General features: G+C 38.0%; 1 protein-coding gene across 1 annotated transcript; it reads left to right on the forward strand.

Moving 5' to 3' along the window:
- Nucleotides 1-22,097: 22,097 nt before the first annotated feature.
- LOC127103669 (uncharacterized) lies at nucleotides 22,098-54,856 on the forward strand. Its single transcript, XM_051040912.1, has 3 exons — nucleotides 22,098-22,910; nucleotides 22,995-23,934; nucleotides 54,564-54,856. Exons 1-3 carry the CDS (start codon nucleotides 22,836-22,838, stop codon nucleotides 54,854-54,856), a joined length of 1,308 nt encoding a protein of 435 aa, XP_050896869.1. The 5' UTR covers nucleotides 22,098-22,835.
- The last annotated feature ends 17,233 nt before the right edge of the window (nucleotides 54,857-72,089 follow it).

Genomic DNA, 72,089 nt, shown 5'->3' on the forward strand with positions numbered 1-72,089 from the left:
GGGTTACATGGTTGAGCCATTTCACCAAAAGATTGAGGCTCAACTTGATCAGTGCATAGCCAGATTCATCTATCAGTCAGAAAAGTCAACTGTGGTCAACTGTGCCTGAATTGATGGATTTGGAGGTGGGAGAGGGTTAGATACACTTCTTTCATGTCCAAACAAGTTTCATTTGACATTTCACACATCAAGAATGAAGAAAATAAAGTCAGATGGAAACTTTCCAAAAATAGCAGGTGACCTGTAATTGGAAACTGCCAAAAATGGAAAGTTTTTCACCTCAAGATTACATGTCCAAAAATGCTTCAAATGAAATTTTGTTCAACATGAAAGTTGTAGATCTTGCTCTCACCTTTCCAAAAAGTCCAAGAACAATCATTTCTCATGTGTGGTTGGCAAGTTATGATCAAATCATTTTCAGGAAATGTTGAAATTCAAAAGGCCATAACTTTTGAATGGAAAGGCCAAATTGGGTGATATTTCTTTGAGCAAACCACATTTGATGTGTACTATCATGATGCATCATCATATTTCATCAAAAATCATCATAGCAAAAGGTCATTTTTCAAGTGTTCATTTTAAAAATTGGTGGGAAAAATAGTGAATTTTCAAAATACAAGGCATTTGCATACAAAACCTTTTCCAACACATCATAAACATCAAATATGACTTGCTTGAACTGGTTTTGTACTGTTGCATTGGCTACATTGTGAAAAGGGCATTTTGGCCAATTATGCATAAACCTCATTTTGCTAATTCACTTCCAATTTGCCTAATTGTGATTAACACTTGGATTAAGACATGGTATAAGATGATAATCATAACAGAAATTGCATAATCACAATTCACTTTTCAGATCTAAACTCAGAAATTTCTCAAATTCTCTCAATTCTCTTAAATTCTCCTCACACTTTTTTTCACTTTTTGGATCGAAATTCTTGATGCTTTCTGTTTTCTTTGATGCTAACCTTCATCTGTAGGATTGATTGAAGAACTGTTGAAAGCAATTGGTGAAGAACATTGGCAAATTCGCAGCTGTTGAAAACCTTGCTCATCCATGGCAGTTTGAAAGTTCATCATCATCGTGCACCGTTGAGCTAAAAGATTCATTCCATTCACTTTCCTAATCATCATTGAACTTCTGTTTTCCACTTCCAAGCCTCAAAAACGCCAGAATCAAGCACTGCACATTCATAAGGTCAGAATTCAAATCTTTCAATTCTTGGAATTGACATGTGGTTTAGGTAGATCCTTCAACATAGAGTAGAATGAAACTTGAATCGTGCGTTTTCGTTGAGTATTGATTGAGAAATCTGGAATTGAAGTTTGATGTTCAAATGTTGTTTTGATCGATTCATGCTGTGTAGTTAGAATTAGGTCAAATTAAGTTCATATTCGTGTTGTGCTTTGTAAGATATTTCCAACGGTGTATGGATTGTTGAATTTGGTTGAAGTTTGTTCATGTTGGATGTTGATGATGAACACGTGATGAAGCTGTCCAGAAATTGCCAGAATGCGTGCTAGATCCATGTAGTCGTCACTGTTCATGCTTAATTGTGTTTAAGCGCGCTAGGCTTTCAAAATGCACCACTGTTCAATCCTGCTGTAGCGCGGCCTCCTTGGCCTAGCGGTTAGTGAGGAAGCCTGTGACCGCTACGTACACGCTTCGAGTCTGTGCTGTAACATTTTGTATTTTTCCTTGCCAATTTATTTTCCTTAGGCTTCATGTGCATGCCTTAATTCCACACATTTTTTTTATTTTTTTCCTCAACATCAAAAATCCATATCTAACTCATTTTTGATCCAAATTCTATGCAATTTTTTGCATCATTCTCCTTGTCATGTGCTGGATTTTATGAATATTTTTAATCAAATTGTGCACGTGTGGAAAAATTATTTGGCTAGGGATTGTTTGAATGTGTCTTTTGTGCACCATGCTCACTCTTTCATTCATAAAATGATGATGCTTCATTAGAAATTCATGAAATTTTTTGTGCATGTTCTAGCCATCTTAAGGAGCATTTTGATATGTGGTTTGTAATTTTTGGATTCCTGGATTGAGAGTTATGACATGATCTTTGTATGTGTTACATTTTGTGCCATGCCATGCTTTGTGCAACTTCTTGATTTTATTTTCCTTGCCATGTGAATCTGAATTGAGCTGGATTTTTGTATGAGATTGCATATGGATGTTGAGAATACATGTGAATGTTTCTGGAATTTTTGGATGTGTTTCCTATTTGATTGGGATTTTATTTGCTGTTTAGTCATTTGTTGACTTTTTGTGAGACATGTTTCCATTTGATTTGTGAAATTCTGGTTATTAATTGGATGGATGTGAAATTTTGTGGAGTGATTGTAGACATCTTGAGGTATATCTTGGTTTTAGTCCCATTCATTTATCATATTTTATTTCTGTTTTGTGATGGATGGAAGTTGATGCATGTTTTGATGCATTGTATGAGCTTGTATGAACTTGTCTGGACTTTATGAATTTCATTGACTTGCTTCCCTTTGTCCAAATGAGCTGAAATTTGGTATGATTGACATGTTATGGATGCTGTTTGATCATGAATCTTTTGAGGATTTATTGAAGTGTTTTGGTATTGATTTGATTGTGATCATTCTGTTTGGTCCTTTGAAGTTCTAAATTGCATGTTTGATGCTTTTTCCTTCATGAAATGATAATGATGAACGATGTGAATGTGGAACCACTTGGGTTTGATTCTTAATTGTTTGATCTTGATGTTGGATAATTTTCACTTGCTGTTTTGAATTTTTCACCTCCTTTGGACCCTAGGCTTGTCCTAGTGGTCTTGTTTCTCATGTTTGAATGTGATTTTCAGGTTGAGAAGCAAATGCTTTAAGGAGATTAATGCAAGTTGATTGAGTTTGGTTGATTGTTATGAACTAACTTGTTCTATTTTGTAGGATGCTTAGCTCACTTGCTTTGGACTTGTGCTTTGCACATGTGATTGATTATACATTGTCTGTTGATTCTTATCTTGTCTGTTTTGACTTTGTGATTGGTATACTGACTGTATTTGATTGATTTCAGGTACATTAGTTGCTAATAGTTCTTTGAGAACTTGCTGTGCTGCTGCTTGGTTGTATAAACCAATTGAGGTAGCCTCTCTTGTCTCCATGTAGTCTGGAAGACCTGGCTTGTTATTTAGCCAGGCAACTGTCTGAAGTCCTCCTTAAGAGGCGATGTTTGTGATTGTTTAACTTTGTCCCCAAGCAGGAAAAAACCTTGATTAAGGCAATTGGCAGAACCCAAGGGATATGCAATCCATCCCCTGCTATTCTTGTTGAGTCGTCCCTCTGCTCACACCACTGTGTTGATGCATTGGGACATTAACCCAAGATCCATGTACAGTTGTACAGTTGAGTCAGAGTCATGAGTGTAGAAGGGTTCCCACTTTCTGAACCCACACTCCTTTGTTTGAAGCTCTCCCTGGCCAAGGATAAGAGCTGTGAGGCACACCCCTCACTTCCATTTCATCTGGCTTCACCCTGACTCTTAATGTCAGGGTTAAGAGCTAATATCACCTGACACTGTTGTGTTGCTTTTGCAACTTAACCCTTGATTGAGCCCACCTTGTCTGGATATAGTGTGTGCTAATTGCGAATGTTTGCTTTGTTTTGATTATGCTTGCATGCTTTGTTTTTCCTGTTTAGGATTAGCTTGCTGCCTGTGCAAGTTAGGATAGAAACCATAACATAGGGCAATGATGCATGATAACATCTAGGCTCGAGTCCAGCTCCCTAGTAGTGTGTCTCCCTTTGTATCTGGTTAGAATTTCTTTCCCGTTCAGGGGAACTACGTCGCCCTGATCCTCATACCAGATGAGGTACGTAGGCAGGAGACCGTGCGTGGTCTCTCCGGGCACCCTTTTTTCTTTTTGTGTGTGTTTGCTTGACAGTTGCTAGGCTCGAGTTCCCGACTCCTTAGTAACTTGTTGTTTGTTTCTTCTTGTGTGTGTAGGAGATGGATGTAAGCCCAGCCATTGGCATTCCGTATCCTCTTGTTGTGTGCTTGGAGTCCGGTATAAGTCCATCAAGTGGCATCTGGTTTCCAGTGTGGGTCTGTTTGGTTCGGAAGCTGATGTAAGTCCAGCGATTGGCGTTCGGGTTCCATGTTTGTCTGTGTTTGTGTGTGTCTTGTTTCGGCGTGCGTGAGCCAAACTACGGCAGCTCTGATTCTTGTTCCAGACGAGATACGTAGGCATAGGATGCGATATCCTAGCGAGCCCTCTCCCCTCTTATCCCACCTGTGTTGTCTTCAGTGTGTGTGTGTGATGTTTGTTTTAGCAACCTTTTCCTTCTTTTAGAGCATGGATCCCGTCGAGTACGACGGATGCGTAGGGGTGCTAATACCTTCCCTTCGCATAACCGACTCCCGATCCCATCCTTTGGTCGCGAGACCATGCTTTTCCCAGGTTTACTTCGAGCGTTTCCTTTCCCTCCTTTGGGATAAATAACGCACGGTGGCGGCTCTGTGTTGTTTTGTTTTAGCTCGCCGGTTGTTTTTCGCGGATGCGACACTCACGTTCATGTATTGGTTGATAATACGGCTCAATCCTCAGTTTTCTCTTTCATGGACGGTTTCTCTGGCTATAATCAGATTAAGATGGCGCCAGAGGACATGGAAAAGACGACATTCATTACACCTTGGGGCATGTTCTGCTATAAGGTGATGCCATTTGGGCTGAAGAATGCCGGTGCTACCTATCAGAGGGCTATGACGACTCTCTTTCATGACATGATGCACAAAGAGATTGAAGTGTACGTGGATGATATGATTGCGAAGTCTTAGACAGAAGAGGAGCACCTGGTGAATTTGCAGAAGTTGTTTGAAAGGCTGAGAAAATTCAAACTGAGGCTGAATCCAAACAAGTGTACGTTTGGTGTGAGATCCGGTAAGCTGTTGGGTTTCATTGTCAGTGAGAAGGGGATTGAGGTTGATCCAACAAAAGTAAAAGCTATACAAGAGATGCCTGAACCAAAAACAGAAAAGTAGGTTCGTGGGTTTTTAGGGAGATTAAACTACATTGCACGGTTTGTATCTCACCTAACTGCCACGTGTGAACCGATATTCAAATTGCTAAGAAAAAAATCAAGCAATCAGGTGGAATGATGACTGTCAAAAGGCTTTTGATAAGATAAAAGAGTATTTGCATAAACCTCCAATCCTTATACCTCCAGTTCCTGGGAGGCCTCTGATAATGTACCTGTCAGTGACTGAGAACTCGATGGGGTGTGTATTGGGACAACATGACAAGTCTGGTCGAAAAGAGCATGCCATATACTACCTTAGCAAAAAGTTTACCGACTGTGAAATAAGATATTCGCAGCTCGAGAAAACTTGTTGTGCTTTGGCCTGGGGTGCTCGCCGACTGAGGCAGTATATGTTGAACCATACTACCTTATTGATTTCTAAGATGGATCCAGTGAAGTACATCTTTGAGAAGCCGGCTCTCATCGGACGTGTTGCTCGTTGGCAGATGATCTTAATAGAGTATGATATCCAGTACACGTCACAGAAGGCCATCAAAGGTAGTATTCTGTCAGACTACCTTGCCGAGCAACCGATTGATGATTATCAGCCGATGATGTTTGAATTCCCTGATGAAGACATCATGTATCTGAAGATGAAAGATTGTGAAGAGCCTCTTGTCGAGGAAGGACCAGATCCTGATGACAAGTGGACACTGATGTTTGATGGGGCTGTGAATATGAATGGCAACGGTGTTGGGCAGTGCTTATTAATCCTAAAGGTGCTCATATACCTTTTTCTGCCAGATTGACTTTTGATGTAACCAACAACGAGGCTGAGTATGAGGCTTGTATCATGGGGATAGAAGAAGCCATCGATCTAAGGATCAAAACTCTGGACATTTATGGAGATTCCGCTCTAGTGATTAACCAGGTCAATGGAGATTGGAACACTCACCAGCCGCATTTGATTCCTTACAGAGATTACACCCGAAGGATCCTGACTTTCTTCAAGAAGGTGAAGTTATATCATGTCCCCCGAGATGAAAATCAGATGGCTGATGCCTTGGCCACTTTGTCTTCTATGATCAAAGTTCATTGGTGGAATCATGTGCCACACGTTGCGGTGAATCGGCTCGAGAGGTCTGTGTATGTGTTTGCAGCCGAGTCTGTTGTTGATGAGAAGCCGTGGTACTTTGACATTAAGAACTTTCTCAAGAGCCAGGAATATCCTGAAGGTGCGTCGAAGAATGATAAGAAAACCCTGAGAAGGCTAGCTGGAAGCTTTTATTTGAATCAGGATGACGTGTTGTACAAGAGGAACTTCGACATGGTTCTGCTCAGATGCGTGGATAGACACGAAGCAGACATGTTGATGCAGGAAGTGCACGAAGGATCTTTTGGTACCCATGCTGGTGGTCATGCAATGTCCAAGAAATTGTTTAGAGCCGGTTATTACTGGATGACTATGGAATCCGATTGTTTCATGTACGCTCGGAAGTGCCATAAATGCCAGATTTATGCTGATAAGGTGCATGTACCACCAAGCCCTCTAAATGTCATGAATTCGCCTTGGCCATTCGCGATGTGGGGCATTGATATGATTGGAAAGATTGAGCCTACTGCTTCCAATGGACATCGCTTCATCCTGGTTGCGATTGATTACTTCACCAAGTGGGTGGAAGCAGCTTCTTATGCTAACGTTACCAAGCAAGTGGTTGCCCGGTTCATCAAGAAGGAAATTATCTGTCGTTATGGGGTTCCTGAGAGAATCGTTACTGACAATGGTTCGAATCTCAATAACAAGATGATGAAAGAGCTTTGTAAAGATTTCAAGATTGAACATCGCAATTCTTCTCCTTACAGACCGAAGATGAATGGTGCTGTAGAGGCGGCAAACAAGAATATCAAGAAGATTGTGCAGAAGATGGTCGTGACGTACAAGGATTGGCATGAAATGCTGCCTTTCGCTTTGCATGGGTACCGTACCTCAGTACGTACGTCGACCGGGGCAACCCCTTACTCCCTTGTGTATGGTATGGAAGCTGTCCTACCTGTTGAAGTGGAGATTCCTTCGCTAAGAGTCCTGTTGGATGTCAAGCTTGACGAAGCTGAGTGGATTCGAACAAGGTTTAACGAGTTGAGCTTTATCTAAGAGAGGCGGCTAGCAGCTGTGTGCCATGGGCAGTTGTATCAGAGAAGGATGAAGAAAGCCTTTGATCAAAAAGTGCGTCCTCGAAGCTATCAGACTGGTGATTTAGTTTTGAAGAGGATCCTTCCTCCCGGTACAGACAACAGGGGCAAGTGGACTCCGAATTATGAAGGTCCATATGTTGTTAAAAAGGTTTTCTCTGGTGGAGCCTTGATGCTTACAACTATGGATGGTGAAGATTTTCCGTCACCTGTTAACTCAGATGTAGTCAAAAAATACTTCGCATAAATTGACCCGCTGGACAAAAAGAATAAAAGAGTCCAGGCAAAAAAGGGCATCCCGGCGAACCGAAAAAAAAGAGAAAAAAGGTTCGGGCAAAAGTTAGGGATAAAAAATGAAAAAAATATGTACACCCGGTAAGTTGAAAACCTGCAAGGGCGGCTTAGGCAAAAATGGGTATCCCGGTGGATTGAAAACCTGAAAAGGCGATCCAGGCAAAAGAGGGATTAAAGCGAAGACTACAGTCTGAGTTATCTGTACTTCATCGCGCTTCAACGTCTACCATCTTGAAGGATATGATCGGTCCAATCATTCTTCTCAGAAAGCAAGGAATTTGGGGAGAAATTGATGATCTATGAGTCATAACAGAATTGGGAAATAGTGGATGTCGTGTTCACATTGCCAATAGGATAGTTTATTTCCTTTTGCGCACAATTACCTCTTCCTAGGAATTGCTTCCTGATGTATTTGCCTTTATAGGCTCATTTTCAATCAATAAAAGTCGTTATTCAGATAAATTGCTCTCTCGTTTTTATTTTACTGTTTTGTTTGCAAAAAACGTCCGAATTTTTGATAAAACATTGCATATAAAAACATGAAGGCTAGACAATAACGTGCAGAAAGATAAACATTTGAAAATCATTTTGAATGTTGATTACACTTGGGTGTATTTTGTCTGTACAATCCCCTGGGGCATGTATGTCTTGATGTTTTGCAGATCCTTATCTTTTGATTGCTGGCTAAAGCAGGTGATCCATAGTTTGTTCGAAAGGAATTTCAGCACTGTCCAGTAGTGTGCGAGGTTAGGTTGTCCCAAGCAGGTTCAGGGTTTGTATCCCCAGCGAAGCAAAGATCAGGGTTGCCTCTACAGGCAGGCCTGAAGTTGATTGCAAATCCCCAGGAGGGTCGTGAAGAGTATTTCCCCAGCAGACCTGAGGACTGGTAGTTCCCCAGCGAGCCGGAAGATTATTGTTCCCCAACGGAGGTATCCATGGATAGTTCCTCAGCAGCCAGGTTTGAAGTGCTGTAATCCCCATCAGGGTTGAGTTGACAGTTTCCCCAGCGGAAGTCTGCAGTGTTATTTCCCCAGCGGAGCGGAATCCCCAAGCGGATCAGGTTCAGTAGAGGTCATCCCCAGCGAGGATCATCTATTCCCCAGCAGCAGTGTTGTTCCCCACTGAGAGGCGGTGTTTTCCAATGGATGACTCCCCAGTTGGTTTAGTTTCTCTGTCGTTCCCAGAGTGTCAGATCAGCAAAGCACTCCCAGCAGTGCGTCTCCCCACAAAGTTGGAAGATCAAATCAGAGTTGTTCGCTCGGAAGCGGTCGTGTGCTTTCCCAGCAGGAGTTCTTCTCCATTTGCATTTTGCATGTAGTAATCATCATTTGCATCTTCAAATTGCATAGCATTTCCATTCAATATGGAGCATTACGCAATAAAAAACTCAAACATATGCATACATATGTTACACCAGTTGGATCATATCCCCAGCAGAGGCGGATCGTATTTCAACATCTGTATGGCACATTTGCAGCAGTTGCTCCTGACAGCATTCAGGATTGATATCCCCCAGAGAGGTTTATTTCCTCACTCGTCCGTGAAGGGAAAGTTTTGATTGACTCCCCCAGCGTAGTCCCTGGCAGGTGTCTGCCCTATCTTGACAAATGAAGATGTCATCATTGTGATACCGGTAAGTGTCGCATCAACACCCGTGTGTGTTCTTTCTTCGGTGTCGGTAAATATCATCTTTCGATGTCGTTAAACATCGAGTCTCATCCCAGTCATCGGTAAATGTCTGGTCTTGTTTCATTTCTGAGCATCATCTTTCGATGTCGGTAAACATCGAGTCTCATCCCAGTCATCGGTAAATGTCTGGTCTTGTTTCATTTCTGAACATCATCTTTCGATGTCGGTAAGCATCGAGTCTCTTCCCAGTCATCGTTAAATGTCTGGTTGTATATATTTTTTCCAGTCATCGGTAAATGTCTGGTCATCCTTTTTTTGGTGTCGGTAAACATCATCTTTCGATGTCGGTAAACATCGAGTTTTTCCCAGTCATCGGTAAATGCCTGGTTGTGAAGTATTTCTCTATCAAATCCCCAGTAGAGTCGTTGGTAAGTGTTTTGTCTGTTTCCAGTTGAAAATATCTTTTTCCTCCCCATTTGGAGTTTGCCATCGGTAAATGGTACCGTTTTCCTTGATATCAGTTGTATATCAAGTCGACTATTCCCAAGCCGCCAACGGCAAATGGCCTCGCTTTCTTTGATATCGGTAAATATCGAATCCCCAGCTTGTCCGCCATCGGTAAATGGCCTCACTTTCTTCGATATCGGTAAATATCGAATGCCCAGTTCAGCCGCCATCGGTAAATGGCCTCGCTTTATGTGACATCTGTTTTCCAGCAGCCATCGGTAAATGGTCTTGCTGACTTCGATATCGGTAAATATCAAAAGTTTATTTTGAAGTCACCATCGGTAAATGGTCCCGCTTCCTTTGGATGTTGTTTCCCAGCCGCCATCGGTAAATGGCCTGGCTTTCCTGAGGTTTTATTGAGCAGCCGCCATCGGTAAATGGCCTTGCTTTTCCTTGATTCATCCCTGCAGAGTGAGAATTTCTACGGTGCTTTGGTATTCAATCCCTGTGTACCTTGAAGGTCTGACAGTCGTTGCTCTCATCTGTTCAGGCTCCCAGTTGATTGAATAGGGGCAGCTGTAGCACCTCAAATTTGCACCTCCCATTTGTATATACATTTCATTTTTTAGGTCATTAATATTGCATTCACATTGCATAGTCCATTACATCTCATCAGTCAAGACTGGTCAGGAGATTCAACTGTGCAAGAGAGCAAGAGCATTTTCCATGAGATGAAAACCCTATGGTGGTTCCAATGAGCTTACATGACCCAAGGATCATTTTGAAGCAACTTGGCCAAGTGTTGAAGGTTTAAAGTCCACAGTGCATGATCAAGTCATCCGAGGCCCATAAAAGTCAACTGCAAGTCAACTGAGGGCTAGGAGATGGAGAATTGGTTTGAGACACTTCATTTATGTCCAGAAGAGGTTTATTCTTCATGTTAAACATTTATCTTGAAAGATTCGAAGCCAGATCAAAAGTTTCCAAAAATGGAAAATGACCTGTAATTTTCAAGTTTCCAAAAATAGCAAGTTTTTGGACCAACTTCAACTCAACTTTCCAACATCAAATAAGCTTCAAATGAAATTTTGTCCAACATGAAAGTTGAATATCGTTCTCTCCCGTTTCCAAAAAGTCCAAGATCATGAATTTCTAATGAATGGTCAAGGAGTTATGATCAAATCATGACAAAGTGTGCTTGAAAATTCAAATGAGCATAACTTGTGAACCAAGACTCCAAATTTGGTGGTTCTTTTTGCACTTTGCTTCTCATAACATGTAGTTTCCAAAACATCCATTACATGGCATGAATTTCATTTGCATGATCATTTACTTATTCATGAAGTTTCTTAAAGGAAAATTACTAAAATCAATTTGGGTTATCATATGCATGAAATACCAATTCCAAAGTGTGCATGGGCTTTTTTTAAGTGGATTTGGGCCAGCATGGAGAACTGTTCACGCATGCATCTCATGCATGAGGTGAAAATGCCAATTGATGCATACACCTTGTAACTTGCTAATCTCATTTAGTTTTGGCTTAAGCTTACTTTCAGAATCATTAGCAAGACATATATAATCATAATCACAACTGCATTGATCATTAACAACATTTTTCAGATCTAGATCTTGAAATCAATCAAACTTTTCTCTCACCAAGAACTTCCAATTTATTCACACAAGGACCATTTCTCTTGATGAATTCATGATTATGAAGTGTTTTTTAGGCAAATTGAACGTGGATTTGGAGGAATTCGTGCCAGTTTTGACCACACTTGAAGCTTGAAGGTTCAATGGAGTTTGCAAGTTAAGCTAGATTCATACGTGCTGGAGCTTCCAATTCTTCATCAACCATCATAACAAGGATTATAGAGGAGATTTGGACCATTGCTGAGCCTTGTAGCACGCGTTTCCAGCTTGCTGTTCTTCAAGAGGTCAAGTTTCGATCTCACTTGTTCTCAAATTCATTGTTATATTTGTGTAGATCTTGTGTTGGTGATCATTCTGGTAGAAAAATCAATTGAAATGGTGCATTATCCATGAAGTTATGCATGATTAAAGTTTGAGATGCAAAAATGTTTTTCTTCGATTTGATCTTGTTATGATGAATTAGGAGTAAATGTTTGTTGATCTTTGATCTACATGGAAAATGCTTTGCAATGATGTTCTTGTTTTTGATTTTTGAGATTTTCTGGATTTTCTGGAAATTTGAAGATGAATCTTCATCTTCTTCGTGATGAAGATGATGAATCTTCATGTTTAGCTACGAAGCCTGGGAAATTAGCTACGAATGTTCATGTTTAGCTACGAATCCTTGCATTTAGCTACGAATTTCTGGGTAGCGCTAGGGCTTTAGTTGAAACGGCACCGTTTTGGTGCTTAGCGCGCGTTTTCAAATTTGGACCAGGTTCGAGTCCCAGCGAGCGAAATATTCAAATTGTTCCTCATTTTTTCATGTTTCCCTCCATTATTCCATGCCTTGATCATGTTTTGACTTCAAATTTTTTCCAACTTCATAAAATCATATAAAATTGAAAAATCATCCAATTCAATCCCAATTTTTTGCAAAATGCTCCTTGTTTTGTCTAGTTTTTTATGATCATGAATTGGAAAGTTGTGCATGGCTGTAAAATTAATTTTCTCTAGGATGATTGAACACATGTACATTTATGACCTTGCTTTGTTCAAACTATCATGAAATGCTTGTTTTTAATCCAATGGACTTGAAATTTTACATGCTGATTCTAGACACATTGATGGACATTTTGGCTTTGGTTTAACATTTTTCCCATGCTCCATTTCTGTTTTATGCTTGTGTTTGCATGGTGTGACAATTTGTGTCACACCTTTTGATGTTCAACTTGTGCAATTTGATTTCTATGCCAAATGACCTCTAATGCTTCTGATTTTTTGTATGATGGATGTTGTGGATGTGTTGAATGATCATGATTTTTTCCAGGATTATTTGAACCATTTCTGATTTGATTTGGAATTTTGAATCTCATTGTCCATTTGTATGCCTTGAATTGGTCATTAACTTCTCTTGTCTACCATTTGAACTTGCTTATTGATTTTAATGTGGCACTTTTTAAGACATGTTAATATGTGTTTGAAGTTGCATTGTGTTGAATTTCAAGTTCTGTTTTGGAGTTTTGATCCTCTTTTGACCCTAGGCTTTGACCTAGTGGTTTGTTGCTTACATTTGAGTTATGAATTTCAGGTTCAAGTGTACATCTCCATGGTTGATGTTGCTCCTTCATTTAAGCTTGGTCATTTGTTGTTATTTGCTAACCTTTGTGTGTTTTGTAGGTTGAGGATAACTCATTTGTGCTTACTTTGTGGTTTACTCATTGTTGTCTGATGATGACTTGTTTGTCTGTCTGATTCTGACTGTTGATTGTTTGTCTGGATTTTGTACTGATTGGTTAGCTATTTCCACAGGTACCTAAGTTGCTTTAAGTTCATTTGAACTTTGCCTTGCTTGCCTGTGGCTGGCATACCACTGAGGTATAACTCCTTGATCTTCATGTAGTCTGGAAGACCTGTCATGTTACTTTGGCAGGCACCTGTCTAAAGTCCTCCTTAAGAGGCAATGCTTGTGTTTGTTTAATTTTGTGTCAAGCAGGTAAAGACCTCTTGAGAGGCAATTGGCAGATAAAAGGGATGTGCAATCCATCCCCTGCTATTCAGTTGTGTCATTCACTTTGCTCACACCATGTGTTGATGCATTGTGAATAAGAACCCAAGATCTTGTTGTGTCAATCATGTGGAGAAGAGTTCCTACATTCTGAACTCCCACACTTTATATTTGAGTCATGCTCTCCCAGGCCAGGGATAAGAGTTGTGAGGTCTTACCCTCACTTCCTATTTCATCTGCTTCACCCTAACTCTCAATGTTAGGGTTAAGAGCTAAAAACACCCCATTCCAGTTGGCTTGTTTCTACAGCCTAGCCTTGTATGAGCCAATTGTTTGCATATAGTATGTGTGCTTGCTTTATTGTGCTTGTATTTGTTTGATTGTGCTGTTTAGATAGCTTGCTTCCTGTGCAAGTTAGGATAGAAACCTCAACCTAGGACCATTGTGGATTACATGATAACTATTAGGCTCGAGTCAGTCTCCCTTCTAGTTTTTCATTTCCCAGTCTCTGGTTAGGTTGGAAGTTCTTTCCCTGTTAAGGGGAACTACGTCGCCCTGATCCTCATACCAGATGAGGTACGTAGGCAGGAGATGGGCTGAACTCTCCGGGCGCCCTTTTTCTTTTTCAACCCCTTTGTGTGTGTTTGGAGTCCGACGTAAGTCCAGCCATTGGCAGTTGGTTTCCTGTGTGTGTGTGTTGGTTCGGAGTCTGATGTAAGTCCAGCGATTGGCAGTCGGTTTCCTGTGTGTGTTTGTTGGTTCGGAGTCTGATGTAAGTCCAGCGATTGGCATTCGATTTCCATGTTTGCCTGTTTGTGAGGAGTTTGACGTAAGTCCAGCGATTGGCAGTCGGTTTCCTGTGTGTTTTGTTTGGCGTGCGTTAGCCGAGGTACGAGTGCTCTGATTCTTCTCCGGTCAGAGAAGATACGTATGCATAGGATGCGACATCCTAGCGAGCACGTCTCCCCTGTCCCGAACTACGTCGACTCTGATGTCTGTGCTTGACAGACTACGTAGGCCCAGGATGCGATATCATGCCGAGTCCCTTTTCTTCCGTCTTTCTGTGTTTGTTTCCAGCGTGTGTGCAGTGTTTGAGCAGTCTTTAGCAACCTTCTTTCTATTCCTTTCGAGCGTGGATCCCGTCGAGTACGACGGATGCGTAGGGGTGCTAATACCTTCCCTTCGCATAACCGACTCCCGATCCCATCTTTCTCTGGTCGCGAGACCATGTCTTTTCCAGGTTTACTTCGAGCGTTTCCTTTCCCTCCTTTGGGATAAATAACGCCCGGTGGCGGCTCTGTTGTTTCGTTTTCCCTCCGTTTTTTCACGTAATGCGACAATATGCTTTTACACTTATTCTTTGATCTTCACTGCCATATCAGGATGAGTTCTCCTCAACTTTTGTTTGACTTGCGGGCATTTTGGCTTCAACGAGAATCTATGCTCCACAATATCAGAATCCAGCCCAAGCTTGTCTTGATAGGACCAAGCAAACACACCTGAATCGAGACACTGTCAATTACAGAAGCATTTGGAGAATTCCAATAAGGGAAAACGCAACTAGCTCATACTCTCTGTGTTTCCACTCAGCTGCCAACTAATATGAAGGGAGGCAACGGAAAAGTAGCTTACATTGATATAGAAGGAACTTTTCGACCTGATATAATTGTTGCCATAGCTGAAAAACTTGGCATGGATCCAGGGGTTGTATTGGACAACATCTTCTATGCTCTTGGCTACACTTATGAGCATCAGTATAACCTCCTCCTTGGGTTGGCTGCAAAAATGGTCGAAGAACCATTTAGACTTCTGATTGTTGATTCTGTGATTGCTCTTTTTTTCCGGGTAGATTTCACTGGGAGAGGAGAGCTAGTTGAACGCCAGCAAAAATTGGCACAAATGCTTTCTCGCATGATTAAGATTGCTGAGGAATTCATTGTTGCAGTTTATATGACAAATCAAGTCATAGTTGATCCAGGAGGTGGTATGTTCATAAATGATCCAATGAAACCAACAGGAGGCTAGGTGCTAGCCCCATACATTCACAATAAGGCTAATGTTCAGGAAAGGGAAAGGTGAACAGCGTGTGTGCAAAGTGTTTGATGCACCAAACCTTCCGGAGGCTGAAGAAGTGTTCCAGACAACACCAGGGGGGCATCGCTGATGCAAAGGACTGAAGCAGCTGCTTCTGACTTTTGAGAGCATTCCATAATAGAGACTGATTATTTTTAGGTAAGCACCTGATATTTGACAACTAACCGGATTGGCCAAGTTTACTCTGTCATATCAGTTCACCATCCACAGCAGTACAAATGGTCATTGAGTAAATGTTTTTTCACCGCACCAGTTAATTATAACCTGCGAAAATTAAGTGTGTAAGAAGAAATTATATCATTCATACGCTGGAAGAACAATGGCTATGCAGGGGAATCTAAAACAATAAAACAAGACTTTAACACTTAAACGATTCCATTCACATACAAATGTTGAATTCCAAAGATGATGTCATACCAAAGAAGGGGACCACCCTAGTGGTAAAACAAATTGAAATCCGTCACTACAGACAAAAATATAGAAAATGGATTGGTTTTCAACAAATTAAAGATTTACAATCGGTCTCCACCAGATCTAAGAGAGATTGTATTTTAACAGATTGATTCTACAATATCTGCCAGCTGATGATTTGAAGACTAACCATTTCACTATATATAAAGAAACATTCCAATCGCTGCAAAAGGGGAGGATTCCTGCACCGTTACCCTACACAAAATAAAAAAGGCTTGTAAACGGCAAGCAAGCACACCCCGATCGCAGCAAGTTGAAGGAGACACGATCGTTACCCAACATGAATATCACCCCAAGAACGCACTAAAGCTGAAAAGAAGGAAAAAACTCTGTTATTCTAAACAACCATATCAGTAGAAGAAACGAGATGAGAGGATGAGGGTTGAAAGCAAAAGAAGCAAACAGAAACCAGAGTAGAATCACTTACCCGAGGTATATTCGCGACTACCAGAATTTCGTCAAATTCGTGAAACCTCAACGAAACTTCTTCTCTCTTGATTTAATTATTTCAAACGGCATAGCCTTTACATAGTTTTGGCTTCTTCGTTTGTGATTTATTAATCTTGATTGTTGATTGTTGGTATGAAAGGCGGACTAGAAGCTAGGTTTTTTTTGTTTTGTTGTTCAAACTCCAGATCCATTGTGAAAAGATGATGGCTTAAAGAAAGTCGACTTAAGGTCCAGAAATAGGGTGGTATGGTGTTCGTTTTATTTAGGAAGTTTGAGTGTCGTGGCTTTTCTTAGCGGAATCTAGGGTTGGATGAGGATGAACACTGAAGGATGGTGTTCATCGCCTTTTCACGTTTAGTCTTTTTCTCTTCTGTGAAAGTTAGTGAATATGTTTAAAACGAAGAAGGAGAAAGTTACAAATGAGGAAAGAGATTAAGAAAGGCAGTTTTGTGCATTTCCAAAAAGATGCAATTTAATTTCTATATATAATCTTAGTCATTTTCATTGGTCTTACCTGGGGTGGTTAAATCATGCGTGGCCTTTCTATACTATGCATTAAATGATGTGATTAGTTGCAAGCTTTTGAGAATTCCAAGGGCCTGCAGGATTTCGGTTTTTTTACCAATATACCCCACATTTTCAATTAATTTCCCAAAATAACCCAGGTTTCAAAAAATTTCCCAATCTACCCCAGTTTTAGAGGGAGGCGCCAATTGGATTGGCGCCCCCTCTTAAAAATTACAAGGAGGCGCCAATTGGATTGGCTAGGGCACCTGCCCTAGCCAATCCAATTGGCGCCTGTGTGTATTTTTTAAGAGGGGGCGCCAATCCAATTGGCGACTCCCTTAAAAAAGCCTCAAATGAAAAAACCTTCAACATGAAAGTTGTAGATCTTTTCAAGACAATGAATTTAGATATAAATTTTGCATCATTTGGATTTTTTATGAGAAAGTTATGGGCAGTTGAAGTTGGACTTCTGAGTTTTTCAACTGTAATCTGACCTATAATGTCTTGCATTATTTCATGTGTTTCTTTTAGAGTTATGAAATTTTGTCCAACATAACATTTGAAGTAGACATATTAAATTTTCCAATGCACTTGGTCCCACCTCAAAATAATTAAAAATGAGTGAGGTAGGTCCTTGCGAACTTGACCCAAAATTAGGGTTTCAACTGTAATCTGACCTATAATGTCTTGCATTATTTCATGTGTTTCTTTTAGAGTTATGAAATTTTGTCCAACATAACATTTGAAGTAGACATCTTAAATTTTCTAATGCACTTGGTCCCACCTCAAAATAATTAAAAATGAGTGAGTTAGGTCCCTGCGAAGTTGACCTAAAATTAGGGTTTCTGTCAAAATGATCTATAATGTTTTGAAATGAATGATGAGCTTCCAAGTTTCAAATGGATTTTTGATGAACATGAAAGTTGCTCATATGGCGACTGTTGTTAAAACTTGAATGGAGGCGCCAGTTGGATTGGCTAGGGTAGGTGCCCTAGGCTAGGGCAGGTGCCCTAGGCTAGGGTAGGTTCCCTAGCCAATCCAACTGGCGCCCATGTGTATGTTTTAAAAGGAGGCGCCAACTCAATTGGCGAGTCCCTCATAAAATGCCTTTTTTGTCTTATAAATAGATGCGTTGTGTGACCTATTGTTCCACAACTCATATAATCATTTGCCTATCATGTTTGGTGTTCGTCGCCGATACGGTAAGGTGATTTATGCGAGAGACAAACCTCAATTGCTGATGCTGTTTTGGAACATCACCACGTTAGATCAACTGAAGAGGGAGCTGGTTCGATGGTTAGACGGGAAAATACCAGAAGGGGAAAAAATCAGAAGTATTGAGAGACTTGACAGTATCTTTGGTTGGGTGCGAATGAAGACTGATAAGGATGCTAGGGAAATGATGTTTGGTCGAGACGACATTAATTTGATTGTTGTAATCAGTTAGAATTATTTATGTTTTCAGATGTTTTGTACTGATGTTGGTTATGAAACTCGTTGTAACAAGAACTTAATGATATATATTGATTGATTGTTACAGAAATACAATGTTTTAAAAAGCATAAGAGCAAGATAAAATGTTACAAAAAGCTTAAGGTCTAGATAAAATGTTACAAAAATCTTAAGATCTAGATGATGCTCCTTGATTGGGACAATTATTTTTGTTGTGTCCTGGTTGTCGACAGATACTACATAATCTTATCATTTTATCTGTGGAATCCATCTCTGTTCTGATACGTGTGCTGTTTGGCCTTCCTTTCTTCTTTCTACGCATCTCTTCGTTGTGCCAAACAATATCTCCTTCATATGGAGGCCAGTAATCCTCCATTGGTAGTACTGAAAAGCTTTGACTATATACGTTCATGATGGTGTTTGCCTTGTACACATCAGATAAATGGGTGTAAGCGTCTTGACGAGTATAAGCGCATGCTGCAATGACATGGGAGCAAGGTATGCCGAAGGCCTGAAATTTTCCACAATCGCACCAACTTCTGTGTAGTTTAACCGCGTAGGCTAAGTTTGGTCTCCCGTCGCTGTTGCCCATTGTTTCCTGGACGCTGAAATTTTGTCTTTGACGGTCAAACACTGTTACAGCGTGTGTTGTAGCTCTGATGCTCTCCTCTTTCATGACCTTCATGCAACACTCACTGAATACTTGTCCAGACATTAACACTGCACTCCATCTTTCACCTCTGGTTGCGAACATAGAAGCCAACCTATAATAGGTTGATCTTACCAAGGCGGTTATCGGCAGGTTTCGAATTCCTTTGAAAACCCCGTTCATGCATTCCACAATGTTTGTTGTCATGTGGCCCCATCGACGACCACCGTCAAATGCTCTTGTCCACTGCTCAACTGGGATGTTATTTATCCATCTCCCCGCGTCTTCATTAGACAGACGAATCTCATCACGATAATATTGAAAAGACGGTTGAGTTAAAGCATACCCAGCATTCACCACCTTCTTGCGAAGATTCTTATCTTTTATAGCACGCATGAAGTTTTGTGCAATGTGTCTGATACAGTAGACATGTGTAGAAGGAGGATCATGCCATCCGTTGTCATGGTTGTTGTAGGCACTTTCGATGGCAGCATGTCTATCAGAAATCAAACATAGATTGGCTTGTGGAGCGACATGCGTTCTGAGATGTCGAAGAAAGAAACCCCATCCACCAGCCGTTTCACCTTCAACAAGAGCAAAGGCAATGGGAAATACATTGTTGTTACCGTCTTGTGCAACTGCCATGAGCAACGTACCCTTATATTTTCCGTATAGCCAAGTACCATCAATTTGTAGGAGAGGTTTGCAGAAAGCGAAACCTCTGATGCACGGGTCAAATGCCCAAAAGAGACGGTGAAATATTCTATTACCTGTAGCACAGGTTCCGTCTGGCATCATTGCTGGCACTGTCTCCAGAATTGCCACAGTTCCTGGGACATAAGTTTTTAGTGCCCATAAAAACCGTGGTAATTCCTTGAATGAGTCCTCCCAGTTTCCGAAAACCTGCTCAACAGCCTTTGTCCTCGCAATCCATGCTTTCTTGTAAGATGGAGTATAATTATATGTTGTTCGGATATGGGATATAATTATACTCACCTTCACTGATGGGTCTTTATTTACCAATGGCAGAATGTCTCGACATATCAAAGTTGTGCTCAGTTTACGGTGATCTTGTTCAACCGTTGTTGCGACGCAACTGTGTGGTGGGTCTATTGAAGCGATCTCCCAAGAGTCATTTTTCTTCTTGTAAGATGCAGCCAAACGAAATTTACAAAGCATGTTACGACATTCGATAACATACCTTCTAGAATCAGTGCGTTTCACCGTAAAGTCAGCAAAGTTGTTCATGTGGTATTTTTTGATTGCCAAGACACATTCCTCTTTGGTACGAAACATGTCTCCCACCTTTAATTCACCTACTGGTCTCGGATACGGATTATAGAAGACACTGTCGGACATTTCATCGTCGTTAAGAACCATATTTGTCATATGTTGAGGAGGAATATAGGCATGAGTAGGAGGTATTGGTGGTGGTTGAGCCTCATCTTCATCGTCGTTATTCAGGATGTGATCAACCTGTATCTCAGTCTCCTCTTCTTCTTCATCAATAACGTCGACCTCTACTTCTGCTTCTGGGTTGAGTTCATCTGACCATTGTGCATCATCTGCAACATCTCCACCAGCTGGATCCTGATCTGTTAGTTGAGACTGTTGAGACGGTATACATGGCTGTAGAGTAATGTACAACTCGATACAATCCATGCCTGAATGTTCATGACTAAGAAACATGCTTTCAACATCTTCATCGTCTCGTATCTTTAGGGGGAAAAACTTGCATTGACCATTCTCAAAAAATATAGGATTCTGATATGTCATCTTTGACACATTACCTGATGCTATGAAGGATTGTATTCTTTTTTTGAAATGCAAAAAGGTTGCATTTCTCTTCATCGTCACTCTAATGGTATCAGTGTTTTTAAAACAAAAACCATGAATCTCAGACTCAAAAGTTTCACCGTTGCAGTGAACGTTGATACTGTATAATGATGAAGATGACATTTTGGAGATGAAAACTATTTTGCAAGTGCAGATGAATGTGAGTGAAGATGCTAGGTATTTTGCAGATGATAAGTATTAATGTGAGTGAAGATGAATGTGAGTGAAGATGAAAAGGATTTTGCAAGTGCAGATGAATATGATAGTAAGACACTTAAATAGATGGTATCAGTGTCTCACATTGAAGCAAGTCTGAGATACCGTGTCAAGCATGCAAGTAATTTCATAGATGAGGTGTCTGTCATGCAATACAGTGTGACTTGATGTGTCAAGCATGCTAGGTAGTCAAGAGTTGATGTGTCTGTCATGCAAGACAGAAGTGAGTATTCAGCATGCAGGATAGTAGAGAGCCACGTGTCTGAGTTGATGTGTCAATCCTGCAAGACAGTGTGAGTTGATGTGTCAGCCAGGCAAGGTAGTCAAGAGTTGATGTGTCTGTCATGCAAGACAGAAGTGAGTATTCAGCATGCAGGATAGTAGAGAGCCACGTGTCTGAGATGATGTGTCAATCCTGCAAGACAGTGTGAGTTGATGTGTCAGCCAGGCAAGCTATCAAGAAGGTAGTCATCAGCATAAAGGAGACAAGACAGACACGTGTCGGACACCTAAGATGGTCAGAGATGACATGTCAATCATGCAAGCCAACCATAAGTGTTTTGTTCAGCATGCAGGAGACAACAATGCCAAGTGTCAGACATGCAGAAGGTGGCGCCAATTGGTTTGGCGCCTACCTTTAGGGCTTGTACATGGGCGCCAAATGAGGTGGAGACACCATGTAGTCAGTCCTCGAAACCATGCATTCAGAACTAGCCTTGCATGCATGTACCCTATGGTGTCGCCAATTTGAATGGCGCCTACCTTTAGGGCTTGTACATGGGCGCCAAATGAGGTGGAGACACCATGCAAACACATTTTTTCATGCACTCATCCATTTGCCTATAAATTGATCCACTCCTTCAACAATTCTTCCACACCAACATTCTCACTACCTCATCTACATTTCTCACTACTTCATCTCCATTACTTCTTTTACAATTTCATCTTCAACAAAATCTTCCATTTTCATCTACACCAACTCCCCAACAATATGTCTTTACTCATAATGGGCGAGGCACACAGAGGAACAGTTGCAAACATCGCGACATACGTAAGTATTTTCTTATACTTCTTTTTTATGTTTCATCTCCACCAACCCCATTTTATTTTGAAATACCGACTTAGTCAAGTGTTACATTATTTCTATTATAGGATGTCTCAAGGTTTCGCACTCGAGCCCACGAATTTGTCCACATGGACCCGATGATTCAACCTTATGTTGAACTTGCCGGTTTTGGTCACCTTAGCAAAATTATGTCTTGGTCTATAGATAACAAATTCATTCTCGCCTTATGCGAAAGATGGAGGCCAGAGACACACACATTTTGGTTTCCAACCGGTGAGTGTACCGTGACGTTAGAAGACGTCTACATGCTTTTAGGACTACGAATTGAAGGCAAAGCTGTTAATGGTAAGACCAACTTTCCAAATTCAATTTGCATGGAGCTTTTAAACGTTGATTTGTTAGATGATAATGCTAGGGGACAAGGTATACTACTTTCACGCCTAAAGTCATATTATAATAATTTTTATTTAGATGAGCATTCTACCGAAGAAGCTCGAATCATTAAAACTAGGTGTTACATTATGTTGTTACTAGGATCCTTTTTATTTCCCGAAGGTAGTGGTTCTAGCATGCATATTATGTACTTACCTTTACTTAGACATATAGATAGAATAGGTAGTTATAGTTGGGGATCCGCATGTCTAGCCTATCTCTATAGTTCTTTGTGCAAAAACTGCCACAAAGATACTTCTACATTTTCTGGATGTGCTGTTTTACTACAAGCATGGGGATGGTCAAGACTACCGTCTCTAGCACCGGTCAATAGCAACCCCTTCACTTTTCCATATGCAAAAAAGTAAGTTGTTTAAATTGCTATATCTTTACTTCCTTCCTTACAGTTTATTACCCATAACTAATTTATTTTAACTTTTTGGTGTAGATGGTCGGCACGCGGTATGAATTACAGCAGATGTCCGAGACACTGTATTACTCAATATCGCAACCTGTTGGATCACCTTCGACCGGCAGACGTAAGCAAAATAATTACATTATTTCTTCATATTATATTGACTTTTTCTTCATTCATTTAAATCCTATTCTCTTTAACATTTCAGTTCATTTGGCGTCCATACCTTAATATGGATCATGAGCATCAGATCAACCCTGAAGACGCAGCCGTATGGACAACATGCACACCAATAATACGGTTCACAACAGTGGAGCTGCACAACACCGATCGTGTGAAGCTGCAGTTTGGTATGGTCCAGAATATCCCAGATCCCCCAGCTAGCCTAGGAGAATGGCATATGCGTAAAGTGAACGACCAATGGAACTTCAACCCTTGGCAACAATTCGCAAGATCAGAGTGTCGCAAGTGGAAGCACCGTCATGACCATGTCTTAACTGACGCAGTCATGCCAAATGAGGTAAAACCAAGTCGTACTTATATGGCTTGGTATAGATCAGTTGGATTTCAATTCATCGCCGATGATATGTACCTCTACGACCCACGCCAGACAACTTACACACAAGAAGCCTCAACATCTAACCCCCAACAACATTCTCAGCCCAATTACTCACAACCACCTACCCGACAAACTTTCCGTTCCACAAACACACAAACATACAACCAAAACATGCCATTCACCCAACCCCAAAACCAAGAACATCCCCCATACCACCACCAACAAATGGACCATCAACCTTCGACCGAACATCGCTTCGCACCCACACCATCATCCTACCAAAGTCGCCTTACCCAAAACACTAACCGCCCCATCACCTACCGTAGCCAAGAACCCCAAACATCACAATACCAAAACATCCCACAACCATATCTCTTCCAAACACCCCAACAACCTTTCCAACCTTTCCTAGACCCATCATTGTCACCCATGTCCCCCTTCAACCGTCCTGGTCGCCCATCCATGAGTCAACCACACCCCAACTTCTCTGGCATGGGTCATGAGCTCAGCTACGCCGGTACACCATCATTGAATACTGAAGACTATGCTGAGTTGGCTGAATACCTCAACGGATCTTCTCCTGTAGGCGGTAATGACACTCCTGGACCATCAGATGAACAAACACCGGTTCAGAATCGTCAACGTGGGTTAGGGCCAAGGGTTAGGATAGCTAGGGGATGTGGGACCGGAGGTCGGTTAGGTGATCCCGGTCATCACCATTAGGATTCATTGTGTAAAATCCAAATTTTATTAATATCAATTCGTATTTTGTCAAATTTATCTTTGTGTATTCTCCAAACATTAAGTTTCTTTCATAATTCTAAAATAAACACATATCATAAAACAAAAATTTATAGGTCAAAAACCCTAATTCAAGGACTTGTTATTGTTATGTTGAAGGGCTTGAAGTTGGTCCCTTTTGGCAAAGTTCACATACACTTGTTTTGACAGAAACCCTAATTTTGGGTCAAGTTCGCAGGGACATAACTCACTCATTTTTAATTATTTTGAGGTGGGACCAAGTGCATTGGAAAATTTAATATGTCTACTTCAAATGTTATGTTGGACAAAAATTCATATTCCTAAAAGAAACACATGCAATAATACAAAACATTATGACTCAGATAACAGTTATAATGTCAAAGAGTCCAAGTTCAGGTGCCCATACCTTTCTCATAAAAGCTGCAAATGATGCAAACCTTTAGTCCAAATTCATTATCTTGAAAAGATATACAACTTTTATGTTGAAGGTTTTGTCATTTGAGGCTTTTATCATTCATACTAAAGGGCTTGAAGTTGGTCCCTTTTGGCAAAGTTCACATACACTTGTTTTGACAGAAACCCTAATTTTGGGTCAAGTTCGCAGGGACATAACTCACTCATTTTTAATTATTTTGAGGTGGGACCAAGTGCATTGGAAAATTTAAGATGTCTACTTCAAATGTTATGTTGGACAAAAATTCATATTCCTAAAAGAAACACATGCAATAATACAAAACATTATAGGTCAGATAACAGTTGAAAAACTCAGAAGTCCAACTTCAACTGCCCATAACTTTCTCAAAAAAAATCCAAATGTTGCAAAATTTATATCCAAATTCATTTTTTTGAAAAGATCTACAACTTTCATGTTGGAAGTTTTTTCATTTGAGTCTTTTTTAAGGGAGGCGCCAATTGGATTGGCGCCCCCTCTTAAAAATTACACACAGGCGCCAATTGGATTGGCTAGGGCAGGTGCCCTAGCCAATCCAATTGGCGCCTCCTTGCAATTTTTAAGAGGGGGCGCCAATCCAATTGGCGCCTCCCTCTAAAAGTGGGGTATATTGGGAATTTTTTTGAAACCTGGGTTATTTTGGGAAATTAATTAAAAAACTGGGGTATATTGGTAAAAAATCCTGCCTTGCACCGCCACCTCGTATTGACTTCTCATTACCTTGCCACGCGTGCGTCTTGGAAGATGGGGGGCACAAGCTGCCATCAATTTTTTTCTCTCTTTCGCCAACTTCATTTTTCTGGTGGGCAAGAGGGAGTTTGGGCCTTATGGCCCATTATGGGATTTCTATTAGGGGTCCTCTGTTGGGGCTTTATAGTTTGCTTTCTTTTAAAACTTTACCCTCCTCTATTCCTATGCACCCTACCATGTTTTCCTTAGTTTATTTATTTATTATCTCGAAACGCTTTAGTTAAATATCAATATAACTATGGTCAAATAATGATAGTAGAAATGTTCACTAGCTCGGTTTTGATTATTATTTTCGATTAAGTTTTTATAGAATATAACAATTAATTAAATAGTGTATTAATTGTTAATGTCAACGAATAATTTACCTTGTTTCTAAAATAAATTTGATTTTGGTCCAATACCAAATAATCTTTCTCAAAACATATTAATTCTAATAAATTCAAATTCACCGTATTTAAGTAATATACTCTTAAAAACTATTTAAATCGATTTTTGGATGAAAAGGGGAATAGTAAGCATCCTTTTTATTATCTCTCGATTATTCGAATAATTGGCGTTCGCCATATTGCTCGAATTTTTGTCATTCAAATAAAACCCTAAAAAACATACAAGCTCAAGTCGCTTCTCCAAGTTAATTAAAATGTCTAAAAACTTTAAATTTATAAATTAATTTTTGGATGAAAAGGGGAATAACGAGCATCCGCTTCACTATCTCTCGATTATTCGGATAATTGGCATTCGCCATATTGCTCGAATTTTCGTCATTTAATTAAAACCCTAAAAAACTTACAAATACAAATCATCCTCCTAAATTAGTGCGATACTTAAAAATATATCTCTTTTATAAACATTGGATGAAAAGGGTATAGTGAGCGTTCACTTCACTATTTCTCAAGTACTCGAACGATTGGCGCACGCCACATTACTTGCAATCTTGTCACCCGATTAAAATCTCAATCACCACAATATTCAAATCATTTCTTACAAATCAACTATAAATTCTAAACCCTTTTAATTCTAAATTTTGGATAATAAAAGGATGGGAGGCGTTCGCCTCACTATCTCTCGATTGTTCGAATAATTGGCGTACGCCATATTGATCGAATTCTCGTCGTCAAATTAGAGCCGCAATCGTACAAATTCAAATTACCTCTTCAAACTAATACAACATCTAAGAACATTTTTATAAATCAAATTTCAGATGAAAAGGATGGGAGGCGTTCGCCTCACCATTTCTCGAATAATTGACCGATTTCCGCTCGCCATATTGCTCCATGTCCTTTCGACTTCCGATTAAAATACTTTAAATAAACTTGGATAAAGGAGTGAGGGGCAAACGGGTTATTGTTCCTTGAATAAGCAAGTGGGAGGCGCACGCCTCACTATCATGCATATTAGACTTCCGCAAATAAACTTTCAATAATAATTCAAGCGAAATGGCAATAGGAGGCGTTCGCCTTACTATTCCTCGAAAGAATTGAACGATTGATGTGCACCACATTGCTCAATCTTTTGTCGTTCTTCAAAAATATCTCAAACATACTAAACCTAACTTCTCGTCTGTAAGACCCCAATTTTGACCCTAAGATCCCTCATGCAATTTCATCATAAGCATTAGCATTGGGATCATACATTGGCATCCTCCTTCCCCCTCTTTCATTGGGTTTGTTTTGGGATAGATCACCAAGCACTATGTTATTGTATCATACTTGTATATTATCATTTTACTAATCAAAATACAAAAAATATGTCTCTGCATTTCCCTAACTCTTTTGTAGGTAGGGCATGATCACATTGATCTATCAAGTTTATATCTAGGGTTTGAGACCCTCATGACAAAGAACACAACCATGAATTGATCCAAGAATGGTTATGAGTATCATATATGAGTCTCAATGACCTCTACATGTTATATTGATCAAGTTTTCTTCAAGAATTTGAGGGTGATTTGCCTTGAAAACCCTAGTTTGATTGGGTATCTTGAGTAACTTCTCCAATAAGCTATCTCACCAATTGATCAAATTTATCAAGGGACACTTCAAAATTCATCATCTTATGCATATATTATCTACCATGATCCAATAAATTCAAGATAATTGAAGGATTGCAAGTTGGTTGATGGTGGTTGGCCAGATGAATTCATCTGATCAAAACTGGGTCTCCCTAGACCCTATCTCCTACAATTTTCACCATATGAAAATGATTCCAAGATAAACGTTACTCTAAATGACATTAAAAACAACTTTCATGTTGAGACCTAGAGCTAGTTTCGCTTGGAAAATCATTTTCTATGTTGAAACATTATAGGTCATTTTGTCTAAACCCTAATTTGAAAGCCAACTTCCCAAGGCCATAAGTTGCTCAATTTGTATGATATTAAAGATTTACAAGTTTCATAATCAAATTCAAGATGTCTACTTCAACATTTATGCTCGGAGTGAGGGATGATTCAATTTTTATGAGCATGTGATATGAGGTTACATCATAGGTCTCTTTTGACCTAAACCGTTGAATAAGTGATTTTTCCAAACTTCAAAAATGCATAACTCTATCATCCCAAATCCAAATGATATGAAATTGGTTACCATTTTGAAGGTATTTTAAATATATACAAGTTTTGTGAAGACACTTTTCTCATCTGAAGCTCACATAAAAAGTTAAGCAAGGTGGAATATTGAGATATATGGCTTGACACTTAGAATTTTTTTTTATATGTTGAAATTTCCAAACTTCCACCTCAAAATTCATCATGATACAAGATTCAAATGGAAAAGTGTGGAACATGATAGTTGTTCCTCTTGATTTACCCTTTCCAAAAAGTCCAATTTCATCCATTTTGGACAAGATTTGCTAGGGCTGCACATGGCTTGAACATGATATCATCATTTGGCAAAGATCAAACTTCAAGCTTCCATATACATTTGCCTTGCATTCCAAGTTGATTTCAGACTTACTCACACTCAATTGTGGATCAAATGGAATGATCTCATGGGCATGTACACGCCCTTGCACGCATGCATCACTCATTGCCAATTTTGGAAAGTCAGTTGGAAGGTGCAAATATCACATGATCCAGCTATAAATAGAGCTCCATATGCTCAGAATTCAACATACATCCGCGCCAGCTTTGATCCTAAACCCCTAACCCTTCCATTTGAGAGGATAAACCTGAGAATTTCCTTTGGAAATTGAGTTGAATTCTCACTGTTTTGAGATTCAAAACTTCAGGGATCCAAGACCTTTTGTGCATTCTAATCTACTCCTACAAGCATCCTGAGCAAGATCAAGCACGAGCCGAAGCAAGAACAGTTGAATCCAGACCTGCATTGAAGGTATTTTCCAGAAAATTTCATCTCTTCGATTCTCTCTTAATTCCACTCAATTCTCTTGGATCTTTGGTTGTCTGAAGTCCTACCAATGTCGGCAAGAAGATTGAGTTGCTTAGAGGTCAAATCGAAGCAACTCAGTTGATACACCTCAAAATTCAACCCCTCATATCTTTCTATATATGTGGAGTTAGTTAAAATTGAGGTCAGATTCGTGCTCTACGCCATTTTTTCTTTCAGATCATGTCCTCCTTTTTCATTTTCTTGATGGTGATGAGTGAACCAGTCCGACGAGGGTCATCAGAGAAGATGACCGACCTCTAGACGCCGATGATGTATTGGCATGGTTCAGAGCCATTGATCCTTTTCAATTTGTTTTAATCTCGTGCATTGCTTTTAAATACCAAGCCTATGACGCGTTTATTCAAGTCCACCATGGAACACGTGTTGGTGGCCACTTGATATGCCACCTCAATTAATGAGGGAGATCAAGTGGTCCACGTTTTTTTTTTTGTTTTTTTCTGATTTTCTTTTATTCCTTTTATTTTCATTAATTCATATTAATTTTAATATTGATCCAAAAAATATGAGAGTTTCACCAAAAAATTTCAAATGATTTCCTCTTTCATATTCTGAATTAAAATTATTTTTTGGATCATTATTAATATTTTTCATGATTTAATTGATTTTGAATTTGTTTTTAATTGTTTAAAAATACTTTTAAATCTTTAAAAATTCTGAATTTTTTTCTCCAAGGTCCTTTGACCTTTTTTGACCTATGATAAATCTCATGGCCATTTCTTTGGTGTTTTGATGAGGTTTTAGGAATTTGACAAACCATATTTAATTTAAATGCCTTATTTTAGTATTTTTAATTTGAATAAATGCCAAATAATTTTTTTGACCAATTGTGATGACTGGTTTTAGTTTGACTCTTGTGGTTGGGCCTTGGTCAAGGTTGATTTGACTTTGTCAAGTTAATATCATTGGATTTAGGGGATTGATAGAATGTACATTCCATCTCCCAAAATGAATGAGTGATATTAATTTGGTAAAAGTCCTCCTTTGACCAATTTGAGTTTTGATCCATTCCCCTCCCTCTTCATCTCATTCCCATTCTTTATGCTTTCATCTCATTTGGCCTATGATATCTCAAAGTCCTAAAGCTAGTTGATTGAAAGATTAACCTGAGTATGGATGAGATTAGGCCACCTCTTTTGCATATTCGTTTTGTGTGTGGTATGTTTCATGAGCATAGTCCATAATACTATGTCTCTAACATGCATTACCACCAAAATTCTATTGCCCAACCTCAAATAGTTGTGACTTCTACATAAGTCCAAATACGATTGCTTAACATAGCGCTAAATTTGTGACATAAAAGGCATATCATTCTAGTTAGTGAGATTGTAAATCTCACCTCTTTCATGGTATTGTGTGGAAACTTGGCCTTTTTTCCTTCCTTTGGAAGATGTCTTGGCTCAAGGATCCATGCTTGTGATAAGTGGGTTGAGTGTTCTCCAAAGAATGTCTTAAAATGAAAAGCAAAAGCAAAACAATACTAACTTCTAACCTATTAACAACTAACTTTTAATTTCAAGCCATTTACTTTAATGTCATTTAATTCTAGCTTTTATACATTTGCCATTGTTCATATCATTCTAATTGTTTATGTTAATGCAATTTTCACATTGTCCACTTGGACCATATTGTGTGATATATCTTATTTGTGTATACTTTGCTTGTTTGTGTGGTCTTTGACCATTAATGTACATAATAACGACAAAAACCCTAAAAACCTTTTGTGTGGACTGTTGGCTTGATCTTGGATAAATGGACTTAGAATTTAGGCAACATTCCTATGCTAAAGGACTTGGCCAATGCCAACTTATTGAGAAACCAAGTGCTTGCAATTTGAACTTCATCTGATACATCATTCAATATCCCTCTGAGTTCATCTGCAACATGATCATTGTGTAGCTGTCATTTTGAACTTGTGATTTGTGGAATTCATCTGTTACATGGGCTAACTTGAAGAAAATCATGGAGTGATTAAAGCTTGGATATGGCTATCTTTATTTGATGCCTTTGTGCTTCAAGATAATATAATTGTGCATTTGTGTGTTGCTTGATTCTAAATGTCCAAGGGAATTCTGGGTTTCTATTGACATTCTTGTCTATTGGATTGCTACCCATTTAGTCAGATCTTTTCAACTCTCAACTTTTAATTTTGTGCATAGGAACTAACTCATTCAAACTTTTTCTTGGGCCTTTGTGCCTTTCAAACCTATTTTTTGTTAAAAGCAATGCATCCACTTTGAAATTTGTATCACGAACTACGAGGTTTTGATCCCTCATTTTTATATTGGTATGTAGGCACAAAGACCGAAGGTCTTGCCAAACACAAAAATATAATAACGAATTCTTTTCTCATCCCTCCATTCTATTTATCTGTAAACATCATTTTTGTACCAAATACATATGCACACAAAAAGGGCTCCCTAGGAGTACCTAGGACACTTTGGGTGCTAATACCTTCCCTCTGTGTAACCAACCCCCTTACCTGAAATCTCTGACATTTTATTAGTTTTGATTTGAAAACTTCTTACTTTTGGGTTTTGTTCGTACTTTTCCCCTTTTCCTTTGGAAACAATAAAAGTGCGGTGGCGACTCTTATTATTTGACTCTAGCTTATCCATAGCTTGATGATCGTAAATTTACCGCTACAAAAATTAAGTGGCGACTCTGATGGGGAGTAGTCTCCAGTGGGTTTAGCCTACTTTTTGTGTGTATATATTTGTATATATGTGATATTTGTATATATGTATGTGTGATATAATCTACTTGTTGTGCTTGGTGGTCTCTGAGTGGTGAGATAAGTTCTAACCCGAACTTTAGTGCAATTAAGAATGGAGGATGGTATAGTCATGTTCGACTTGTGTGGAGTAGTCCTTAACAAGTTGGCTTGAGATCCATCTACTCAGTGGATACTCTTTTGGATTTGGAAATGTCACACAAGTATTTATGGTTAGGCATTACTATTTCTAATTTGGGTCTGAGAAGCTGAGGACCATAGAACATTTACCCCCTCTTGGCCTATTTAGGACGTAGTGCGGAGACTGTTCAAGTGTAGACTTAATAAGAGTTGTTACGCGATACTACACTTAGACGAGTTTCTCTTGAGAATATTATGGGTCGATGAGTCAGTCATCTTAACCTGTAATATCTGATAGATGGAATTAAGACTCTGGGAACTTTTTAGAACATGATCTACAGGTTTTTATCCTTAGTTCACTCCTTTGGGATGGTTCTTACCCAGACCTCATGCTCGTGACTTATAACAAACCATTGATTCTTGATTGATCCAATCAAGTCTTGTCAATATCAATGGAACTTGGGTGTTTATAAGGTGAAAACCATAATCCATCAAAATGGATGATTGATCTTGACAATGATTTGATTCATCCCTTGACCTTTGTTTTCCTTGTGTGTGATCCCTTATTTGTGATTGTTTCATTCATGCATTCATGCGCATCATAACATTCATCACACAAAAATTTCAAGGAACTAAGGTATCATTTGCAAATATTTTCAGACCATGGATTGTGGACGAAGGAACACTAAGAAGTACAGTTTTAGATGTCCCGACTTGAAAGAGTCAAGGAAGCGAGCATCTTTCATATTAGATCCCTTGGACTTCAAAAAACGTCATGGGAAGCTTTTGTCTATCTTGTCTACTGATGTGGTCGAAGGACTCTTGAGTGTATTGGTGCAGTTCTATGATCCTCTCTACCTTTGTTTCACTTTCCCAGATTTCCAGCTTGTGCCTACACTAGAGGAGTATTCTCATCTCTTGGGGATACATGTTTCTAGTAGAGTACCTTTTAGTGGATTGGAGGAGATTCCCAGATATCATCTTATTGCTGAAGCTCTTCACTTGAAGAAGTCTGAGATAGAGGCTCATTGGGTGAAGAAAGGAGGATTGTTTGGTTTGCCATCTGATTTCCTCATCAAGGAAGCTACTGCCTTTGCTCAAGCCGGTAGTGTGGATGCTTTTGAAGTTATCTTTGTGTTACTCATCTATGGATTAACTTTGTTCCCTAACATTGAAGGTTTTGTTGATGTTAACGCTATTAGACTTTTCTTGATTGGGAATCCTATGCCTACTTTGTTGGGTGGTATGTATTTCTCTTTGCATCTAAGGAATTCCAAGGGTGGTGGGACGATTGTTTGTTGCATTCCTCTTCTGTACAAGTGGTTTATTTCACACTTGCCTCAGACGCCTGCTTTTGTGGAGAACAAATAATGTCTAAGGTGGTCTCAGAGACTTATGTCTCTCACTAATGATGATATAGTTTGGTATGATCCTTCTTTGGGCAGTTTGGACATTATTGATAGTTGTGGTGAATTCTCTAATGTGCCTCTCATTGGTACATAAGGAGGAATTAACTACAACCCTGCTTTGGCTTGTCGTCAACTTGGGTTCCCTGTGAGAGGCAAACCTAGTAACACTTTGTTAGAAGGTATTTTCTATCAAGAGGGTAAAGATCCCCAACATTTGAAGCCGAAGATTATGCATGCTTGGCATAATGTGCATAGGAAAGGAAGATTCGAGCTTGGTCCGTGCAATTGTGTAGCTTTGGAAGCTTACACTCTTTGGGTGAGGAAGAGAGCTTTGGAGTTTAAGATGCCTTATCCTTGTGAAAGACCTATGTCTATGGTTGTGGTTGAGCCATTAACTCTCCCTAACCAAGATGTAGAGCAGTTAGAAGATGCACTCGTCAAGATGAAGCAAGAGAAAGATATGTGGGAAGAGCGTTTCCATGCTTTGAGCAAGAAGCATGAAGAGTTGCAGTTGGAGTCTAAGGACAAAGATGCACTTATTGAGCTACTTGAAGGCCGAGTAACAAAGAGATAGAGAGATCCAGAAGTTTCATCTTCTAGCATGCCTCAACCTTCCGTTGCTTGGAAGAAGATTGTTGACCAGCTTGTCCTCGAGAAGACTCAGATGAAGGCTTCTTTTGAGACCGAGATCCGTCGCATTCGAAGGAATTACGCTTCTTTATCCAGATCTTCTAACGTTGTTAGGGATCCTTAGGATGACTAGTCCCCTTTTGTCTTGTATTTTTCATTTGGTTTCTGAAATTGTACACAGTGTAATCCTTCCAATTATATAAATGAAAAGATATTTTTTGGTCATATAAAAATTATTGCAATTGTTGATATATATGTTTGCAAATGAAAATAATCAAGCATTGCATTTCATGCATCATTTGCATAAGCAGGTTTCTCTTTCGCCAGATGTCTCATTGGTGTTTCTTTTGTGCTTTAGCCAAGCTGACTCATCGGTACAACACCCGCGCCAATCACTTCAAAATTATGGAGCATCTAGAGCAAGAGAACTAAGAGTTGAAGGACGAGATCACCCATTTGACTGCCATGATGGAGTCACTTCTTGCTACTCAGAATCAATCTTCTCCAACGCCTGCAACTCCTCCTGCGAGGACGGTTATTTCAGAGGTGGCTACCTCTACCATGCTCGTTGCTACCGCCCATTTTGCACCCATTATGCCTTCCGGATTCCCGTGGGGAATGCCGTCCAACTCTGTGCCTGAAGGCTTTGCGCCTACTTTTGCTTCCATGCCGGTATTTAGCCCGATCATGTCTATGCCACCTCCCGTTGTGGATACCTTACCTCGTGTAGAGGACACCATCTATCAATCTGAGCCGTCTGAGGGCCCGGATGTGTATGAGAAGATGGATGAAATGAAAGATCAGTTTCTTGAGGTGCACAAGGAATTGAAGACGCTAAGGGGTAAGGATTTGTTTGGGAAAAGTGCTGCTGAGTTGTGTTTAGTGCCCAACGTCAAGATCCCGGGGAAGTTCAAAGTACTTGACTTTGAAAAATATAAAGGGAACACTTGTCCGCTCAGTCATCTAGTGATGTATGCTCGCAAGATGTCTACTCAGACCGATAATGATCAACTGTTGATTCATTATTTCTAGGACAATCTGACCGGTGCTGCGCTCCATTGGTATATGGGGAGGGATAGTGTAAGCATTCGCACATTCAATGACTTGGGAGACGCTTTTGTCAAGCAGTATAAGTACAACATGGACATGCCGCCTGATAGAGACTAGCTGAGGTCTATGTCTCAGAGAGATAAGGAGACATTTAAGAAGTATGCGCAGAGATGAAGGGAATTGGCTGTCCAGATCACTCCTCCTTTGGAGGAAAAAGAGATGACAAAGATCTTTCTAAAGACCCTGAGTTCATTTTATTATGAACGAATGATTGATAGTGCCCCCAATGACATTACCGAAATGGTAAACATGGGGATGAAGCTTGAGGAAGGAGTCCGAGAGGGATGTTTGTCGATGGATGAGGCATCGACAAGCATGAGATATGGCAGCGGTTTCAGCAAAAAGAAGGACAATGAAGTGAATGCAATAAGTAGTGGGAGGCAGAGGAGGCCTCGGATCAGAAGGAATCCATCATCTCGTCAACATCACCATCAAGTATCTTCCGTTATTTCGGTATTTTCTAATCAACAATCAACACTAGTTCAACAACAACAATTGCAACAATGAACAAACACCTACAACAACAACAATACCAACAACAATCATCATCAACAAAACTTTGAGAGGAAGAAGGTCTCTTTTGACCCAATTCCTATGTCTTATGCAGAATTGTATCCATCCTTGGTTCTAAAGAACCTGATTCAACCAAGAAACCCACTGCAGATTCCAGAACCACTTCCTTGGTGGTACAAACCTGAACTCCATTGTGCTTTTTATCAAGGAGCACCCGAACATGATATAGAGAACTGTTACCCACTCAAGTATGAGGTTCAGAAGCTAATGAAGAGTGGAATGGTGTCTTTCGAAGACCGTGTGCCGAATGTGAAAGCAAATTCGTTGCCCACCCATGGGAAGTCTTCTGTGAATATGGTGGATGGTTGTCATGGCAAGTTTAAAGTTTTTTATATGCGTTTTATCAGGAGGTCATTGGTGCAGATAAGGATGTTTGTTTGGTAAGTGATTGCGAGCATGACCATGATGGTTGTGCTGTTTGTAGTGTTAACCCGAGGGGTTGTGAAGTTGTGAAAAGGTACATTCAGCGACTGATGGATGAAGGCATGATTTAGATTGTTCAATCCCGTCATGTAGATGACGATGTAAATGTCATAGTGCTCGTTTTCAAGCAGCCAAAGAGGTTGGTAATTCAGTATGACAGTAGCAACAGTAACAGTGTCAGCAACATATTAGTATCGCCGTTGGTAATACGGTTAGCGGGCCCAGTCCAATATTCATCTGATAAAGTTGTACCGTATCAGTATAATGCTACAATGATAGAAGGTGGTCAAGAGGTTCCGTTGCCTACCACTAGTTCAGTGGTGAGCATTGTTGATGTTACCAAGGTGACCCGCAGTGGTCGAGTGTTTGGGTCGGTGTTCCCAAAAGATAAGGAGGAATCAGTTGTTGGAAAGAAGGTAGAAGTGCTTGTTGCAGATCCAATTGGTGCTTCAAAGGGTAAGTCTGGTGAATCTAGCGATGCGAAGGCCAACGATGATGATGAGGTACTTCGGTTGATTAAAAGGAGCGAGTTTAACATGGTGGAGCAGTTGCTCCAAACCCCCTTAAAAATCTCAGTGTTGTCTCTGCTCATGAATTCTGAGGCGCACAGAGAAGCACTGCAGAGAGTTCTGGAACAAGCTTTTGTAGAACATGATGTTACAATAGACCAATTCGATCATATCATGGCTAACATCACTTCTTGCAATAATCTCAGTTTCTGTGATGAAGAACTCCCTGAAAAGGGTAGAAATCATAATCTGGCTTTGCACATTTCTATGAATTGCAAATAGGATGCTTTATCAAATGTGCTTGTTGACACCAGGTCGTCACTAAATGTGCTTTCGAAGTTAACTTTGTCAAAGCTATCATACCAAGGAGCGCCTATGAGGTATAACGGTGTAATCGTCAAAGGTTTTGATGGTTCGCGCAAGACAGTTATCGGTGAAGTGGACCTCCTAGTTAAGATAGGTCCGAGTGATTTTCAAATTACTTTCCAAGTAATGGATATCCACCCGGCCTACAGTTGCTTGTTGGGAAGGCCTTGGATTCATGAGGCAGGAGTTGTTACCTCCACATTACACCAGAAACTCAAATTTGTGAAGAATGGAAAGCTCGTGATTGTTGGTGGAGAGAAAGCGTTGTTGGTTAGCCATTTGTCATCTTTCTCTTATGTGGAAGCTGAGGATGAGGTTGGAACTCCGTTCCAAGCCTTATCTATTGTTGATGAAAAGAGAGTTGGGGCACCTATGTTCTCATTGAAAGATGCTAAGAAGATTGTAGAAGAAGGCGATGTTGATCAGTGAGGGCGTATGGTAGAGGTCTCCGATAACAAAGGTAGAACCGGTTTGGGGTTCCAGAAAGGTCCATCAACTGCAAAGACTGAAGATATGCAACTTAGCTTTCGTAGAGAAGGGTTCATTCATGGCAATGAACAACACTTAGCTGTTGTGCTAGAGGATGACGAAGAGGAAGACTGCACCAATTTTGTGACGCATGGAAAGGCTTGCAACAATTGGATTGCTGTTGATGTTCCTATTATTTTGCATCGATCTAAGTAATTACTTTTATATGTTTTTAAAATCCTTCTCCTATGTCTAAGGGAGAAGTGAACATTGTTTGGGCATTTTCAAATTGATCATTAATAAAATTAATTCTATTCATCCACATCTATGATGTTTGTTTTTACTTTTTGCTTTATTCTGAAAATGGTAATCACAAAAAACATAAATAAACAATATAATTATCCATCTGCATAATATTTGGTCACAAATTCACTTCTCTAAAATCAAGATATCAAATTATTATGCAGGTTGGTTCCTAACCCCATTGAATACAATGATCCTTCTCCTCCAAATTTTGAATTCCCTGTGTTTGAGATCGAGGAGGAAAATAATGTAGAAGCGAGTGATGAATTATCTCGTCTTCTTGAGCAAGATGAAAAGACCACTCAGCCGTTCGAAGAGAAGATTGAGTTTGTCAACTTGGGTTCCGAGGATGATGTGAAGGAAGTCAAGATTGGGTCTCTCCTGTGCTCAGATGTCAAAAAGGGGTTGATTGATCTTCTTTGAGAGTATTCAAATGTGTTTGCTTGGACCTATCAAGACATGCCTGGTTTAGATTCTGAGATTGTGGAGCATAGATTTCTGTTAATGCCAGAATGCCCGCCAGTCAAGCAGAAGTTGAGAAGAACACATCCTGATATGGCTGTGAAGATCAAAGAGGAAGTACAGAAGCAGATTGACGCTGGTTTCCTTGTAACTGTTGAGTATCCGTAATGGGTGGCCAATATTGTGCCTGTGTCGAAGAAAGATGGAAAAGTACGCATGTGTGTTGACTATAGAGATTTGAATAAAGCCAGTCTGAAAGATGATTTCCCTCTGCCACACATTGATATGTCGGTAGACAATACTGCTAAATTCAAAGTCTTTTCGTTTATGGATGGATTTTCCGGATATAATCAGATCAAGATGGCACCTGAAGATATGAAGAAGACCATATTCATTTCATCTTGGGGAACATTCTGTTATAGAGTGATGCCTTTTGGTCTAAAGAACGCTGGTTCGACTTACTAGAGAGAAATGACTACTCTTTTTCATGATATGATGCATAAAGAGATTAAAGTATATGTCGATGACATGATTGCTAAATCAATTGATGAAGAGGAACATGTTGATCATTTGTTGAAGTTATTCCAGCGTTTGAGGAAATATAAACTCCGCTTGAATCCCAATAAGTGTACTTTTGGTGTTCGTTCTAGTAAGTTGTTGGGCTTTATTGTCAGCGAGAAGGGTATTGAAGTTGATCCTGCCAAGGTCAAAGCAATACAAGAGATGCATGCGCCCAAAAACTGATAAGCAAGTCAGAGTTTTTCTCGGCCGCTTGAATTATATTTCCAGATTCATTTCCCACATGACTGCCACATGTGCGCCTATATTCAAGCTTCTTCAGAAAGATCAGTCTTGTGATTGGATCGAAGAATGCCAGAAAGCTTTTGACAGTATCAAAGAATATTTGCTTGAGCCTCCGATCTGGTCTCCACCTATTGAAGGAAGACCGTTGATCATGTATTTGACTGAACTTGAAGATAGTATGGGTTGCGTCCTAGGTCAGCAAGATGAGATTGGAAAGAAAGAATTTGCAATTTACTACCTCAGTAAGAAGTTCACCGACTGTGAGACTCGGTATTCTATGCTTGAAAAGACTTGTTACGCATTGGCTTGGGCTGCTAAGCGTTTGCGTCAGTATATGTTGAATCATACCCCTTGGTTGATATCCAAAATGGATCTGATCAAGTATATATTTGAGAAGCCTGCTTTAACTGGGAGGATTTCCCGTTGGCAGATGTGTTATTAGAGTATGATATTGAATATCGATCTCAGAAAGCGATCAAAGGTAGTATCTTGGCTGACCATTTGGATCACCAACCAATTGAAGATTATTAGTCAGTACAGTATGACTTTTCTGATGAAGAGATTTTGTACTTAAAAATGAAAGATTATGATGAACCATTGCTTGAAGAAGGTCCAGAACCTGGTTCCCGTTGGGGCATGGTATTTGATGGAGCTGTTAATCAATATGGAAATGGCATTGAGGTAGTGATCATTACTCCTCAAGGCACACATCTATGATTTACAGCTAGATTGACTTTCAAGTGTACAAACAACATGGCAGAATATGAAGCTTGCATTATGGGGCTTGAAGAGGCCATGAATCTCAGAATCAAGTATTTGGATGTCTTTGGAGACTCAACTTTGGTTGTGAATCATATCAAAGGTTAATGGGAGACAAATCAACCCGGTTTAATACCATATAGAGATTATGCGAGGAGGATTTCAAATTTCTTTACAAAGGTTGAGTTTCATCATATCCCTCAAGATGAAAACTGGATGGCAGATGCTCTTGCAACGTTGGCATCGATGATTATGGTAAAATATTGGAATGAAGTTCCCAACTTGTCTGTGATGCATCTTGATAGGCTAGCTCATGTGTTTGTTGTTTAAGAGATCAAAGACGAGAAGCCGTGGTATTACGACATCAAATATTTCCTCCAAAGTCAGATTTACCCGCCTGGGGCATCTTTGAAAGATAAGAAGACTTTGAGAAGATTATCCGGTAATTTCTACTTGAATGGTGGTATACTGTACAAGAGAAACTTCGACATGGTTCTGCTCAGATGCATGGATAGACACGAAGCAGGCTTGTTGATGACTGAAGTGCATAAAGGTTCCTTTGGTACTCATTCCAATGGACATGAAATGGAAAAGAAGATGTTACGAGCAGGTTATTATTGGTTGACAATGGAATCTGACTGTTGCAAATTTGTGAAGAAATGCCACAAGTGCCAAATTTATGCTGATAATATTCATGTTCCTCCGATGCTATTGAATGTTATCTATTCCCCGTGGCCCTTCTCCATATGGGGAATTGATATGATTGGGATGATTGAACCCAAAGCTTTGAATGGACATTGTTTCATTTTGGTGGCAATTGACTACTTCACAAAATGGGTTAAAGCGGCATCATATGCACATGTAACCAAGCAAGTTGTTGTAAGGTTTATCAAGAATCAGATCATATGCCGTTATGGTGTGCCAAGTAAGATAATTACTGACAATGGATCGAACTTGAATAACAATATGGTGGAAGCTCTTTGTAAAGACTTCAAGATTTCACATCATAATTCTTCTTCCTACAGACCTAAGATGAATGGGGTTGTTGAAGCTGCAAACAAGAACATTAAGAAGATTATTCAGAATATGGTTGTCACATACAAGGATTGGCATGAGATGCTCTCGTTTGCTTTGCATGGGTATCGTACATCGGGCCGCACTTCAACAGGGACAACCCCTTTTTCTCTTGTGTATGGTATGTAAGTAGTGCTCCCTATGGAGGTTGAGATTCCATCATTGTCTATGCTCATTGAAGCCAAGTTAATTGAGGCCGAATGGTGCCAGACTAGGTTTGACCAGTTGAATTTGATTGAAGAGGAGAGATTAACTGCCATGTGCCATGGTCATCTATATCAACAAAGGATGAAGAAAGCTTTTGATAAGAAGGTCAGACCTCGTGTGTTCAGAGAAGGTGACCTTGTGCTCAAGAAGATTGTATCGTTCAAACCAGATTCTAGGGGAAAATAGACTCCTAATTATGAAGGCTCATATGTTGTTAAGAGAGCCTTTTCAGGCGGTGCTTTGATTCTTACAACTATGGATGGTGAAGAGTTCACTTGTCCCGTGAATGCAGATGCAGTCAAGAAATACTTCGCCTAAAAAGAAAGAACAACTCGCTAAGTTGAAAACGCGAAAGGGCGACTTAGGCAAGAAAGAGCATCTCGGTTGATTGAAAACCCGAAAGGGAGATCCAGGCAAAAATTAGAGACATAAAAAACAGAAAAATTTCCCGACAAGTTGAGTACCCCACCTTGGGGAAACTTATGCAAAAATTAAGGATTATGGCAAGTAACTACATTCCGCTGATCTTCAAATTTTGAGAACTTTGAGCACAAGGGTTGACGTCAATTCATCATCCCAGTAGCGGTCAAGAGCACAGTGGATATCAAAGGACTGGTAGAAGGATTAGTGGTCATTTGTATTCAAAGTAACCCTTTCCCATGTAAATTACCATTTTCAACTTTGTAAAAATCTATGGAGTTTCGTCATTTACAGATTACCATCCCATTAAATAAAGTTGAGCTTTTATCCAATTGTTTCTACTCTTATTTACTTCAGCCAATAGTTTAAATTTTATTATGATCATTTTGAAAATTTAAATTTTTTAATCAAAATCATTTTCTCTCAAAAACATAAAAGCAAGAAATTTTTAAAGCAATTAAAAGGAAGTATCAACAGCACTTCAAAGTCCAGCAAGTCCTTAAGTTCTAAGCATAAGAGGTTCCCCAAGCAGTTGACCCTTCGGGTATCCCTGGTTGTTTGTGTTGATCCGGTTCCCCTGCGAAGTGTTTGTTTCCTAGTTGAATTCCGATTCTTTTTCCCAGCTAAGTTGGTTGATTTAGTACCTTGCAGCTTGTTATTTCTCTGCAGTGTTTCTGTATTCCCCAACAGGGTTGATCTTCAGCAGAGTAAGATCTTTTCCCCAGTAGATCGCATTGGTTTCCCCACTAGTTGCCAACTGACTCGCTCCCAATCAGAGTTTCCTCCTGGTTTCTGAGCAGCTGTTTTGTGTTTATTTTCTGTATGGTTGTCTCCCATTTGATATGGCGTAGACCTAAAATTCCTTGCAGACTCGATAATTTCGCCTCTGCTCAGCAGATCTCCTCCCTCGGCTAGGTTTGAGCCTTTGGTTTGTGATTTCTCTGTTCTCCAGCAGTTGTCTCCCTATTTTTGTGGATTGACCGGGGATTATACCGATGATTCAAATTCTTTGCAACACCTTTGTGATCATTTTGTCAGCATAATCATCATATACATATACATTCATATAATTTCATAATTGCATATTTGCATATCTGGTAAACTTGTTAGTTTGAGATTCTGATTCTCTGTATGGCGATACTTTATCCCTATACAAATTTCGGTGTCTGTCTTCCCTCAATTATAGAGCGTCAGCCCCTTAGGCAGAAATACTTTAACCTTTCTCCTCTTCCCCACTGAGTTTGTTTCCTCGTGGACAATTATTATTTCAGTTTCCTTTCCAGTTGTTTATCTGGATGGAATCACTCCCCTTCAGTTATATCCTCATTGGGTTGAGTCTTGATTGATTGTTTCTTTCTAGCTATTACCTAGATAGATGCTTCGAGTCTCCTAAGAGTTTATTGCCCATTAACTGGTAATATTCTTCTTAGTTTGCAGTTTGTTACTTCTTGCCCAATATTCGGCAAAAGTATCCCTGTTTTCTCCTCAGTAGAGTCCCCGGTGGATCTATTCCTCTGAAAGTATATCCTTGATATGTTCACCCTAACCAGTGACGGATATCTTTCCCTCCCCTGTTGAGTTTATCCTTGATATGTTCATCCTAACCGATGACGGATACTCTCACCTTTGGTATGCTGCCCAGTAAAAAGGTAGTTGTAATCCCTATTCTTGTTCCCCAGAGAGTTAATCCTTGATATGTTCATCTTAACCGATGACAGGTTTCCTTCTCTTTGCAGTCTTCTACCCAGTAACTGGTAGATGTAAATCCTGCTTTTGTCCCCCTCGCAGAGTTAATCCTTGATATGTTCACTTTAACCAGTGAAAAATTCTCTCTCTTGGTATTCTATCCAGTAACTGATAGATGTAATTCCTATATTTTATCTCCTCTCAGAGTTAATCCTTGATATGTTCACCCTAACCGGTGACGAATTTTTCTCTTTGATGGTCTTCTATCCAGTACTCGATAGATGTAATTCCTACTTTTTGTTCAGTTGGTTTATCCTTGATATGTTCATCTTAACCGATGACAGGTATCCTCCTTGACATTTCCCAGGCAAGTCAATCCTTGATATGTTCATCTTAACCGATGACAAATTTTCTTCCCTGTTGAGTCTATCCTTGATATATTCATCCTAATCGATGACGGATATTCTCACCCTTGGTCTTCTGCCCAGTAACTGGTAGTTGTAAATCCTATTTTCTGCAGTTTCCCCAGCAAGGCTATTTTTACCTAGTAACTGGTAAGGAATATTCCTTCTGGCATTTCCCAGTGAGCCATCCTTGATATGTTCATCTTAACCGATGACAGATGTTCTCTCTGTTAGATCTTTATTATCTCCTCACCCAGTAATACGTAGTAGATAATAGATTTTTACTCCTTCTACTTTGAAGTTTATTGCTTCCCCAGTTGAGTTGAGTGCACATTTCCTTAGTGAAATCGCTTTTCCTGCTTGACTCAAGTACTTCAGTTTTATCCTGACTTACTCGTATCCCCTGCAAATGTTGTTGTTTCCCTGGATAAGTCTTTCCATGTTTGTATGGAATTCCTCGAGTCCCCCAGTAGTTTTAAGTCATATCCTGGCCTACGCATAACTCCTTTTATCCCCTAGAGTCTTTGTCTCCCTAGTGAGTTTTCCTTATGGAATGCATTATACTCCTACAGACTTTCGGTCTCTCTGATTTCTTTTCCTTTGTGGCCATATTTCCCCACAGAGCATTAACTTTATCATTTGCATCATGAGGTCTCTTAGGGACCAAAATTTGTTTATGTGTTGTTATTTAAGCCCATTCTATTGAGTCGAGCCGAAGATTTTAACCTTCATCTCCTCGGTTAGAATGTCCTTAAATAGGGGCAACTGTAAGACCCCAATTTTGACCCTAAGACCCCTCATGCAATTTCATCATAAGCATTAGCATTGGGATCATACCTTGGCATCCTCCGCCCCCCTCTTTCATTGGGTTTGTTTTGGAAGAGATCACCAAGCAATATGTTATTGTATCATACTTGTATATTATCATTTTACTAATCAAAATACCAAAAATGTGTCTTTGCATTTGCCTAACTCTTTTGTAGGTAGGGCATGATCACATTGATCTATCAAGTTTATATATAGTGTTTGAGACCCTCATGACAAAAAGTATAACCATGAATTGATCCAATAATGGTTATGAGCGTCATATATGAGTCCCAATGACCTCTATATGTTATATTGATCAAGTTTTCTTCAAGAATTTGAGGGTGATTTGCCTTTAAAACCCTAGTTTGATTGGGTATCTTGAGTAACTTCTCAAGGGACACTTCAAAATTCATCATATTATGCATATATTATCTACCATGAGCCAATAAAGTGAAGAGAATTGAAGGTTAGCAAGTTGGTTGATGGTGGTTGGCCAGATGAATTCATCTGATCAAAACTGGGTCTCCGTAGACCCTATCTACAACTTTCACCATATGAAAATGATTCCAAGATAAACGTTACTCTAAATGACATTCCAAACAACTTTCATGTTGAGACCTAGAGCTAGTTTCGCTTGGAAAATCATTTTCTATGTTGAATCATTATAGGTCATTTTGTTTAAACCCTAATTTGAAAGTCAACTTCCCAAGGCCATAACTTGCTCAATTTTTATGATATGAAAGATTTCCAAGTTGCACAATACATTTTAAAATGTCTACTTAAACTTTGATGCTTGGAGTGAGGGATGATTCAACTTTTATGAGCATGTGATATGAGGTTACATTATATGTCACTTTTGACCTATACCATTGAACAAGTGATTTTTCTAAACTTCAAAAATGCATAAATCTATCATCCCTAATCCAAATGGCATGAAATTGGTGACCATTTTGAAGTTATTTGAAACATATACAAGTTTTATGAAGACACTTTTCTCATATGAAGCTCACATAAAAAGTTAAGCAAGGTGGAATATTGAGATATATGGCTTGACACTTAGAAAATATTTTGATATGTTGAAATTTCCAAACTTCCACCTCAAAATTCATCAGGATACAAGCTTCAAATGGAAAAGTGTGGAACATGAAAGTTGTTCCTCTTGATCTAAACTTTCCAAAAAGTCAAATTTCATCCATTTTGGATAAGATTTTCTAGGCCTGCGCATGGCTTGAACATGATATCATCATTTGGCAAAGATCAAACTTCAAGCTTCCATATACATTTGCCTTGCATTCCAAGTTGATTTCAGACTTACTCACACTCAATTATGGATCAAATGGAATGATCTCATAGGCCTTTACACGCCCATGCACACATGCATCACTTATTGCCAATTTTGGAAAGTCATTTGGAAGGTGCAAATATCACATGATCCAGCTATAAATAGAGCTCCATATGCTCAGAATTTAACATACATCCGCGCCAGCTTTGATCCTAAACCCCTAACCCTTCCATTTGAGAGGATAAACCTGAGAATTTCCTTTGGAAATTGAGTTGAATTCTCACTGTTTTGAGATTCAAAACTCCAGGGATCCAAGACCTTTTGTGCATTCTAATCTACTCCTACATGCATCCTAAGCAAGATCAAGCACGAGCCAAAGCAAGAACAGTTGAATCCAGACCTGCATTGAAGGTATTTTCCAGAAAATTTCATCTCTTCGATTCTCTCTTAATTCCACTCAATTCTCTTGGATCTTTGGTTGTCTGAAGTCCTACCAATATAGGCAAGAAGATTGAGTTGCTTAGAGGTCAAATCGAAGCAACTCAGTTGACACACCTCAAAATTCAACTCCTCATTTCTTTCTATATATGTGGAGTTAGTTAAAATTGAGGTTAGATTCGTGTTCTACGCCATTTTTTCTTTCAGATCATGTCCTCCTTTTTCATTTTTTTGATGGTAATGAGTGAACCAGTCCGGCCAGGGTCACCGGAGAAGATGATCGGCCTTTGGACGTCGGTGATGTGTTGGCATGGTTCAAAGCCATTGATCCTTTTCAAATTGTTTTAATCTCGCATGTTGCTTTTAAATACCAAGCATATGCCGCGTTGACTCAAGTCCACCATGGAACACGTGCTGGTGGCCACTTGATCGGCCACCTCAATTAATGAGGGAGATCAATCGGTCCACGTTTTTTTGTTATTTTCTGATTTTCTTTTATTCCTTTTATTTTTATTAATTCATATTAATTTTAATATTGATCCAAAAAATATGAGAGTTTCACCAAAAAAGTTCAAATCATTTCCTCTTTCATATTCTGAATTAAAATTATTTTTTGGATCATTATTAATATTTTTCATGATTTAATTGATTTTGCATTTGTTTTTAATTGTTTAAAAATACTTTTAAATCTTTAAAAATTCTGAAATTTTTTCTCCAAGGTCCTTTGACCTTGTTTGACCTATGATAAATCTCATGGCCATTTCTTTGGTGTTTTGATGAGGTTTTAGGAATTTAACAAACCATATTTAATTTAAATGCCTTATTTTAGTATTTTTAATTTGAATAAATGCCAAATAGTTTTGTTGACCAATTGTGATGACTTGTTTGAGTTTGACTCTTGTTGTTGGGCCTTGGTCAAGGTTGATTTGACTTTGTCAAATTAATATCATTGGATTTAGGGGTTTGATGGAATGTACATTCCATCTCCCAAAATGAATGAATGATATTAATTTGGTAAAAGTCCTCCTTTAACCAATTTGAGTTTTGATCCATTCCCCCCCCCCCCTCTGCATCTCATTCCCCTTCTTTATGCATTCATCTCATTTGGCCTATGATATATCAAAGTCCTAAAGCTAGTTGATTGAAAGATTAACATGAGTATGGATGAGATTAGGCCACCTCTTTTGCATATTCTTTTTGTGTGTGGTATGTTTCATGAGCATAGTCCATAATACTATGTCTCTAACATGCATTAATACCAAAATTCTATTGCCCGACCTCAAATAGTTCTGACTTCTACATAAGTCCAATTACTATTGCTTAACATAGCGCTACATTTGTGACATAAAAGGCATAGTATTCTAGTTAGTGAGATTGTAAGTCTCCCCTCTTTCATGGTATTGTATGGAAACTTGGCCTTTTTTCCTTCCTTTGGAAGATGTCTTGGCTCAAGGATCCATGCTTGTGATAAGTGGGTTGAGTGTTCTCCAAAGAATGTCTTAAAATGAAAAGCAAAAGCAAAACAATACTAACTTCTAACCTATTAACAACAACTAACTTTTAATTTCAAGCCATTTACTTTAATGTCATTTAATTCTAACTTTTAAACATTTGCCATTGTTCATATCATTCTAATTGTTTATGTTAATGCAATTTTCACTTTGTCCACTTGGACCATATTGTGTGATACATCTTGTTTGTGTATACTTTGCTTGTTTGTATGGTCTTTGACAATTAATGTACATAATAATGACAAAAACCCTAAAAAACGTTTGTGTGGACTGTTGGCTTGATCTTGGATAAATGGACTTAGAATTTAGGCAACATTCCTATGCTAAAGGACTTGGCCAATTCCAACTTATTGAGAAACCAAGTGCTTGTAATTTGAACTTCATCTAATACATCATTCAAGATCCCTCTGAGTTCATCTGCAACATGATCATTGTGTAACTGTCATTTTGAACCTGTGATTTGTGGAATTCATCTGTTACATGGGCTAACTTGAGGAAGATCATGAAGTGATTAAAGCTTGGATATGGCTATCTTTATTTGATGTCTTTGCTCTTCAAGATAATATAATTGTGCATTTATGTGTTTCTTGATTCTAAATGTCCAAGGGAATTTTTGGTTTCTATTGACATTCTTGTCTATTGGATTGCTACCCATCTGGTCAGATCTTTTCAACTCTCAACTTTTAATTTTGTGCATAGGATTAGTCTCTTCATCTTCTCCCCATGTCTTCAATTTCAAAATCTCTCCCTCCTTTTTCAAAATCTTCTTCGATTGAACTTATTTTGTTCTAAACTTTGACCATTTTGCAAAAAGATAAAAACTTTGGCCTTATGTCATTGCATTTTCAAACTTCTTTTCTTAAATCAAACCTGTAAATAAACTTAACTATACTTGATCTAAACTTTCCAAAAGCCAAAAAGAACTAACTCATTCAAACTTTTTCTTGGGACTTTGTGCCTTTCAAACCTAATTTTTGTTAAAAGCAATTCATCCACTTTGAAATCTGTATCACGAACTACGAGGTTTTGATCCCTCATTTTTATGTTGGTACGTAGGCACAAGACCGAAGATCTTGTCAAACACAAAAATATAATTAATGAATTCTTTTCTCATCCCCCCATTCTATTTGTCTATAAACATCATTTTTGTACCAAATACATATGCACATAAAAAGGGCTCCCTAGGAGTACCTAGGACACTTTGGGTGCTAATACCTTCCCTCTGTGTAACCAACCCCCTTACCTGAAATCTCTGACATTTTATTAGTTTTGATTTGAAAACTTCTTACTTTTGGATTTTGTTCGTACTCTTCCCCTTTTCCTTTGGAAACAATAAAAACGCGGTGGCGACTCTTACTATTTGATCTCTAGCTTATCCATAACTTGATGATCATGAATTTACCGCTACATCGCCCCCGTGTGATTGAAACCAACCAAACAAAACATCAAACATATTAACTCAACTCTTCACCCTCGTGTGACCAAAACTCTTTTAAGAAAGAACATTATTTAATCCTTTCTAATGCGCACAACAAACCAGTGCTTAAGCCTCCGCCGAGAGTAGACAAGCCAGCGTTTAGCCTTTAGAACGCGATCTAAACATTCGTTCATAAAAAACACACCAACTAATCGTAGTCCCCGAACTACGAATGCTTTGATTTCCTTATTGCACCATAAGGATACGTAGGCAGGAGATTGTTGTATCTTCGCGAGCACACTAATAAAAAACCTCCCTTTTCCCCCTTCCAAGGTTCCCATCCATCTCTTTTAAATATTTCAAATTACTCGAAGAAAGCAAATAACATTCAACTAACATTCAAATAGAAAATTAGACTAAAAGGTTCCTGTTGAGTACAACGGACGTGAGGGGTGCTAATACCTTCCCCTTGCGTAATCGACTCATGAACCCGAATATGGTTGCGACGACCATTATTCTATTTTTTTCCAAAGGTTTTCTCGATATTCTCCTATTCCTTCATTGGGATAAATAAAGTTCTATGGTGACTCTGTTCGAACAACATTTTTCGCGTCCATCGCGAGGGATCGCATTTTTTTTCGAGGTGCGACAGGTGTATTGTGAAATGCATGAATATATGATTGATGCATGATGCATGTTTTTTTATTCTCGAGGAAACCTTATATGATTCATAATGCGACAGTAAAACATTATAAAATGGCAGATAAAGTAGGAATACCAAATTCAAACAAGTCAAGCATTTTATTCATGAATTTGATATTACAATTAAAAAGAAGTATAGTAAAGTGATTTCGAAACATGAAAAAGGAAAACAATAAAGTTGTGGTCAAATGGCACGCTTTGCTTTCCGTTCTTCATCTCTTTCAATTCAACTTTGAACCTTTTCATCATTCGGTAAAAAAGGTATATGAATCGGAGTATAAAGTGGAGAGTGGTTGTTTCATCAGCATCCTCTAGCTTCCAAGGAACTTCATTGGTTAACCCGTTGCAAAACCTCACCAAATAATCATACTTTGTTCGATACAAATCGGCGGCAGGTTGCAGCAAGTTGATAGATCCAGCATAAGTATCAAGAAGACTATTTATCTGAGCCTTCTCACTAAGCTAACCTAAACTCTCATTCTTCAACCCTAAACCCTAAACCCTAAACCATATTTTAGGTTTTTGCCATTTAAAAATGTATTTTCTTCATTTTTAAAATTGAATTTAAATTGTTTAATTGTTTTAATATATTGTTGAGCTTTTGTTTTGACTTTGTGTTGACTCAACTTCTGTTTGGCCTTGATTTTGGTTGAATTAGACTTTAATTTTACCAATACCATGGGATTTAGGGGGTTGATGAAATTTGAATTTCATCCCTCAAGATGAATGGATGATATTGATCAAGTGAGGTTCATCCCTTGATCAATTTGGGATCTCTTATACTTCATCCTTTCATCTTCATCTCTATTATTCCCTTATCCCTTATTGGCCAATGATTTCTCAAAAGATTAAATGCTAGTTGATTCATCAATGACCTTGTGTCAGATGAATCAACATGAGCTTGATTGAGATAGGTTCATCCCTTCTTATTTTTGTGTGTGGTATGCTTTAGGAGATTGGTCTTTATACCTTGTCTCTAGCATGCATTAACACCAATATTATTATTGCCCGGCCTCAGATAGTTGTGACTTCTATATAAGTCCAATTACAATTGTTTAACATAGCGCTAAATTTGTCCAAAAGAGCAATATCATTTTTGTAAGTGAGATTGTAAGTCTCCCATGCCTCATGGTATTGTGTGAAGATTTTGCCTCTTTTCCATTTCTGAGAGCTAGTGGAATACTTGTTGATTTTATCCAAGTTGGAGCCCTTCTCATGGATGATGTCTAGGTTCATATCTTCATGCTTATGAGTGGATGGTTGAGTGTTCTCCAAAAAATGACTTAAACAATTTTCTTCTTTCACTAACATTCAGTAACATTTCTTTGTATTGACTTTATTCTTATTTCCATTTACTTTAATGCAATTTAAATTCTTGCACTTTATCATTCATTGTCATTTACATTCATGCAATTTGTTTATGTTTCAGTCATTTTTACTTTGCTCACTTGAACCATTGTATTTGTGCTTGTGATATATTTTGTGCTTGTGATTTTGTTTTGTTTGTGGTCTTAGGACCTTAAAATACTTAATAAAAATAAAAACCTTAAAAAAATATATTGGAGGACTGTTGGACCTCTATCTGTGACTTGGTTTGGATCCTATGGACTTAGAGTAGGCAACATCCCTGAGCTATGGAGAACTTGGCCAATTCCATTATTTGAGACCTTTCTTGGCCAATGCCATTCATCTGATACAAGCCTTAAGAGACTCCTTTTATTTATCTGTGATACTTGTTCTTATCATTGTCTGAATTGTTATTTTGATCTTTCAAATATCATTTGATATTTTCTCTTTGAGTATGTTTCAAGGGATATTTAATTTGATACATCTAAAAGACATTAAAGACTGCTTGCTTTGGAGTGCTTTCTTGGATGTTTGGTTATCTTTATTTGATACCATTGGTTTTCTTATTAATTGCTTGGAAGATTATACTTTGTTGCTTGGTTAATAGTCCAAAGGAAATGGGTTTCTATCTGACACTTTTGTGTTGTGGATGCTTCCCGTTGGTTAGATCTTTTCAAATCTAAACTTTTAAATATTATCTAGGATAGTCCCTTCATATCCTCCTACTTCTTTAATTTCAAAACCTCTCTCTCATATTTAAAACTTATTTGCTTGTGCTTTTCAACTTAGACTTATTTTAATGAGTAAAAACCTTGGCCTTATGCCATTGATTTTTAAAATATTTTCTTAATCAAACTTGTGAATAAACTTAATCATATTGACCTTATTTTCAAAAAGAAAAAAAGAACTAACAACCTCATCTAATCCATTTGGCCCCTTTGTGTCTTTTCCTTTTAAACTTTTTCAAAAGACAGCATTTAGATTTGAGTTATCTTTGTTTGAGATATAATTATCCCATTCCATGATAGATTGATTGTAAGTCTTTCCATTTATTAGGGGCTAGTAGAATACTTGTTGATTGAATCCAAGTTGGATCCCTCCCTCTTAAATGTTATAAAGCCCTCATTATCGGTGGATGTTTGGTTGAGTATTCTTCTATTGATAACAAAAGATCTTTAAGCTTTTCTTAAAATCAATCCATCCATCTTTGAAATTTTTACCACGAACTATGAGGTTTTGAATGGTCGAAGTTATTTGTTGGGGAAACAGTCCTCAGTGGGTTTAACCTACTCTTTTATGTGGATTATTTGTTGATTATTGATGTTTGTTTGTATATATCATATTGTGTGATACTCTCTGTCTGTTGTGCTTGGTGATATCTGAGTGGTGAGATAAATTCTAACCCGAATTTGAGTGCGATCAAAATAGGAGGATGGTATAGTCATGTTCGACTCGTGTGGAGTAGTCTTTAACGAGTTGGCTTGAGATCCATCTACTTAGTGGAGACCCCTTTGGAATTACTAATGTCACACGAATAAGTCGTGGATAGATATTAATTTTTCCGACCTGGGAGTCCGAGAAGTTGAGGCACGTAGAATATTTAACCCAACTTGGCCTACTTAGCACGTAGTGCGGATACTGTTCAAGTGTAGACTTGATAACCGTTGTTACGCGATACTACACTCAGACGAGTTTCTCTTGGGAATACTATGGGTTGATGAGTCAGTCATTCTAACCTATAGTATCCGATATATGGGATCAAGACTCTGGGAACTTTTTAGAACATGATCTACAGGTTTTTATCCTTAGTACACTCCTTTGGGATGGTTCTTAACCTAACTCTATGCTCGTGACTCACAACAAACCCTCTGATTCTTGGTTGATCTGATCATTTATCGTCAATATCAATGGAACTTGGGTGTTGATAGGGTGAAAACCATAACCCACCAAAATGGATGATTTATCTTGATGATAACTTGATCCATCCCTTGACTTTTTTTTTGTTTGCCTTGTGTGATTGTTGCATTCATTCATACATGCACATCATTAGCATTCGTCACATAAAATAAATTTTCAAGGAACTAATGTCATATTTGCAAATACTTTCAGACCACGGATTATGGACGAAGGAACACTAAGAAGTACAGTTTCAGATGTCCAGACTTGAAAGAGTTGACGAAACTATCATCCTTTGTAGTTGATCCCTTGGATTTCAAGCAACGTCATGGGAAGCTTTTAGCCGTGATGTCTACTTAAGTGGTTGAAGGACTCTTGAGTGTCTTGGTCCAGTTTTGTGATCCTCTTTACCGGTGCTTCACTTTTCCTGATTATTAGCTTATGCCCATGTTGGAGGAGTATGCTTATATCTTGGGTATACCCGTATCTAACAAGGCGCATTTCAGTGGATTTGAGGAGATTCCGAGATCTCAAGTCATAGTTGATGCTCTTAATTTGAAGAAACCTGTGATTGATGCTAATATGATGAAGAAAGGAGGAATTTGAGGACTAACTTCTGAATTTCTCATTGGGAGAGCTACTGCTTTTCCTAAGGTTGGTAGTATGGATGCTTTTGAATCCATCTTTGTCTTACTCATCTATGGTTTAGCATTATTCCCTAACATTGACATCTTTGTTGATGTTAACGCCATTAGAATCTTCTTGATTGGGAATCTTGTTCCGACTCTGTTGGGTGACACACATTTCTCTCTGCATTTAAGGAATTATAAGGGTAGAGGAACCGTTGTATGCTACATACCTCTTTTGTACAATTGGATTATTTTTCAATTGCCGCAGACACTAGTCTTCTTGGAGAACAAACAATATCTATGTTGGTCTCAAAGACTTATGTCTCTCACTAATGATGATATTACTTGGTATGATTCTGCATTTGATGGATTGGAGATTATTGATAGTTGTGGTTAGTTCCCTAATCTGCCCCTTATTGGTACATAAGGAGGAATCAACTATAACCCTACTTTGTATGGTCGTCAACTTGGGTTCCCCTTGAAGGATAAACCTAATAACGTTAAGTTAGAAGGTATGTTCTATCAAGAGGGTAAAGATCACCAACATTTGAAGAGTAGAATGGTGCATGCTTGGCATAATGTTCGTAGGAGCCGAGCTTGGTCCGTGCAATTATGTAGCTTTTGAAGCTTACACTAATTGGGTGAAGAAGATAGCTTTGGAGCTTAAGATGTCGTACGCCTACGAAAGACCTATGTTTATGGTTGTGGCTGAGCCATCAACTCTCTCTAACCAAGATGTAGAGGATTTGGAAGACGCACTCGCCAAGATGAAGCAAGAGAGGGACCTTTGGGAAGAACGATTACATGCTTTGAATCAAAAGCAAGTGGAGTTGTAGCTTGAGTTGAAAGACAAAGATGCACTCATAGAGATTTTTGAAGAGCATGCAGTGAAGAGAGAGAGCCGGAGGATTTATTTTCGTCTAGTATTCCTCAGCCTTCTGGTGCTTAGAAGAAGATCATCGATCAGCTCGTCATTGAGAAGTCTCAGATGAAGACTACTTATAAGTCAGAGATCAGACGCATCCGAAGGAAGTACACGCCCTTGGCTAGTTTAGCTGATTCAGTTGATAGGGATCCCTAGGATGATACTTTCCTTTTCTCTTGCATTGGTATTTTTGGTTTCTGAAATTGTACTCAGTGTAATTCTTCCAAAATTTTATGAATAAAAAGAGACTTTTATGATATCAAATGTTATTATTGATTATTATTATTGTTGTTCAAATATTTGCAAGTAAGGCTTTGAATATTCCTTTAAAATTAAAATAAAAACATTGCATTTCATGCATCATTTGCATAGCAAGTTTCTTGTCTTCTAGCCCTTCGGCCAGATGTCTCATTGTTCTTCGTCTTTGTATCAGACAGGCTGACTCATCAATATGATACACACGATAATCGTCAACGAAGAATGGATCCTTTGGAACAAGAGAACCGAGAGCTCAAGGAGGAAGTTTCTAGACTCACCGCTCTTATGGAGTCATTTATTGCTACTCAGAGTCAACCGGCTCCAACTCCTGCAACTCCTCAACAAAGGACAATCATCTCTGAGGTCGTCTCAATGCTAGTATCTATGATTCTTGCCAACCAGCCTGCACCAGCTATGCCTTCCGGATTCCCGCGGGGAATGCCTCCGAATTTTGTGCTTGAAGGTTAAGGAAACCATATAGCCCGGTCATGTTTGTTCCTCCTCTTTTCGTGCACACTTTGCCTCGTGTTAAGGAAACCATTTATCATTCCGAGCCATCTGAGGGCCCTGATGTGTATGAGAAAATGGACGAGATGAAGGACCAATTTCTAGAGCTGAGAAAGGAATTAAAGATCCTGAGGGGTAAAGTTCTGTTTGGGAAGAGTGCTGCTGAATTATGCTTAGTGTCCAACGTAAAAATACCTGTCAAATTCAAGGTCCTCGACTTTAAGAAGTATAAGGGAAATACTTATCCTTTAAGCCATCTTGAAATGTAGGCAGCAAGATGTATACCCAGACAGATAATGATCAACTGCTCATCCACTATTTTCAAGACAGTATGATCGGTGCCGCGCTCCGTTGGTGTATGGGTTTAGATAGTGCTAGTGTCCGTACTTTCAACGACCTAGGCGAGGCCTTCGTCAGGAAATACAAGTACAACAAAGATATGGCTCCCGACCATGATCAGTTGTGGTCTATGTCTCAGAAGGATAAGGAGACGTTTAAAGAGTACGCTTAGAGGTGGAGAGAGCTTTCTGCTCAGATTAATCCCCCATTGGAAGAAAAGGAGACGACGAATATCTTCCTCAAAACTCTTAGTTCATTCTATTACGAGCGTATGATTGTCAGTGCTCCAAATAACTTCACTGAAATGGTGAACATGGGGATACGTTTAGAAGGAGGTGTTTGAGAGGGCCATTTTTCTAAAGAAGAAGCATCTACAAGCAATAAGTATGAAGAAAGTTTCTCTAAGAAGAAGGAGGGGGAAACCAATTCAGTATCTGTGGGGAGGCAAAGGAGACCTCATGTGAGGAAAAATTCCAAATCTCGGCAACAACATCATCAAGTATCATTTTTCATTCAAGTATTTACCAACAATTCAACCATTCAATTAACACCAGTTCAACAACAACATCAACAACAACATACCCACAACAATCACAACTTCAACAACAATCCGCATAACAATTTTGAAAGAAAGAAGGTCACTTTTGATCCTATTCTAATGACGTATGACGAACTGTATTCTTCTCTTGTCGTCAAGAATTTGATCCATCCGAGGAATCCTCCACGTACACCTGAGCCTCTTCCACGGTGGTACAAGCCCGATCCGCACTATGCTTTTCATCAAGGGGCGCTTGGCCATGACATCGATAATTGTTATCCTTTGAAGTATGAAGTCCAAAAATTAATCAAAAGTGGGATGGTGTCCTTTGAAGGACCGCAAACCAAATGCCAAAGCTAATCCATTCCCCACTCATGGAAATTCTTCTGTGAATATGGTAGATGGTTGTCCTAGTAAGTACATAGTGTTTGATGTTTGTTGTATCCAAAGGTCTTTGGGGGAGATAGATAAAACTTTGTGCCTGATTAGTGATTGTGAACATGACCATGATGGTTGTGTTATTTGCAGTGTTAATCCTCGAGGATGTGTAATTGTCAAGAGGGACATTCATAAGTTGATGGATGAAGTTGTTATTTAGATCAATCAAGACAGAGATATGGGTAATAATGTGAATGTAATCATGCCAGCGTTCAAGACTCATGAGCGAGTAGTAATCCAGTTTGATAATAGAAAAAGAGATAATAGATCGGTATCGTCCTTGGTAATAAGGTTAGCGGGCCCAATCCCATATGCATTCGATAAATTTGTACCTTACAAATATAATGCTACTATGATTGAGAATGGCCAAGAGGTTCCTCTTCCCGCAGAAAATTCAGTAGTGAGCATTGAAGATGTTGTTAAGGTGATCCGTAACGGTCGTGTATTAGGCTAAGTATCTCCAAAGGTTTTGAAAGATGTTGTGGTTGGTAAGAAGGCAGATGTTCCTTTGGTTAATAGCTCCAACTTGTCAATCTGGTGAATCCAGCGGGTTGAAGGTTAAGGATGATGATGATGAGGTTCTCCGATTGGTTAAGAAGAGTGAATTCAATGTTGTGGAGCAGATGCTCCAAACACCTTCCAAGATCTTTGTCTTATCATTGTTGATGAATTCTGAGGCACACTGAGAGGCATTGCAGAAGGTGCTTGAGAAAGCATATGTAGAGCATAGTGTCACGGTTGATCAGTTTGATCATATCGTTGCTAATATCACCTCTTATAACAATTTGAGTTTCTGTGATGATAAGCTTCCCGAGGAAGGCAGAAATTATAACTTGGCCCTCCATATATCCTTGAATTGTAAATAAGATGCTTTGTCCAACGTTACGGTAGACACATGCTCGTCTTTGAATGTGCTGCCTAAATCTACTTTGGCAAGGTTATCCTACCAGGGCGCACCCATGAGGTACAATGGTGTGGTTGTGAGAGAGTTCGACGGTTCTCGTAAAACTGCCATTAGAGAAGTGGACCTACCAGTTAAGATTGGTCTGAGTGACTTTCATATTACATTTAAAGTAATGGATATTCACCTTGCCTACAACTGTTTATTGAGAAGGTCGTGGATTCATGAGGTTGCTGCTGTCACATCGATGGTACATCAGAAACTCAAATTTGTTAAGAATGGAAAGCTCGTTGTTGTGGGAGGAGAGAAAACGATGTTGGTAAGCCATTTGTCGTCTTTCACTTATTTTGAATCTGAAGAAGAAGTAGTAACTATGTTCCAAGCTCTATCTATAGCTAATGAGGTTCAGAAGATTGAGGCATCCATGTCCTCTCTGAAAGATGCAAGAGAAGTTGTTCAGGCAGGTGGCCCAGATAAGTGGGGTCGCATCGTAGAAATCATCGAGAACAAGAACAAAGCTAGTCTGGAATTTTAGAAAGGGTCGTTCAAAGGCGATGTCAAGACTATGCAACAAGTTTTTCGTAGTGGAGGGTTCATTCATAAAGAAGAACAACACTCAACTGCGATCATTGAAGATAAAGATGAGGAAGACAACACCAACTTTGTGACGCACAGACAGACTTGTAATAATTGGGTTACTGTTGATATTCCTGTGATTGTGCATCGTTTAAAGTAATTTGTCTTATCGTTTTATGGAAAAAATACTTCTCCTATGCCTAAGGGAGAAGTGAAACATTGTTTGGCATTTTCAAATTATTATCAATAAAATACAATTTCATTCATCCATATTTATGTTGTTTTTACTTTTGCTTTTTCTAAAAATGGTAATCACAAAAAAAACATAAATAAGCAATAATTTTCCCATATCTGCATAATATTTGTTTGCACTTCATATTGCTAAAATCAAAATATCAAATAATTATGCAGGTTGCTTCTCAAACCCATTGAATATAATGATCATGCTCCCTCTCTAAATTTTGATTTCCCTGTGTTTGAAGCTGAGGAAGAGAATGACGATGAAGACGTTTTTGATGAGTTATCCCGTTTGCTTGAGCACGAGGAAAGAACCATTCAACCATTTGAAGAGCAGAATGAGTTGGTTAACTTGGGTTCCGATGATGATGATGGTTGAGCTTCTTTAAGAGTACTCTAATGTGTTTTCTTGGCCTTATCAAGGTATTTCAGGTCTTGATACTGATATTGTGGAGCATAGATTGCCATTGAAACCAGAATGTCCGCCAATCAAGCAGAAGTTGAGAAGAACTCATCCTGATATGGCAGTGAAAATCAAGGAAAAAGGGCAAAAGAAGATCGACTCCGGTTTCCTTGTTACCTCTAAGTATCCGCAATGGGTGGCCAATATTGTGCCTATTTCTAAGAAGGACGGAAAAGTTCACATGTATGTTTATTATAGATATCTGAATAAAGCTAGTTCGAAAGATGATTTTCTGCTGCCACACATTGATATGTTGGTAGACAATACAACTAAGTTCAATATCTTCTCTTTTTATGGACGTATTTTCCACTTATAATCAAATTAAGATGGCACCCGAAGATATGGAGAAGACCACATTTATTACACCTTAGGGAACATTCTGTTATCGAGTGATGCCTTTCGGTTTGAAGAATGCTAATGCAACGTACCAGAGAGCCATGACCACTCTTTCATATGATATGATGTATAAAGAGATTGAGGTCTATGTTGATGATATGATTGCCAAGTAAAGGACTGAAGATGAGCATGTCGAGCAGTTATTGAAGCTATTCTAGCGTTTGAGGAAGTACAAACTCCGCTTGAATCCCAATAAGTGTATGTTTGGTGTTCGCTCTGGTAAATTGTTGGGCTTTATTGTCAGTGAGAAGGGTATTGAAGTTGATCATGCCAAGGTCAAAGCAATATAAGAGATGCTTGCGCACAAAACTGAGAAGCAAATTAGAGGTTTTCTTAGCCACTTGAACTATATTTCAAGATTGATATCGCATATGACTACCACATGTGTGCCTATATTCACGCTCCTTCGAAAAGTCCAGTCTTGAGATTGGACCGAGGATTGCTAGAAAGCTTTTGACAGTGCCAAAGAGTATCGACTTGAGCCTCTGATTTTGTCTCCGCTTGTTGAAGGAAGACCTTTGATCATGTATTTGACTGTGCTTGAAGAGAGTATGGGTTATGTTCTTGGTTAAAAAGACAAATTTGGTAAGAAAGAATATGGAATTTAGTACCTCAGTAAGAAGTTCACCGATTGTGAGTCTCGGTATTCTATACTTGAGAATACAACTTATGCTTTGGCTTGGGCTGTTAAGTGCCTGCGCCAGTATATGTTGAATCATACTACTTGGTTGATATCCAAAATGGATCTAATCAAGTATATATTTGAAAATCCTGCTTTAACTGGGAGAATTTCCCGTTGGCATATGTTGTTATCTGAGTATGATATTGAATATCGAGCTCAAAAAGTGATTAAAGGTAGTGTCTTGGCTGACTATTTGACTCACCAACCTATTGATGATTATCAGTTGTAGCGGTGTATTCGTCGCTATATGATCTATCGATTAAATCATAAGCAAAGCATACAATGAAATTTCGAGTCGCCACCGCACTTTTATTTATCCAAAGGACTGGCTAAAAAGCGAACAAAAGCCTAAGAAGTTTTACACGTAGAAAACTAATAAAAAGATCAGAGAGTCTGGGTAAGGGGTAAATTACGCAATGGGAAGGTGTTAGGCACCCACTACGTCCTAGGTACTCCTAGGGAGCCCTTTTCACACTTGTTGTACTAAATTGTTATTTGTTATGACATAAACATTGTGCAAACATGATTGGGATGATGAGAAAAGAATGTACATTTTATTTATTGGGTTTGAACGGATGAACCCGCTGCCTACGTACCTTCCATCAAAGGTAAGGATCAAAACGCCGTAGTTCGGCTAAAAGATTTCCAAAAGTTGGTGGATTCAATTTTAAACACAAGCACTGAGGCTTTTCATTATCAATGGGAGAACACTCGACCAAAACCAACATCCACCATGCGAGGATAGCTTCGACGTACTAGAGGGGTTAGCCCTGTTTTCAGTACGGAAGTCTTACTGTCGACTCACTAAAGATAAGGTGAGGTTTACATCAACCACAATGATAATTGAAACCTATGGCTAATGCATGAAAAGATTAACAATGGACAAAGCCAAAACAAGTGAATGAGTGAAGTTAATTGATTGTGATTATGAAAATGGAGTCAAAGTATGATTAAGATTGATTTGAAAGAAGTGTTATGAAATGGAGTTTGAAAAAAAGTCAAGGACTTGAGTCCAGGTTTTTAGTTTGAAAAGCATGAAGATGTTTGCACAATATCTATCTCAAGTTTGAAATCAAAGTGTGAAAAGGTTTAGGACATAATGAGGATGAATGGATGGAAATGGGTTGTAAAACTTCTTAGAATGTTCACCTCTTGAAATCATATAGAAGATGATTCAAGTGTGTCCTTTGGAATAGGCAATGGATAATAACAAAATAAGCAAACAAATGATACCGGATGCCACTCAATGGTCTTACTCCAATCTCACAAACAAAAGCGGATATCGGATACCAATAGATGGATTTACACCAATCTCCTAAAACAAAACTGGATATCAGATGCCACTCAATGGACTTATACTAATCTCCTAACAAAATAAAACTTGGACACCGGATGCCAATCTGTCTGGACTTATACCAATATCCAACATATGATCATAGGAAAGCAAATGCCAACTTGCAGGGACTTACAGTTGCATCCTCACATAAACAAAAGCAAAACATGGATGTCAGATGCCAATCTATCTGGGCTTACTCTAACATACACAGTATGATCCTAGGAATACAAATGCCAACTTACAGGGACTTACAGTTGTATCCTCACATACAATCAAACAATGCAGCAGGATCACAGGAAAGCAAATGCCAACTTACAGGGACTTATAATTGCATCCTCACATTCAAACAAACAAAGCAACATGTGATCATAGGAAAGCAAATGCCAACTTACAGGGACTTATAGTTGCATCCTCACATACAATCAACAAATGCATCAAGCAAAGATAAGATGAGTGGCCAAGGTGATGGTCTTATACTCACTTCCATATCCTAGGAACAATGGCCAAAGGATGGTCTTACAATTGTAATTTTTTTTAATTGTTTAAAAGTACTTTTAAGTCTCCAAAAATTCTGAATTTTTTTCTCCAAGGTCCTTTGACCTTGTTTGATCTATGTTAAATCTCATGGTCATTTCTTTAGTGTTTTGATGAGGTTTTAGGAATTTGACAAACCATATTTAATTTAATGCATTATTTTTAGTATTTTCAAATTGAATAAATGTCAAATAATTATGTTGAGCTATCTTGATGATTTGTATGAGTTTGACTTGGATTGTTGGGTCTTGGTCAAGATTGATTTGACTTTTTTAGGTTAAGATCATTGGGTTTAGGGGATTGATGGAATGTACATTCCATCTCCTAAAATGAATGAATGATCTTAATTTGATAAAAGTCCTCCTTTGACCAATTTGAGTTTTGATCCATTCCCTTCCCTCTTCATCTAACTCCCCTTCTTTATGCATCCATTTCATTTGGTTTATGATATCTCTAAATCCTAAGGCTAGTTGATTGCAAAATCAACATAAGTATGGATGAGATTAGGCCACCTCTTTTGCATATTATTTTTGTGTGTGGTATGTTTCATGAGCATAGACCATTATATTATGTCTCTAACATGCATTAACACCAAAATTTTATTGTCCGACCTCAAATAGTTGTGACTTCTACATAAGTCCAATTACGATTGCTTAACATAACGCTAAATATTTGACACAAAAGGCATAGCATTCTAGTTGGTGAGATTGTAAGTCTCCCTTCTTTCATGGTATTGTGCGGAAACTTGACCTTTTTTCCTTCCTTTGGAATATGTCTTGGTTCAAGGATCCATGCTTGTGATAAGTGGGTTGAGTGTTCTCCAAAGAATGACTTAAAATGAAAAGCAAAAGCAAAAACAATACTAACTTCTAACTCATTAACAACTAACATCTAATTTCAAGTCATTTACGTTAATGCAATTTAATTTCAAGTCTTTATTCATTTGCCATTATTCATACCATTCTAATTGTTTATGTTAATATCATTTTCACTTTGTCCACTTGGACCATATTGTGTGATATATCTTATTTGTGTATATTTTGTTTGTTTCTGTGGTCTTTGACCATTAATGTACATGATAAGAAACAAAAAAACTTAAAAAGCTATTGTGTGGACTGTTTGTTTGATCTTGGACAATTGGACTTAGAATTTAGGCAACATCCCTATGCAAAGGACTTGGCCAATGCCAACTTTCATGAAACCAAGTGCTTGCAATTTGAAACTTCATTTGACACATCATTGAGGATCCCTTTGAGTTCATCTGCGACATGATCATTGTGAAGCTGTTATTTTGAACTTGTGACTTGTGGAATTCATCTGTTACATGGGCATATTTGAAGAAGAACATGGAGTGGCTAAGCTTGGATGTGGATATCTTTATTTGATGCCTGGCTCTTCAATATTAATATATTATGCATTGTTTGTGGCTTAATTCTAATGTCCAAGGGAATTTGGGTTTCTATATGACATTCTTGTCTATTGGATTGCTACCCATTGATCAGATCTTTTCAACTCTTAACTTTTAATTGCGTGCTTAGGATTAGTCTCTTCATCTCCTTCCCACTTCTTTAATTTCAAAATCTCTCATTCCTTTTAAAAATCTTCTTTGCTTGTACTAGTTTTTTTCTAAACTTTGACCACTTTGCAAACTAGAAACTTTGGCCTTATGTCATTGCATTTTCAAACTTCTTTTCTTAATCAAATTTGTAAATAGACTCAATTATACTTGACTTAAACTTTCAAAAGGCCAAAAATAACTAACTCATTCAAACCATTTTTAGGCCTTGGTGCCCTTTCAAACTTATTTTTTGTTAAAAAAAAGCAATACGTCCACTTTGAAATTTATACCACGAACTACGAGGTTTTGATCCCTCATTTTTATTTTGGTACGTAGGCACAAGTCTGAAGGTCTTGCCAAACACAAAAATATAATTAATGAATTCTTTTCATATCCCTCCATTCTAATTGTTTGTATACATCAATTTGTACAAAATACATATGCACACAAGAAAGAGCTCCCTAGGAGTACCTAGGACACTTTGGGTGATAATACCTTCCCTCTATGTAATCAACCCCCTTACCTGTAATCTCTGGCATTTTATTAGTTTTGATTTGAAAACTTCTTACTTTTGGGTTTTGTTCGTAAGTTAATTGGATTAAAATTTCATGATTGTCGTGTCTAGATGCAACAACTTCTACCAATGACTATATGTGACATCTTACAAAAAATGTAAGGGTAACTATAACCAAATTATGCTTATTTTATAATTCTATATGTAATATAGTACTTGATTTCAAAAAATTAGATTAACTGGAAGATGAGGCTGCAACAATCTTGTGTTAATTGGAGATGTATTTCCCTCCATCATTTTTTGATATTATGGTTTACTTAATTGTTCATCTAGTCATAGAAATCATATTTTGTGGTACAGTTTATTTAAGGTAGATGTATCCAATAGAGCGATACATGAAGATATTTAAAGGATATATGCAGAAGTTGTTGAGTTATGTTCAAACTATTTATTGTTGAAAGATACACCATTGAAGAAGTTGTTGAGTTATATTCAAACTATTTATCATAAGCATATTCTATTGGAATTCCAAAGTCTCATCATGATGACAGATCTAAAGGTAGATGTGTTCAAGGTTTAAATGTTAAATCAATGACTCAGGATATAGTTCTTCAAGCACATTTGTATATATTGAATAATATTGATGAAGTTCAACCTTACATATCTACTCACAAAAGACTTACCAAAGAAACATATCCTTGAGTGACAAGTAGTTGTTGAAAGAGCATAACAAAAATTTCATAAGTTTATTTAATAAAAGGATTTCTAATGATGGTAGTGCATCAGAGACAATTAAGTTGATGACATACATGCCTAAAATTTATCCTTGAGTGACAAGTAGTTGTTGAAAGAGCATAACAAAAATTTCATAAGTTTATTTAGTAAAAGGATTTCTAATGATGGTAGTGCATCAGAGACAATTAAATTGATGACATATATGCCTAAAATTTATGTAGTTACTTGGACTGCATACGATATTAGTAAAAAAAATTATACCAAATCAAAATATGATAGTAGTACAATGCAAAATACTGGGGTTATGATTGAGGCCAAATCCATGTATTTCTCTAGTTCAAAAGATAAGAATCCTATAATGACATCTAGAGTGTACTTTGGGGTCATTGACAAGATTTTTGAGATTGATTATGTTTTATTCAAAGTGTCATTATTTAAATGCAAGCGGATTGACAATAACATTGTTGAACAAACGGATGACTTAGGATTAACAAACCATTCATCAAGATACTCCAAGAAAGACAAGTGTTTTATGTCATTGATCCTTACGACAAAAGAAGGTAATTTATTTTACAAGGAAAACACATTCCTCATAGTGATGAAAATCAACATTTAAATTTTGATATTACTATAACTTCTTCTTACACAACACATGTGCCTACTTCAAATGAAGAAGTTGATATAGATGATGTCATGATATTCGTTATGATCATGAAGAAGACATTTGGAAAAATTAGCAAGTAAATATTTATTATTGTTTATTCATAATTTATTATATATTAAAATTTCTAAGTATTATATACTAACAAATATTATTATTTGAAATCATAGGTTGTGAATCTTATAACTTCATGTTGTGAATCTTATTTGAAGAATGTATTGTACAATAAATGTATTGCACAATATTTTTATATGTGAATTAGTTTTTTATTTAATATAATGATGTATAAATTGTATGTTTTTTAAGCCATTTTTATTTTGATGTAATACATTTTTTAATGCTTAATAATTGCCAATTTGTTTTTGTTTTATAATATATTGTATTGTTGTCTCTGATCTATTTCTGATTCACAAAAGTACAGGTTACAAAATAATTTTTTGCAAAATATATATATATATATATATATATATATATATATATATATATATATATATTATATTATATATATATATATATATATATGTATCTAAAAAATAAAACATTTAACCACTGTTGGTTCTGGTAATCGTAGTTATATGTAGCGCATTATCCGGTTTAATAAAACTAAAAAATAGGATTGTTGGGTATCGAACCAATGACATTTAATCTTTTTACTAGGGTTGTTTATTCCAACCATGTTGGTATGTATCACGCTTTTCAATATATTATTTGTAGTAGTGTTTGTAAAAATATTTGCTAGTTGTTTAGATGAAGACACAGACTGAATTACATAATCCCTCTTTTCGACACGATCTCTAATGAAATGGTGTCTAATCTAAATGTATTTCGTCCGAGAGCGAAGTATCGGATTCTTAGTGAGGTTTATGGCACTAGTTTTGTTGTATTTTATCAAGACATTTTCGAGATTAACTTTGTAATCACTTAATTGTTGTTTCATTCTGATAACTATCACACAACATCTATCTCTAACGACGTATTCTGCTTCGAGTATAGATGATACAACACTTTCTTGTTTCTTATTATGTCAAATGACAAGTGAGTTCCAAAGTAAGTCACACATACCGTTAGTACTGTTTTAATCCAATTTGCAACCACCAAATCGGAATTAGAGTATCCAACTAAAGCACAATCAATCCTTTTTGGGGTACCAGAAATCCATATGTGGTGTGCTAGTGAGGTATCTCATAACGTGTTTGACTGCAAAGAGGTGTGATTTTTTAGGATTTGCTTGAAAACGTGCACGAAAACAAACAACGAACATAATATAGGACGAGATATTTATAAGGTAAAGAAGGGAATTGATCATACTTCAATATTTTCTTTTTTCAAATGCATTTTCTCATTCATCCTTATTCAGACGACATGAAGTGCTCATTGGGGGTTGAGATTGATTTTACCTTTTTTTTATACTAAATTTTTTAATAGAATATTATAATATTTAATTTGATTGATGAAGGTGTCTTCAGTTAATTGATGAATTTGTAACCCAAAAAGAATATCAAAAAATTGAGCAAATGATCCTTCAATGGTGTTGACATGTTTTGGTATCACAGGGTAAGAGGTGGAATGAAAAACACAAAATATTTTAGTTTATAAATAATGATTTACTGAATTTTCCAACCTGCCAAAAAAAATGTCAAGTGTCTTTAAAAAAATATAGAAAAACAACTAAATTACATAATATGTGTGCCATCTAAATATACTTGGCGAGTCAAATGTCACGAAAAATCAAAATCAAAGAATCTTATATTATAAAATTGAAATCTATTTTTTTTAAAGAAGATAAATCATAATTCAATCATGACAAATGCAGAAATAACATCAATCCTATAAACAATAATTACTATTTAAATTATTTTAATTATCCTCAAACAATTGATGACATGGATACATATCATCTATCTCACATGTTTCTTAGGTTATAAATGAGACTGACACTTATTATCAGTGAAGGTGACCAGCAAAGTTTTATGATATGTTAAATATGGAACCCAAAAAAGCTCAATTTAAAAATAAAATAAATAATAAATTATTTTGAGTAAAATAGAAGATTAAAAATATATTTAAATCTTTTAAATTTAATTTAGTATATTTGAAATTTGAAATGTTTGATGAAAATATAATATATTTATTATATTGAAGAGAAATGGAGGGGTTTATTTAAGTAAAGTATGAAAGAATTCAAATTGAGCGTGCAATCCGTAGAAACTGGGTATATGGCACCCTGGCTTGTTGCGTTGTCTTAATTTGTTCACATATAAGATAATAATAATAATAATCATTATGATTTTTGCTAAAAATATATTTTCTTTAGTTTTAGTGAGTATTGCAAGTTATTACAACTCATGATTGAGAATGGACAAAGAATTGAAAAATTGCTCCACCTAATTTTGTGATAGAGGCATCTTTGAGGGTCCATGCCAACTACCAATTAGTAAACAATAAGTTGTATTTATCCTGCTATCAATCTTGCATGACATGTTTAATTTACAAAAAAAAAATTAATGATTATGTCGATTATCCAAGAAATTTTAATGACACGTAAGAGTCAAAGCTATACCTATTTTCTTTTAATTTATCACCAACTATGTATCATCATTAGGGCTGGACAACGGGCCGGGCCGGGCGGTTTCAGACCCAAAACCCTCACCCAGTCCAACCCACGGTTCATATATGAAGGCCCATTTCCGTCCAATATCAACACGGTTTGGATGGGTTCGGTTTGTGCGGATTGCGGGTTTGTTTTATTGGTTTATTCGGGTTAAAAACAAACTTATATATGCAGTTATTACCACTTGCTAGTCTTTCAAAGAATCAAGTGTACACAAAATCTTATAAAACATCACAGCTGAGAATTTTAAGAATGCAGCCTAATGAATCTATTAATGTATGACAAGTAATTAAACTCAATCTTACAGACACACAACTTAGAGGAAAGATGAGTGAAATGGAAAGCAAAAAATAATACATAGACATTGAGCTATCAACAGCTACGTGTTTAATGACTGTTTAAGCTCTTTAATCTTCTGCTGTGTCATTTCTCCTCTCGAAAAATCAAAAACCTCTTCACTCAAAAGCTGAACAACCATTTTTTAGGTTAGTAATTGACATTGACATAAGAAACATAATTTAATGAAAAGTGAGATAGACTTACTTTCAATATAGCCATGCAATTCTCACAGATTGTTTCACTAGTTTTAGTTGCTGAGATAAGATCAGGAATAAAGCTTCGCCATCTTGCTGGCCACTCGTGCTTCAAAATCTGCGTGTGAGACACCCACCATTACATAAAGCCTTTAAGTACAAATTGTCCTAAGATGAATGAATGTGTGTATAAATGGAAAGCATAAAAATTAACCATAGAAACATGGGTTTCAGAACTTAAAAAACACAGGAATTACTAGTCAATGTTAAGAAACAGTGTTGTTTACCTGAACTAATATAACGTTGAGTTTGCTGACATACAACCTTTCAGCTCGAAATGAGGCCTCATTGCTGGAAAGCTATGCAAGAAAAACCAACAATAAGATCCATGATGCGGGAAAAACCAAGTACTAAAAAAGAAAAACTATGTATGTGTAAGACCCCAATTTTGTCCCTAAGATCCCTCGTGGCATCATATCATAACATTGCATTGCCTCAAGGATCATTGGACACCTTGCTTCCTTCCCTATGGGTGGGATCTTTTTGAGAGTGATTCTTGATCACCAAGCATGTTTGCATTTGTATATCATTGTTTTTCTTTTTATCACTAACCAAAAAGTACAAAAATATTCATCTAACCTTTGTCTTGTAGATGAAGCATTAACAGGTCAAGGCATCAAAGGCATTCATTGAGCAATAGATGGTCATCTGAAGACCCAGAAAGTCAACTGCAAAGTCAACTGTGGATTGGGAGGTGGGAAGTGATTAGAAATAGTTCATTCATGTTCAAACAAGTCTCATTTGACGTTTCAAACACTCATATTGAAGAATTTGAAGTCAAGTCAAAAATTTCCCAAAATGGAAAGTGACCCATAATTTGAAATTTCCAAAAATGGAAAGATTTTGGACCAACTTCAACTTTATATTACATCATCAAAAAAGCTTCAAATGAAATTTTATTGAACATGAAAGTTGTAGATCTTTCTCTCCCATTTCCAAAAAGTCAGAGATCATGAATTTCTAATGTGTGGTTGAGGAGATATGATCCAATCATGGCAAAGTGTGCTTGAAAATTCAAATGGGCATAACTTTTCAACCAAAGCTCCAAAATGAGTGGTTCTTTTTGCAATATTCTGCTCTTGACCTCTAATTTCCAAATCATGCATCACATTACATGAATTGTCATCACATGATCATTTGTTAATCCATGGTTTTTTTGGAGGGAAATTACAAAATTCAAAAGTGGTGCATTGTATGAACTTTTTGCCATTACCATTGGATTTAAAAGAGGATTTTAAGTGACTTTGATCAAGGAAATGGTACTGTTCACGTAGGATTAGTACATGCACCATGCATTTTCAAAAATTTGCCAACCACCTCATTTGGCCTAATTTTCATTAACCAAACTAAGTATGGATTAGCAAGGTGATTAAGAGAGCATATAAATACTCTAATCTAACAGAAATTGGGGGAGGTTAATCATTTTTTTACATTTCAAGATCAAAAAACTTTTTCCCTCCAAATTTTTCTCTCAATCAAAACTTAAAAATTCTCCACATAGCATAGCATTTTTCTTCCATATTCTGGTTTATTGAGTGTAGTGGATGAAGAATCAAGCATTGGATCATTGAATTCGGGCAGAAATCAAGCATACTCCAAGCAAATTCATGAAGATGGAAGTGGAAAATTGATCAAGATCTAAGCCACTAATGTAACACCCTTCTACCCAAACGACATATTTAAATAAATTATCAGAGTACAACATGTAGAAGAGTTTACATTTCTTACAACATAGCACTTATCACATCACAACATAAAACATATTATTTATTTTATTAAAACTTCGCAGCGGACAACAACACAAATATTATCATTCATCATATAACAATTCATAATAATGTTTCAACATTATCTCAACAAAGCATCTCAACATATTAGTCATCATAAACAACGTAAATAATAACCAATTATCTATCGAATCCCATAACCCCGGTGTCACATGACCAGAGCATTTGACTCGACTCTGTAGAATAACTCTACACTTATTCTTCAAACCTCAACAATAGCTACTCCTCTTTATCTGCACATTGCTCATCATAGATGAACATAAACACATGCAGAAGGGGTGAGAATTACATTATTAAATAATAATATAACGACAGAAATATAAACATAAATATATTTCACATATGCCAACACAGCTCATCATAATCATCATAATCAACATACTCATGAACATCAACAAAACAAAATATCAAATGCAATGCACACACCCATGCATGACTCAACACGACTCGGTATACCCATTTTGTGACCAACTACAGGATCACCACTCCCAGATTCATCACCATAGAATCCGAGTTCCCCGCAAGGAACCAAGCCTCTCAACAAGCCCGGAGTCAACAACATCATTGGAACTCAGTCCATTTATCACTAGGCATCGGCCTTTCATGAATGCATGCACACAAAACATGCATCAATAATCAACATAGCAACAACAGCATCATATAGTCATGTTATCATCATCATTAATAGCATGACATACAACTCAACAAAACAACAACAACATTACAACGATATCACATCGTTACATAACACATTTATAACTAAACACGTAAATTCAACATCTCATCATCATAAACACCTCATACACAATCATATAATCACTGTTAATTGTTTATAATACAATTACAGCGACTTACTAAGAGTCTCGCAACTCAACGTACTCAAAAACTCACCAACATTAGCTTCACAGCACAGTTCGCGCCGCACAGCAGGGTTCGCGCCGCGAACGATGCGTTACAAAACTCCTCTGAATCCTGCCCAGTTCGCGCCGCGAACTGGGCTTCGCGCCGCGAATCGCGCGTGAACAGAAGCCATCTGCTACGGAAACCAGCGCAGCTTTGCTTCTCTACTCGCCATAACTCATACCCCACATCTAACAACCCAATATCAACATTTAACAGTCATATATACGCAACATACTTCGATTATAATGCATATAACTCAACAAAACTCACAGATCGGAGAATTTCCATCAAAACCCCAACTTTCCCAATCTCCCTAAAATCCCCAAAATCCATCAACAATCCAACATATATCATGAATTTGCTCGCATATTATCGTTTAATAAGATTCAGACCCCTTACCTCTTTGGATTGAAGGAAGTTCTGAGCAATCTTTGGCCTTTTCCTCTTCCTTCTCTTTCTCTTCAGCGTTTCTCCCTTTCTCTGACTCTGAGGCAAAAACACGTGAAAACACTCTGAGTTCTCCCTTTGGCCTCTTTTATCAAATTCCACTTTTACCCTTCCACTCTTCATACTCCATTTATTTTATTTATTTAATTATTATTAAAATAAATAACATCTATAATAATAATAATAATTCCCAATATTATTTAATAATTCATTTTACCTTCAAATAATCATATTAAAATAATATTTAAATTAATCTAACAATATTCGGGGTGTTACAACTCTCCCCCACTTTAGAAGTTTTCGTCCTCGAAAACATACCTCAAGCAAATAGAGCCGGATACGACTCCTTCATCTGATCTTCACGCTCCCAAGTCAAGCTCTCACCAGCTGGACCTCCCCAAACAACTTTCACTAGAGCAATCTTCTTACCTCTCAGGGTCTTCTCTTCTCGGTCATCTATCCGAATTGGCAACACCTCAACGGTCAAATTATCCCTCACCTGGATATCATCCAACTGAACAACATGCGAAGGATCCGCAATATATTTTCTCAACTGAGATACATGAAACACATCATGCAGATTAGAAAGCGACGGCGGTAAAGCTATCCGATACGCCACTTCCCCAACCCTCTTCAAAATCTGATACGGACCCACAAACCTCGGAGTAAGCTTTTTAGACTTTAAAGCTCTACCCACACCTGTCGTCGGAGTAACTCTCAAGAACACATGATCTCCCTCTTGGAACTCAAGTGCCTTTCTCCTCTTGTCATGATAACTCTTCTGACGACTCTGAGAAATCTTCATTTTCTCCTGAATCATCTTAACCCTTTCAGTCGTCTGCTGCACAATCTCAGGTCCGAGTACAACACTCTCACCTGATTCATACCAACACAATGGAGTTCTACACCTCCTACCATACAATGCTTCATATGGAGCCATACCGA

The sequence above is a fragment of the Lathyrus oleraceus genome, chromosome 7, assembly GCF_024323335.1.
Source record: "Lathyrus oleraceus cultivar Zhongwan6 chromosome 7, CAAS_Psat_ZW6_1.0, whole genome shotgun sequence".
Taxonomy (NCBI): domain Eukaryota; kingdom Viridiplantae; phylum Streptophyta; class Magnoliopsida; order Fabales; family Fabaceae; genus Lathyrus; species Lathyrus oleraceus.

Coding starts and splice junctions, on each gene's coding strand:
- LOC127103669 (XM_051040912.1), top strand. CDS start 22,836: ATGAATTACAGCAGATGTCCGAGACACTGTATTACTCAATATCGCAAC. Junction 22,911..22,994: donor ATCACCTTCGACCGGCAGAC/GTAAGCAAAATA, acceptor TTAACATTTCAG/TTCATTTGGCGTCCATACCT. Junction 23,935..54,563: donor CGGATCTTCTCCTGTAGGCG/GTAATGACACTC, acceptor TCTTTGTATCAG/ACAGGCTGACTCATCAATAT.